The sequence below is a fragment of the Bidens hawaiensis genome, unplaced genomic scaffold, assembly GCF_021521415.1.
Source record: "Bidens hawaiensis isolate Kalapana, Puna unplaced genomic scaffold, B.hawaiensis_p1.1 tig00000636_1, whole genome shotgun sequence".
In the NCBI taxonomy this organism is placed as follows: Eukaryota; Viridiplantae; Streptophyta; class Magnoliopsida; order Asterales; family Asteraceae; genus Bidens; species Bidens hawaiensis.
The window spans coordinates 3,896,988-3,969,076 of record NW_027491038.1 but is presented as its reverse complement, the minus strand read 5'-3'; the positions used below and the strand labels follow the sequence as shown (position 1 = coordinate 3,969,076).

The window sequence follows — 72,089 nt, the reverse complement described above, 5'->3', positions numbered from 1 at the left end:
ACGAAAACGTGGTTCCCACTTTGCAAAATCACTGAATTTCATCAATCGTGAGCATTTTGAATGGGATCCAATTTTCGCATCGAGTTGTAACATTTGTTGCATAAGTACGTTCTGAGATGCCAATGCATAAAAACCAGCCATGGTAATTAAAAAGTTTAAATTTAACAAGAATCTAAACATGAGGGTTAAAAGTGAAACTTCGGTAACGAACTAGAAACAGAGAACTTAACGAACTGAGTGAAGTAAGGATAACAAATTGAGAATAGTAACTTAGCGAACCAAGTAGGCTTTGAATGACGAATCAGGAACAATATTCTAACGACCAGGGACGAATTAAGTGTAATAAATAGTTAACGAATCAACGATGAGTCACTAACTAATCACTAACGAATCAATATGACGAATCACTGATGAATCGATAACGAATCAATATAACGAATCAGTGACGAATTAAATATGAATAAGTAACGAATTACTGAACGAATCAATAAGCGAATTGATAACGAATCAGTGATAACAATGTAACGAATTAGTGAAAACGAATTAGCTACAGTAAGCACGAATCAACTACTGTAGATAACGAAGTGATTACAGTGAATAACGAACGAGTTTGTTATTCAGTTGTAACAAACTCTACACGTGGCATGAATCTGTTAAGGACTGATAGCGAATCAAGACACGTGGTTGACGAATTAACTATAACGAACCTTCAATCCTTCAAATCTTCAAACAAATTTCCAGAAATCTGGATATTTCCCAGATTCAAGATCAACCAAAACCCAAACTAAAACACGTAATACAATCTCAATACAACACCAAATTAGCCGAATATAAGCTCAAACTACTCGTAATCAACTCGCGAATCCAACCATACGTATCCTATAAACTCTAATCGATCACATAAACACTAATTACCACATAGCCATTCCCCTGTTCCGTACACTTACAGATCCAATCCAAAACCAATCCAATCAACCTCAATTCACAATCCAATTCACACACACTTTCCTCAAACCTTACCGAACACAATTCGAACCAAAATCAGTCCATAATTAACAGTATCAACTGTTAATTCAACCAAATTCAATGAAAATTTAATGAAACCGAAACGTAATCAAATAAACTTCAATTACAGATCCAATAATACTTCATTAAGAGCAATCTAACAACCTATTTCTCTGATACCACTTGTAACTACGTAATCATCGTACAGATCAAATCAATATAGATAATCGGATTATATCTGATACCTTCGGATCTAGTTTTTGATATGTTCTTAATTATATATATATGTGTGTGTGTGTGTGTGTGTGTGTGTGTGTAATAGTAATTTTAATAGGTATATTAGTAATACTTTAGCGAAGAATTGAGCGAGAGAGGATTTGGACAGAGTTTCACTATAATTATCTCAAAACTTAACTTATGAGGGCATAAGCAGCCCTTAAATAGACGATGGAGACCAATTCGTTACACATACCGTCACGAATTAGGTCCTAGTTCATTAACTTACAGATTAAATAAAGCAAGCATAATGAATAAGTGATTCGTTATACCCCCATTCGTCAACATTCCATGACGAATGGGAACATACATACCGAATTACAGTCCATTCGTTAAACATCCTTAACGAATGGACCTTACAAATAACGAATTGGCTAATTCGTTAAACATTCTTAACGAATTAGCCATTACATAATGAACTATTTTCCATAAATACCCTTAACATTATAATAATAATAAATTACATCCGATAAATTAAAAATACTCGAGACGACAAAACCGTGCCCTAACAGTTGTTTCACAATAGCATGAACTATTTGTTACACTTCTTGTGGCACAAACTCCCATTCACTAACCTTGTGTCACGGGTGTTCATGGTTCAGTTCGAAACCATTAAACCGTCCAAACCGGTCATCGATTTGGTTTCACGGTTGGTATTTTGTTTTAATTCTCTCCTGGTTGGTTTCAAAAATTTCAAACCGTATTGAACGGTTTGGTTTACGGTTTATACCAAAAACCAACTGTAAAAAACCGGACCGTATAATTTGATTATATATAATATTTTAAATAGTTTAAACGTTATATATACACACACATATTATTAGACATAACTAATTTAAAATTGAATGATCTTAAAATGAAATACTTTAATATCTTTCTGTAATTTTTTTTGTTAAATTAACACGAAAAATCAATTTTCAATCCTAGCACCCAAGTTTGTTTTTCTACAATATGGGGCAACATGCATATTGATTAATTTATGTATAACATTTTTGTCTTTTTAATAGCTTGTTTGGACAGCTTGTGTTTAACAACTTGTTAAGAACTCACTTAACGAGTACTTAATCAATCTTATCGTCAAGCTCGGTATTTGGGGGTTGATTTTAAGGATTCTTAATTTATCAACCAAGTCCTCACAAGAATGCTGATTTCTCGGCTTATCATCAATTTCGGGGTCTTGTTGTTTATTTTAAGGTTCGCTAAGGCTTTCAAAGACTAGAAATTTCTCGGCTTATCATCAAGCTTAGCACTTGAGGTATCTTTTAATAGTATTTTAATATTCCTCATCAAGTGATTGCAACACAACCATTAGTTATTAAAAACCGATCACATGTTTTACTATCATTATTAAACTTCAATTAAGATTCATTATAAACCAAGATGATACTATGAAAGTTTAGCAACTAATAGACTTGATAATTATCAAAGTAATGGATACAAACATGATCAAATTGAAGCAATCTAACCAATTTTGGATGACTAATCTTTGATGCTAATTACTTCTCCCAAAATCTTAATCTCTTTAATCTTCAAGGGAAGATGGATCGGATTAATTCCCTTATTAATGATGGTGAAATGAAGTGGTTGGAGAATATTGAATGCTTCTCCAAGGGTGTTCAAGTTCATTTATTGAAAAAGAAGAGCATTCAGTTTATAGGTTGTCCAGGTCCTCTAGGCACGTTCGTGTTGAGCAAGGCACAGCCGTGACACCATTTTTATCTTGTTGCATTAGTTGTCCATGTCATATCGTACAGCTCAAGGGTAACACGGTCGTGTTGAATTTCACAACAGTCCAAGCTTCTCATGTTTTGTCATTTTCTCTTGTATTGAAGGCATGGCCATGTTTTGGGAAGGCATGACCGTGTTTTGCTTCAAAACCTTTATTTTGTTTTTTCTTCTTGCTTTTAATAACATGGGGTGTGTCTTTGTTAACATGGTCATGTCTTGATTTATTGATTTTAGTCTTCACTTCGTATGCTCTATGCATGGTATGTCTTGATTCACCATGGGGTGTGTTGGGTCAGTTTTCACTGTTTATCTCCGTTTTTCTTCGTATTTCAGTTTTTTTATACCTTAGGACTATATTTACCTATAGATAGAAATTATAAACATTAGTGGTTATTTATTCTAATATAGTTACCGAAATTACGCTTATTTGGAGATATTTTAGTGCTGAAAAGATATATAAATTCTTATACATCGGCGCACTTTGCACTTCGGACACTCACATCGCCACAAACCGCTTGAAGGCCACCTTAGTATCTTTGCAGGTGTCTGTGACCTTTCAGGTTCCAACTAATAAGTTATATGAATTAAATCAGTATTCATGATCATTCAATTCATAGACTTCACTCGGTTTAATTGAGCATTACTTGTGAGAATCTTGCATCTTCACTATATATACAATCATCTTGTCATAGTGGAAACATATACTGAAAACCCATTCATGCAAGTAAACACACAACCAGAAGAGTTTCCAGGCTTTACGTTCCTATACGCTCTTGTTACAGGTACAGTTTGGGTGCTAGGCTATTCCTGACAGTACTTCCTGTTACGGTTGTTGTACCCTAGGAGACAGACGGTTTCACCTAGGTGGCCCGTAATCTGTTTTAAGGGACCTGTTACATAGAAATCCTCAACCACCCTAGTTTCGGTTTTGGTTCTGCTTAATTTATTTTCATTGTAATATTTTCATTCAGTATTGTAAATTTCTTTCTGGTTAGTATTGTTAAAGTGGTATTTAGGTTATGTTATTTCTTTCTATGTAATGTAAATCCGTATAATTCTTTTATCAAGTTTATTTTATTTACTTTTCTAAATGGTTGTCCTACAATTCTAACCCCTAAATTAGTAAATTATCTTATTTTGGTAATCCCATAATTTTAACCCCTAAATTAGTAAATTATCTTATTTTGGCAATCCAATTAACCTGTATTCAAACCACTATTTGACTCGAAAATTTACGTACTCGTGGTTCATGGCAAAATTTCTCCCAATCTATTTCCCAAAACCTCGGATAGTATCGAATACCATTTTTAGGCCTTTTCGATTTTCATAAATGGCTTCCAATTTCATCTTCGCTGCATGCATCGCTATCAAAAAAACAATTCAAGATATAATCGGTTTATAAATTATAGTGAATTAATTTTAATATTTTGTTTGAAGGTCATATACAATGATAGGGGGTGAGGATAGAGAGGTCCTTTCAGAGCTGAGGATAGCACAACTAATTTGCAGACAGTTGTCAGTTGCTAGTTATTACTCCCTCTGTTCTATTATAATCCCATTATAAGTGTCCAGGTTTGAAAAACACAAAGTTCAAGGTGAATTGAATGATTAAGGGTAAACTTGGAAATTGGCCCATTAATATTGTTTATTAATGTTAGTTGTGTGTGTTTAAGGGTAAACTTGGAAATTGGCCAATAGATTTTGAAAAGGGAAACTTGTAATGGGACAAATAAAAAAGAAAATGTGGACACTTATAATGGGACAGAGGAAGTATTATTCTTTGTTATATGGTGTAGCAATTGTGATATATGTGATTGCAATCATGGTTTTACTTGTATTTGGCATAAGTTAAGGACTTTAAAAACTTTGGACCGAAAAAATTCTATGGCGATAAGGGCGTCACTGCGACTGTGAGATGGCTATGTGTGTGTATCTATCTATAATATATGAGGAAGTATTATTCTTTGTTATATGGTGTAGCAATTGTGATATATGTGATTGCAATCATGGTTTTACTTGTATTTGGCATAAGTTAAGGACTTTAAAAACTTTGGACCGAAAGAATTCTATGGCGACAAGGGCGTCACTGCGACTGTGAGATGGCTATGTGTGTGTATCTATCTATAATATATATAAACAAAGACATAAAAATCCTACGTGTCGCGATGTGGTCGTTCCCCCTTTTTTTGGAGTCACTAGATTTGCTTGATTTTTAAATGGAGGCTTCTCATACATTTGACCCGAATTAATGGGTATGGGTCTTACCAAACCCAGATATTCCTTAAACGGGTAATAACATCTCATTAAATTAAAAATTATTCTCATCAATTTATTCATGTAAAAATCCTATAAAATTGATTATAATAAAAATTAATATCTTATTTATTTTAAAAAATATATATATATTATTTAAATTAAAAAACCAATTTGATAGTAAAAAAAATAAACGAGTCTTCATAAGTATATTATTAACTTTCATAAATATTATTTATAATTAAAAAACTAATTTTTTAGTAAAAAAATAAACGGGTCTTGGGTCTCATCAAAACCATATAGCTTTTAAAACGGGTTATAATATCTCATCTATTTATGAAACAATTTATTGTCAAACTATAAATATATTATTAACTTTTATACAATAAAAAAATATAAATTCAAAAAATAAATACCAAACCATTGTAATATATAAATCAGTTCCAGCTCGTTTACTTCGATTGCCTTTGTATGGATTACTAATTAGAATCCAAAGGAACATAGAAGATGTACACATGACTGCATGAGAATGGTGAGGTTATGTTGGCCCCGTCTCGATCGTTAGTTTTGTGATCTTGCAAACTCTTCTTGGACACCACTGTTAATCAACATACAAACTTACAAATCAAGTAGAATTGTAAGTATGAAGAACAGATGAATATGATTGACACAAAATTGATTATCTTGAATGATTATTGTGATTATAGACTCTTGCTTCAATCGACACTATTTAAACAGAACCAAAGGTCGCGATGGATGGATGATAACGGTTATGAATATATTCGTACTAATCGGTTATAGATAAATCGTTTAACAACCATCCCACTTTTCTTGGAAACCATCCATATCTCCACACATGTTATGTTTACTAGTTTGTTGGCTCAAGGCCCAAACAAACATGGCAATCTATCGGACTACTAAGCTGGACCAAATGGGCCAACATCCTTTGTTGGACATAATTTCAGACTTTTAGTCACAAGTTGGTGAACTTGAGAGACCAACATTGATAAGTATGTCATAGTTGGTTATGTTTCCTAATTACAATATATCCTAATTGTATTATAATTTTAACTAGTTTGAGGCCCGTGTATTACACGGGTAATTGTTGAAAATTTTTAAACTTTGACCATTAAATGAAATACAGTCAACAAATTGATCATATATTGTTAATACAATTAAAATCAAACTAAAACTAAAACTACAGAAATTACGTAAGTAAGATTGCACAAATATGCTACAAATAGGAAAAAATTTTCTTTTACACTACATTTGTTATTGTATTAGCAAGTATACATTGTTTATCAAAAAAACAAATTTGTTAGTTTATGTCTTCCTGTAACTCTTAATAAAGTAACATATAGACATGTTTATAACTCTTGATATAGCTATATATAGTTGTGCGTGTGACAAAAATGGTTCTCCAAGTACATACAAACTCTATATAAATGATAATATATATCCATGATACTAATAAAAGAAAAATTCATACAAATAAAATGTCATAGGTTTTAATCAATTAATATGATGTCATTTGAGAATATCTTCTCAGTTTATCCCAAAAAAACATGATTATCCCAAAAACCATATACCTAAACTTTGATGATATAATTATTCTTAGAATCTTTACAAATTTTTAATTGACTTTTTATTTTATAATTAAAAATTATATAATCAAGCAAAAATAAAAACCGAAAATTTAAATATAACAAAATGATTTGTTTATTTCATATGAATGTAATTGTCAGGAAAATGAAAAATACATAATAACCTTAAAACCATATTCAAATAATAGTGATTATTATGAGTTAAAAGAATATTAGAAGATTTGAAGTTGCATAAAATGAATGTAGTGATTCTTATTTATAATCTTTGAAAGTAGGGCTGTCACTGTTATGAAACCCAACCCAAGAAAACCCGTATCTGAACCCAAACTAACCTGACCCGAGAATCTCGAACCCAAGAAAGTACTAACCCGAACCGAAGTAATTCGGGTTGGTTCTTGGGTCCGAATTCTAGGTTTCGGGTCAACCCGAAAATTTTTAATTTTAAAATCATGTGTATTTTTAGGTATTAACGGTTAAGCCTTAGCCGCTGACGTTATCAGAATTTAGTCTAAGTCGATTGTTCTCATTCCACATATTATGAATCGAATGTTTATTATTTTGAATATAAACCATAATAAACACTTTAATTAACACTTTAAAATTCACTAATCGTCTCTTGTCAATCCATATGGAGAATACTTATTATATGTAGTAATGGATTTAGTTGGAATAAACTTATAGTTTTAATGTCATATAAAGAAATGGTTTAAAAGATAAGGACCATATATGAAAATTGATTTAAAAAAAGGTGAGGAGGGCTATGGTGTTGATAAGTGGCAAAATTGGTAGGATTTTATTAGAATAGATAGATTGGTAATGTATTGGCTATCAAGTTAGGTTAGTATATATAAACCGAATTATGGTTAGACATTAGAACACATGACATACCACTGAGTTAGGGTTTATCAAGATAAACAGGGCTTTTTGAGTTATATTTCCTCTATAATACATTGAGAGTGATTCAATATATATTTCATGTGTGTTTACGATTTGGTGAGTTATATCAATTCACTCTGAATTTGTATCAGAGAGGTTACACTCTTTGAGTTTATTGATCGAAGTTGTGATAGATAAGGAGGAGATCAAAGACTCAAAACATCGATCAAAGTCGTGATCGATAAGGAGGGTTCAATCAAGGTGTGATCAGACTTACAAACAAGTTCAAATGGGCTGTGATCGGCGATCGAGACAAGGGTCGACGATGGATTGAGATTTGGCGACCGCAAGACAACCGCATTGTTGTTGTTCCGCATGGTCGGCGGCTGGGTGAACAAGTAGGTTGCTTCAATCGACTATTTTTGTGAGGAGCAATTTCAGGTTGTACCTTGCGAGAGATTGGGATTGCAAGGGTAACGTTTCCGGTTTCATAACATGTGGTTTTGTTTAGTTTTGTGATTACGTACAAGGGGTCACAAAAGTCAAAGGTGTTGATTGGCATTCTATTGGCAAAAAGGAGTTCGTGAATTGCGATTAAATAAGGTGCTAGAATTCTTTCTTTTGTTCCATGTTTTGAGATTAATTAAATAAGGATCTTGAATCAGAATTCTTATTTTAATTGGTTGTCGTCATGTGTAGAAAATAAGTCAAAAAGATTTTTTTGTTTGCTTTTACTGCTTAATTCAAACTCAAGAAATCTGTATATTTTTGTTTGGGTTCTTAGAAAGTCCACGAAAATAAAGCGGGCTTTTTAACTAAGTTGGATAAGTGAGTTCAATTCAAAGTCGTTTTCTTATAAGTTGAATGAGTTATGTTCTGATCAAGGGTTTGATTTGTTGAATCGAACTAGTTGCTCAATAAGAGATGATCAAGGAAGACTGAAGTTCACTCAATTAGATAACAAGAATCACAACCAAAGGAGTGTGAATATGCGAGTTCATACGACCAAGAGAATTGTCAGGAACAGAGCCACAAAGGTAGTCGAGTTCGAGAGAGCTGAAAAGACAGAGAAGCTGAACACCAAGATGGTTGTGAAAGCTAAGATGGTCAGTATCGTAGGTCAAATCAGACAGGTCAAAGTAGACAAGTTTGGAGACCCATTAAGTGACTTTGGCACTGGAGGTTCCCCAAACGGGTACTGTAGGTGAATTCAATAATAAACACATGTTGGCATTCCAGCCTTCCTTCGCCTTTCATGGCCGCATATTTTTCTGGCTAAGAAAAAGGAAATCATTCTCCTATTCCTTGAATCCAATTTGCATTTCATCCAGGAAAAGCCATCTTTTTCAAGATCCGCCTGTTTTGAGTTTGAAATTAGGGGGTGATTGTTGGACGTAATTTCGGAATTCAAGTCACAAGTTGGTGAACTTGAGAAACCAGTATTGATAAGTAGTTCATAGTTTGTTATGTTTCCTAATTACCTTGTAATTATATAATTGGTAATTTCTTAGCTATCAAATTAACTTAGTGCATATAAACTGAGTTATGGTTAGACATTATAAAATACATCAAGTGATGGTTCATCAAGAGTCAAGAAGAGTCAAACCAAGTTAGGGTTTGAGAGATTGTAATAAGTTTTTTGAGTTATATTTTCTGATTAATATAAACGAGAGTTAATCATTTAATTCTTTTTTGTTTATCTATCAGGACTTTAACCCTTAACGGGACAAACCAAAAGCAATAAACAAATTGTTTAACGCAATGACTTGATAACAAGAAATAAACGAAATCATTAAAATAAACCACCAATAAAATTATTCAGGTAACATGTTAGTGGTCACAATTTTTATTATTTTTAGTGTGGTTTTTGTTTTATTTCTTGCTCACAACAAACACAGTAAATATCAGTTACAACCACATACATGAAACTACTAACTCAACTCGATAAGTAAACTCGGTTGGTTCATTTTTAGGGACTATCACAACCCGGCCTTGTTCCAAAATAAGGGTTGGGTGTCACATAGAGCCGGATTGGTTGTACATCACCCATGGTTCACGGGATATCTCTTCTACACACATAATTGAAATGGGCTTCACTCCAAGGTGGGTGGTGTTTCTCTTTGCATGTCCAAATCATTTTAATCTCTCGTTCAATAATCAGATAACAACTATCTGATGTTGAGTTGATAATAATAATAATAATAATAATAATAATAATAGTTTATGTATGTGTAAAAGACGATTTTGCATTTGGCCACTTTAGATTTTGACAGGAAAAACTAACAGGGATAGAGGATTAGACACAAAGTGAGGTTTTGCGGACGTTAGGGAGTCATGTTGATCATTTTCAAACCAAAGTTGCAATCTACATCCCTTCGTTCACTATAAGAATCGTTCACTATAAGAATGCAAAAGTACGTCACTTTTTCCTTTGAAACCAAGGCCTTTTTACAGAATAGGATGGGAGAGGGTTCATTCAACAAATTAATTATGCCGTCAATGTTTTTTCAACCAATTATATACCCAAGTATATCTATATATTAAAAATATCCACGTCATACAAGTATGGATATTAGGTGTTCTTGATTAATGGGATTAATTTAAAATCCACATCCAAACAAGTGTAGGAATTAGGTGTTTTTGGATGATCAAATCTTTTAATCACTTTATGCAATTTGGCTGTTTCTACATCTAAATGGATCTTAATATAGTAGATATGATTGTTTTTCTTTTTCTATATTTTGTCAATATTGGAATCCAAATGGATAAACAATAAATGGATTTTACAACTAGTGAGTATAGGTATGGTTGTTTCACCTATAAGTAAACTCAAATGGATAAACTAATTTTAATCATAGCATGTTAAAGGCATCTTACAAACATGGTCCCGTCTTAAATAAATATCTTTATTTCTGCTTTAGTCCGTTTAAAAAAAGAATATCCACTACTAAAACAATTATCATATTTGAAATTTTACACTTAGGTTGCTTTTGGTGTTCATAAATTGATAAAGACAAAGGAATGAATCATTTTAATTGAATAAAAAGAAAAAAATAATATTTTGTTGGTCAATGAAATGAAATAATCATTTTATCAAATTCTTTTATTCAACCCCATCCCCCCGCCCCTAAAAAAAAGAAAAAATAGATATATAAAACAAAACAAAAAAACCTTGCGCCCCTCATACAAAATAGGCACCAAAGGTCACATTGCCACCCCAATTGTTTTGTTAGAAGTGTGAGAATGCTTAGATATATAAAACATAAAAAAACCCTTGCGCCCCTCATACAAAAGGGGCACCAAAGGTCACGTTGCCACCCCAATTGTTTTGTTAGAAGTGTGATAATGCTTTAAAATAAAGTATACCACCTAAATAGGACACTATACCATGTAAATATGAAACTATGCGGTTATTAAAAAACTATTAATCTTGACCACTAGATACTAGATCCAAGGGCCTAGATATATTCTTATAATGAAATGAAATAATCATTTTATCAAATTCTTTTATTCAACCCCATCCCCCCCCCCCCCCCAAAAAAAAAAAAAAGAAAAAATAGATATATAAAACAAAAAAAAAAAACCTTGCGCCCCTCATACAAAATAGGCACCAAAGGTCACGTTGCCACCCCAATTGTTTTGTTAGAAGTGTGAGAATGCTTAGATATATAAAACATAAAAAAAACCCTTGCGCCCCTCATACAAAAGGGGCACCAAAGGTCACGTTGCCACCCCAATTGTTTTGTTAGAAGTGTAAGAATGCTTTAAAATAAAGTATACCACCTAAATAGGACACTATACCATGTAAATATGAAACTATGCGGTTATTAAAAAACTATTAATCTTAACCACTAGATACTAGATCCAATGGCCTAGATATATTCTTATGTTTCTCACAAAACTATTATTTTTTACGTTAACCTTAACATATATATATATATATATATGGGATGCTTCAAGAGAGAAATGAATATGGACCACTAGTTTTGTTTTAAGTTTTAAATGTTTAAAGCTAGATAAAGAAAGTATTAATCATTCTATTTCTTCAATTAATATAACTAATAAACCATAATACTTATCTACTTAATTAATATAACTAATTAATATATTACAATTGGAAAATATTAAGAACTCATTTATTTTTATATCTTATTTTTTGTGTCTTTAATTTTTATCCTACACAAATATAATTTATTCATGCATTAAAATTTCTTTCTATCCAAAACTAATTTCTTCCAACTCAATATATTAATATCCATCAACACATACTTACATTATAATAAATAATACCAAAAAACTATTTTACATGTGTTTGCATTAGATATCAACAAAAAACATACAACGTACACAAAAACGTATAATCTACATTTGTTCTAAGAATAAGACAACATATAACCTACACACGAAAAACATATAATCTACACACAAAATTCATCATCAATAAAATACACACGCACACGAAAACATATAACCTACACACGAAACACATATAGCCTACACACGAATATTTTATCTTACACAAATACAATTTATTCATACATTAATTTCATTTTATTCAAAACCAATTTCTTCAAACTCAACATATCAATATCTATCAACACGTAGTTACATTGTAATGAATAATACAAAAAACTATCTTACACATGTTTGCATTAAATGTCAATAAAAAGTATACAACCTACACAAAAACATATAACTTACACTTGTTCTAAGAATAAGAAAACATATAACCTACATACGAAAAACATATAACCTACGCATGTGTAGGATATGTGTATCTTTGTGTAGTTTATATAATTGTTGATGTCGAATTACATATGTAAGTTGTATGTTTTTCGTATGTTGTAGGTTTTTATTGCTCAAAAAAAAGTGTAGGTTATATAACTTCGTGTAGGTTGAATAAAATGAAGAATGTGTAAATAAAAAATAAAACTAAAGTATTGTTTTTATCTTTTTAATTATTATAGTTTAATTAGTTAGATATATTAATTAGAGATAGATATATAATGGTTATAATAGTTGTATTAATTGGAGAGAGAGAGAGAGTGTGTGTGTGTGTGTGTGTGTGTGTGCATTTATTGTTGCATTTACATCTTTTTTATTTATTTTTAAATATTTAAAATCTAAAATAAAACTAGTGGCTTATATTCATTTCTCGCACTAATATCATTTCTCTCTTGAAAACTTAAACCTGTATATATATATTGATACTAAATTGTTGTTATTTAGTTAAAAACATTTATAATCAGTTCCTAATCACCTAAGAAAGCTAGGGTAAGTAGGGTGTCGAACACAAGGAGTATGTGGTCAATGCAAATCATGTAAACAAGTTTCAATATTATGAAGTAATAAGTTTTAGTGCTGATCACACAAGCAAATAAGTTGGTTATAAAAATGATTAAGTAAATTAACGAATTCAAGAAATTAACAAAGAAGACTCATCCCCGGGGTTCAAGAATGTAATTAAACAGTTTCTCATGCAACCTAACAGATTAATTATCACAGACTGGCTAAAGACTTATTAACGAGTTAAACCTTAGGTGCCAACAATCGCTAACACACGACACTGGTAATCAAACGGTCCATGCTGGTGTGACTCAACTAAGGGCAATTGTGTGCTTCATTGTATTCAATCTAGTTAAACAACCCTATGAGCAATTACTATAGCAACCGACAAACTAATAGTTCTGATCAACGTAAACCTAAATCGATTGAATGCATAGCAATACTAAATATCAATACTCATAGATCAATCACAGACAATTACAAATAGTATCTTCTTGGTTACAATCAAAACTGAAATAAATACAAACTCTACATCCGGGAACGAATCGGAGAGATTAGCCGAGCCTCGACATCATAGAATCGTCAATAATGATGTTATGGAACATATAAAAGGTCTCGGTATGACCCGGGATGATGGGATCGCCTCTTTTGAGCTCTGGAAATCGCCTGCAAGTGGTTATGAGATAATAGGGTCGTCCATAATGAAACTGATATAAAACCCTAAAAATCCTGTCTGAGCTACCCATCGCAATACGCGATGGGGTCTTCACTAGTCCATCGCGTATCGCGTTTGACCATAAAGTCAACTTCATTAAACCACTCATCGCGATACGCGATGGGTCTTCAAGCTTGCCCATCGCGATACGCGATGGGTCTTGTCACCAGCTGAATTATTTAATTCTTCCTCGTATTACGTGTTGGACGTCCCGGGTCTTCATCCCGTGCCTCAACAGGTCCAAATTAGCTGCTTTAACGTCTATGACCTGAAATGCAACAGACACGTATGAAGTATCGAAGTTCCCATAATAAACAGTTAAAACTAATAAATAAATGAACTTAAATATATACCAATTAACCAACCATCACCCCGTAATACGAACAAAACCTTTAATATCCTACGTGTCGCGTTCAGGTCACTCCCCACCCCCTCTCAAGCCACCAGATTGCTTCATTTGTAAATAGAGTCTTTTTATGCGTTTGAACCGCTTTGACGGGTATGGGGATTCTAATGAAACCCGGATAGCCCACGGGTCATAACAACTCATCTTAACATTTCCCCTTTCCTCTGCCTGCGAGACCTTGCTTACACCCATCTTATCGCTGGTGTGGATTGAAACAGGGAGAAGACTGAGCGAAATTCATGGTGGATTGAAATTCTTTCTCTATCTTCGCAATTTCATAACCTTACCTTTCAATCAACGATTCCATGGTGCGATTTCATCGTTTCAGCAACACATTTATTGCGCACTTGCAGACGTCTTTTTCTTATTATGGTAATTTCAAATCAAATTCAGTAAGTAATTTTTATCATTGCCCCTAATCTATATGTATACCTAAAATTGATTGGGTTTTGTTCTATATTTAAGATCGGCCTTTGTTAACTATTAAAGATTCATAGTTCTTTATTAATTAGGTTTTTACGTTATTTTTTTAAGGTTTTATGATATTTCAAAAGATTTTCGTTAGTGTTCTGATTAAGGTTATTTTTCGTTATGCCTTTGTTAGTTATTGAAGATCATTTGAGGTTTATGATCCCGATAACAAAAACATGACTGGATAAGTTGCTGGAACTTTACACCATTATAAATCATGTACTTTTATTATTATTGTTATTATTATTATTATTATTATTATTGGAGTGGTTTGTTACAATGGAACTCTAATTGATCTAGAAGAAAGACATCGTTGCTATTCATCGATGTTAAAAGATCTAATTGCTACAAGTACTATGTTTTACAACTATTAATCTTTGTTTCTATAGGTTTGACCACAACCATATTCGTCTTGAGTTTATATTAGATGCTTTACTGATAAACTCTAAAATTGTGATCTACAAATTTACGTTTAATTTTAATCAGAGGCTTCAAGCTGAAGTGAATTAGGTTTTGTTTACTTTCAAAGTTAAAGTATCATATTATTGAATATGGTAGCTTTAATGTTTTGAGATAAACACCTCACTAGGGTATTCTGGTGGAGTTTGACTTTATTGATCAAACAATTATTTTTAAAATTTAATTTCATGCTGATTGGTTTTAATTTACTTAAGTAATTCAGTGGGTGATGTGGTCTAAGTTATATATATTTTTATATTAATATTTCTACACTTTTAAATACTTTTGAACCATGTTTTTAATTGAATATATTTCTATTTGGTTTATATTTGGATTTTAAAGGTTTCGAGAAACGAGTTAGAATAGAGTTTTTTTTTCTAAGCTTAAGACTAACGAATGAATTCATGGACATAAGTATATTTTATTAGTGTCATTTTCTTTCTTAAGCTAAATTTAATAATATAATTATTATTATCTTATTCTATTTAAAAACATGAAGCATTATCTGAATTTGATAATAATCATTTAGTTAGTTTGTCCTATGAATTACTATTAAGCTATTGACTCAAGTTATGTTTTACAAAAGAAATAAATATATGATGGGGCTCATCATATACGAGATATGAATAAGATAAGGAAAGAAAGAAGTTTCAAAATCTGTTGAATACATAAACTTTTCTTGAATGTATTTCAAGGTTATATTAATTATTTCTTTTGAATTTTAGGAGATGTCATAAAGTCAGGAGCATGGTCGGTTAACAAGAATATTTGGTGGAGTTTTTTTTGGGCTTTCACTAAACAAAAAAATTAATGGGTTAGACCATAAATAAAAAGAAGAAAACTTGACAAGCAAGTAGGTCACGAATTTAAGAATGTTGGGATATTAGTTTGGCAGATATAATTTTTTTTAGAAATCTCTTTGAAGGGGGCGGCCGCAAGTTATAGAAAATAATTAGTATTGTTCTTCTTTTTGGAGTTTTTCGTGAGATACAACAGTAGCAGCAAACAAGACATAAGAATATTATTTTGGCTATTGTTTGTTCAAGTAAGAGAAAGAGAGAAGGGAGCAATCAAGTGTTACTCATTCAAGCACGGTTCTTTTGGTTTGATTTATTATTTTTATTATGAACTTGGTCTTTAAATTTAGTTACTTTATCTTCTTGAACATGGTTATTGGCTAAAACATTTTTAGTTATCTAGGATTGTGATGATATTTTGTTGATTGCTTTGGACTTGTCCGTTTGCGGGTTTTGTTTATGGGATTTTGATTAATTAAAAGTCTTGAATATATTTATTGGATGTGTCTCATGCATATTTATTTTTAATTTGTGTCTAAATGAATGTTTCACATGTTACTTTATTGAATGTCTTTTGATTATAGGTTGCATGTTAGGGTTGTTTACTGTGTGTTAGCAACTTGTTTATGGTTTATTGAGCTCATTTACCATAGAAACTGATTTTAGGCATATTATTAGAAGTTTATATTCTTACTAGCTTAAATATCCGACGGGTGATAAGTTGTCGGGTTTGTCTGAGTTGTTAGGGTTTTAGGTTAAATTATCTGACAGGAGGTTTGCCTATTTTTGCCTTAATTTCACTGTTTACCCGTGTCCTTTAAACTGTTCATAAACCACCCCGTGTACTTGGGTGCATTGAGATAGTGAAACTGACAGGTTAGCTATTTTTTTAGGGTAATTAATCATAGTTGGTGAACTGACAGGTGAACTAATAAGCCGGTGTTTTTACATGATCTCTAAGATTTCTTTTTCGGTGACACCTTGAGAGTGATTAAGGATCCATTATGTTTCCTAGAGCTTCATACCTTTAGATTTCCGGTTTCCGTAGCCTTTACCTGTAACCGATAAAATCCCGGGTAGTCACAATTCGGATTCCTTGCCTAGGTAACTCTTTCTCATATTTGAATTTGCTAAAGTCTTATTCGGTAATTTAATTTTCTAGTTTACTTTAATTTAATTAAGTAATTAGTTTAATTAATTATTAGTTTTTTTAAAATAAAATAAATAAAAATCAAAAATATATCTTTTCTTAATTATTATTTTAAATTAGCTTTTAGAACTAGTCTTGTTTTTTTAAATAAATGTCTCTAGGGTTCGATATTCCCGGTCTTCCCATAGCTATTCTACACCCGATAGGTTCACTTGCCTGTTGCTAGTGGTTTGGTTTAGGGTATTCTAGGTTTTTATTACTCGTTGTGCTTGGTTATTATTTGCTAAATTTTTATATACCACTTTGCGCACATCAGTGGGGTATTCCAGTAAACTTTGGGTTTCATGGTCAAATAATTTCTTTTATGAAGATTGGATATAACTTATTTTAAGGATTTGTAAATTGTTTTATCTCCTAATTTATTTGCATATCAGAACTCACTTTAATTTAGATGCTTATTTAATTTGCAACGTTTTTGTTTTTTAATTACATATGTTTGTTTAACTTTTGGATTTATATGGTTTTGGTTAATAATATATTTTTTTAGATAACGATATTGTTGGTGTTTGAAACCTCACTTTCAACTCAATATTACAAGTATTACTTATTTGTAAGTTTAAGTATATAAATTGCACGAATATGTTATCTGCAGTTTTGCACATAAATAAAGAAATAATATAATTTCGCATATTACAAACGGAGAATTGTTCTTGCAACTTGAGTTGCGTGCTAGTTCTTTGAAGTAGCAATCTTATGAGAGTGTCTTAGTACTACACTTAAGGTCAGTTGTTTCTACTCTATATGTAATATGTTTTTATGATGTGCTCTTGGGTACGTGTGTGTCTTTGTATGTTGGTAATATGTAGTTTAAAACATTTTTTTACATTAATCTTTTAATAATTGTAGTGTCAACGTGTGTTTTATCTTCGGCGAAGTTCGTCAAAAATGAGCAAAAAATACAATTTTGTGAGACAATACATGTTATATGAGACGGGAATGAAGTCTCTATAATTAGGTAAAAAGAAAAGGTATGCAACTTTGTTTTACCTTTGAAAATTATTTTTGTTACAACAATAGTATGATCACTACCATAATCTTTTTATTAAAAACTAAAAAAAAGAATAATCACTTGTAGGTAATACCAACTTTCTGTTGCAGAATAATCCCAAATGTTGAAGCATTTAAAATGATTAAAAAATCTTATTTCAAGAACATTGCTAATATTGTTTTGGGTAGCGAGTAACAACTTACTGATATTTTATCATCAGATATCAAGCATGCTGAAAAAAATGTCAATTCTGGAATAAATATCTTTATGCATCAATACAACAAGTTCAGAAAGTTAAAGTTTAAGGTGTTGGTTTCTTTCTCAATTTGTGCGGGTCATAAATCATAAACGGTCCAGTGTCAAGAAGAAGCGTATTTGATTGACATTCGGTCATAATGGAGGTTACATATTTTGTCTACATTTAGACCAAAATATTTAGCTTCGTTTTTCAGAAAATGGGAAACACTAGGCTGTTGGCATAATGGAATCTTTGGTATTCCAAGGTACCTTATCATTACTTTGTTCATGTTCGTTCATAAAAAATAAGGGCATGCCCGTGTGCATTCATGTTCGTTCATTTAAAATCTAAATGAACAAGTCTAATACATCACAATTTATCTAGAAAACACATATAAATTAGTGGCTTAAATTTACCTCATTCATTTTAATGAGCCCTTTATATATATATATATATATATATATATATATATACACATACTTAGATGTTTATAAAACATAAACGAACAAAAATACATCAACGTAAATAAAGGAACATAAATGAACGAACATAACCGGATGCTCACGAACATTAATGAACAAACAAAATGCAAGTTCATGTTTGTTCGGTTTTTAAATAAATGAAGATGAACTTCCAGCCGAGCAGTTTGTTAATGTTCGGTTCTTTTATAGGCTTAAATTAGCATGTAAGCTGATTGGAAATACATCTAGAAGTTATAATAAATAGCGTATATTTTTAGAGTAGTAACTTCAGATATATTTATATAAACACTTTTAGAAAATTTTCTACAATTACAAGCTCTAATTAACACTACTAGAAGAAAGAATAAAACATAATCCTAAAAGGGTCATATGGGTCACACGGGTTAAAAGTTGTCTGAAATTTATTTCATTGTGTTTTTGTAATCATGCTAACGGGTTCGCGTAGTCTGACCTAACCTTGATAGAATTTTATGAATACCTTGACAAAGGATGAATGGTATTTTTAGCTCCATTGTATCATCAAAATATAATTCTTCTGATAAAGAAGATACAACATGTATACACAATTTCTTTTTGATCATGCTTTGTAATGGACTATTTATAAATGAGTCATAATGTCGACTTCATGTTTGGCAGGAGGAGCCATCAAGGTTAAAGTTTGTATTATCATTTGTTTCATTAAATTATTAGGTGAACTCTAGATATTAAGTGACAATATTCATATTAATAGTTTATCTTCTTTTTAAACTTGTTGGCTTGACTTCAAAATTCACCCAATAAAACGTATATAAAATATTGTAATATTTTTAGGAAACCGGTGGTGATGGCGGTCGTGGTGGTGGTGACGACCATGGTGGTGGCTGTGGTGGCAGTGCAATATGTCATAAGCATGCCACATATATGCCAAATAAGAATGTCATATCATGAAAACTATCGATGCTAGAATTTCGTTAGTCAGGGTTCATTGGTAGAAAAAAATGATAAAAAGGTGGGACTCTCATTAGTCATTTCGTTATTATGATCGACAGTGGTCAAAAGGTGATAGTTGAGATTATTTAAAACCAATATATTATTTTAAAAGTGGTTGTAAATTGTTATTGACACAATGTTTGAATAAATTAAGAATAAACACAAATCCCTTCAACAACCTACAAAACTTCTACTTAACAACAAAATTCGTCCTAATTGAGGGGAATATTAACTTAGGGTTTCTAATGGTTAGATGAAACGAAAGATTTGATAAAGAAGGCGAGAAAAGAGTTTCTCGAGACAGTTTATTATCATTATTGCGTCACTTCCAAATGACGGATTCGAATTATTACCTATTTTAAAATATAAAAAAGAAATAAATCTACACACCTTCATAATATAAAATTTTATGTATTAAATATTAAAACATATACATTATTAATAAAAAATAAATTTTTAAAAACTTAGTTTTTACATATCATTATAAAATTTTCGTTAATATAATTCATAAACTAATATAACTTCTATTATATTTGATAAGAATAAATACTAATTAACAAATTAATTGTTCTTTTAATACAAAACAATAATTAAACTACAAATCTATAAATACAACAAATACATATAAAATAATAAGAACATCGCAAACTAAACATTATACTAGGAAAAATATAACAAATTAATAATTCAACCAAAAATGAAATGATAACACATGGCGTACCCATTTCAGATAGACGTGGAACTAGAATTGGCGTATAGAAATTCAAATACATCAATTTATTAAAAGCTCAATTCACTTTCAAGCACAAAATACATATTTAAACAATAAAAAACAAAGTGTTGGGCTACATTAGTTGACAGATACATGAGAACCCAGTTTTTGTGATCCATTAAACAGCATATACGTTCTACATCACAAACGAACCGTAACAACTCAATACAAACGAAAATAACACAAACCATATAAATTCCTTTATGCATTCATGCATATTAAGATGAAAATTCGCATCTTAAATAACAAAATGTTGAGTCACGTTAACTACTAGACCAATAAGACCCATTTGAGATATAAACAAAAAACAAAACAAACTATACTTTAACTGCAGCTAATAAATATAACATATTTTATAAGTTCATGTAACATTTAAGTTATAAATAAACAACAATTATTAAAAAAAACTAAAAAGTAACCCGCATAACACGTGGGCTAAAAGCTAATATACAATATTTAAAAGGCGGGCTACTTAAACCACTATGAGTTGGTTAAATTGTGTGTTAGTTTAAACCACATTGTTTATATGGTAATGACGTGACGCTCTAACTTGCACTTTCTAATTAGCCCACACCACATCGTCTTTAACTTTATAAAAGTAAAAATTAATATATAGTTAACTAAAACTCGTAAACTCTATAATCTTATGACTATATTTTGTGTAGACAAAGATAACCTTTGCATTTCTCCTTTCACGTTTCGTCTAACAAATTGCTGATTTTAGAATTTTATTATATAAAAAAATATGAGTTTTAAATGTAAACATAAGATAAACTTGATATTCTTAAAATTGAGGCTAATAACATATGGCATGATTGATTACATACACACAAGATTAGTTGTACCAACATATGTCGAAAATGATAGTGTGACACCTAGATGACTTATAGAACAAAAATGTTTATGTGGGGATCGGATTTGGTATTTAATGTCGATGTAGAAACTATTTTTCCTTCTAATAATGTCAACATATAATCTTACGAATTAAAATTCTTAGTATTATTTATATTTTTTTTAAGATGAATTTTTTGTTCCCTTGAATTTCGATGATTCAAACAAGATGCTTTGAGTGTTTTAGAGAGGACGAGGCATCAATATGGGTAGGATGCATGGCTTCATTCCATGGAAAATGTTTGTGACATAAAATTGATTCATTTTTACATTTATTGTAATTTGAGAACTAAAAAATAAACAAAAAGTTCGAGGATACTTTCGAGTATGTGTTACCAGTGATTTTGTCTTTTATAATAAGAGAACACTATAAGATTATTGAGTTCCCTTTCCCCCTTAAAACAAGTTTATTTGTATACATAATAGTTACACTTTTCCCCTCCAAATTTACGCAAGTCATCAAAAGAATGACGTAAATGTTGTAAATGTTGTCAAAGATGCTTTAAGGTTTTGTTTATTTACAACTTCTCTTTTCTTTTGCAACTTTTAAAATGACTTTTGTAAAATTTTGGAGATTATCATTGTGACATACATAATTTTATCAATGTTTCAATATGATTCTTTTGATGGTTCTTATTTGTATCGAAGTGAATGATATTATATTATTTTGCGGCTTTACACGGGACAACGAGTTGCATACTTATTTTTATAATGTTTCTACGCCAATCTTTTTCATCATTTAACGCCAATGCAGCGAACATACGCGTCTTAGTGTATCAGTGCTCTTTGAAGGTTTATTATTCATCAATTGGGCCACTTATGTAATACCAATTACTAAGTGTATAATAGTTACATTTTGTCCTCAAGTTTAGCAATAGTTTCTCATTGCACATTCACAATTCTTGGGTATTCTTCTTTTTTTTTCTTGTAACTTCTAAAATTTGATATTTTATAAAACTTTGAGTCTAACATGACAAGCTTATTTTATCCGTATCGGTGTGAAATTCATTCAAAACATAGTTATGTGTCACATTATACAAGTCATCGAAGCACAAACACACAAGCCGTCAAAGTTGATTCATGGTTTCGATTTTATACAAGTCACAACTTTTAAAACATGATGTTTTATAAAATCCGAATTTCCGTTGCGCTTATTTTTATCAACGTCTAGACGTGAATTTTTTTACGGTGTCGTTTTGTTTGTCACTACGGCGTGCTTATTTATACCAAAGTGAATGACTTTTTAACTTGTTTGTTGGCTCAAGCCATAACATACGGTTATTTTGTGTGATAATATGTCTTATTATAGAGAAATTTCGTTAATAATTTATGTAGTGTAAATATTTTTTCCCCTTGATATTACAACATAACCCAAATGTTTCTTTTTATGTTATTCAATTCTCACATATATATTTATTTACACTAACATTATTTTCTTATCATTATAATATAGCCGATGATAACAAGGCATTCCTAAACATCTTAGTAAAATTATTTTTACAATAACCACTATATTGATATATAATTCCAATCTCATCTCAATATTATTTAATAAGAAGTTCATTTATAAACAAAAGACGAACAAAGAAAAACTAAATCATCTCATTCGTGTTGATTAGATTTGTTATATAGTTTAAAAAATATGAAGCAAATGTGATGTAACTTACATGGTTAAATTTTTTTTATACCCAATAGGTTATTAAAATAAAACAAAAACAATTCCAACACTCACTTTAAATATAAATAGATATTATTTATTATTTATTCTACAGGATGCAAATGAAACACCTTCATAAGTACAGGGGGGCTTACTGAAAATATTTCGTTTATAACTTTATATTGCCATGTGAACGCGGGAAAGTAACTGTACCTACAACTGACATAATTTGGCGGGAAAACTGGTCTTCAAAAAACATAGCTCTGATAACGAACACCAATCGGAAACTGAGAACGTCGGTAACTCAATTACTTTCACCGATCAATCGCTAGTCGGAATATTAACGACTAATTGATTATCTGCCGGAACACGTAGAATCATGGGTTCGGATAATTTTGAGATTTCGGAAGCGAGTTTTAGGGATTTTTTTAAATTAATGGAAGAATATGATGAGATAATTTGAGGTAATGAGGTTGAAATCGGAAATCGGGAGAAATAAGCTTCTGGAACAAGGTTGGTTAATTATCCGATCGAGAATGCACACAAGGTGTTTGTGAAAAATGTCTCCGAGAGGATAAGTGAATGATATGAAGTATGAACTTCAGAAGTCAAAACCATACATGTGCAGATTATGCTTTGAACATACCCTCTGTTACCGTTAATGGAAATAGCATCAAGTGGCTAGAATCAATCCAACTATTTCAGTCTTATTGGTCAATTTGACCATATTTTGAGGGTATAAAATATTTTTATTTAGTGGATTCTTTTTTAGGGTATCTAGGCCTTCAAAGTGGGTTGATAGGATTGAGCACAAAGTGTAAGGTCCGTAAAACCTGAAAGAATAAAAAATCAAACTTTCATATACAGTATGCAAAAGATAACAGTTAAATAATATATACCACTATGTAGTGACTTGACATCATGATGGTGAAACATTATTAAACCATGTCACTTTCATGAATGAACATAAGATATATTATATATAGGTGTGTACTATTTCATGTTTCTATAAAAGATATTTCTTAAATAAAGTAAGCCATTGATATGTTTGCATAGAATAGAAAATTGACATAATGCATGCTTTTGGGCTTTTCTACCCTTTTATCCCCTTGTATGGTTCTAGGTAAGGATCTAATCTTAATAATTCAAGAGAGCACTAGTTTTCAAACCTAATTCATATGCATCTCACATAGTCAAACATGGCATCTTTCAAACCTTACAAGATTATAGTGGTTAATTTGAATCATACTTCACTAGTTTTAAAGATAGCAATACAAAGTTTAAAACTTTCATCATCTTTAAAACAATAAAGATGTAAAAAAGTCCCATTATAATAAAGTTAGGTTTGGGAAAAGTAAGTTCAATGAAAGAACATACAAAAAGCACACTTCAAAAGAGACATTTACACCCTCTAAAAGCATCTTGCACATCTATTAAATAAAGCCTAAATACTAAACATGGGTAACTTATATACCAAGAAACTTGTTTTTTTTCCTTTTATTTGCTTTTGTAAATGGATAAGCTAGCTCCAAGTTGCATAAAAAACTCTATAGGTCACTAAGCTTTTTATAATACAATCTTTGGTCAGCATATACAAAAAGAACCCAAAAGGCAACCATCAAACCTTAGTATGCAAACTAAATGTTTGATTTGCAAAACACAATGAACCAACAAAGCAACGGTCGCAAGTTATTCGGTACGCAGAGGCTACAAAGTTTTCAACGGTTTGGCATAGGTTATCATAGTAAAACAGTCACCTACATAAACCCTAGAAACATAAAGTGACATTTCGACTAGTTTCTGTCACGGGCCCGCAAAATTTTGATATATTGAGCTACTACTAGTGCTCGAGTTTGGTAGCAACAGTTCTGCTTGAGGGAATGAAGTGTTTGATGGCACGTCCAGCAAGAGATCTTGATCACCAATTTCATCCACGTGTTTTAGTGAATCGAGCATTAGGAGGCTGTGATCAGGTGGTAAGGCGAACAGGCTTCTTGGGCTGAACCCCGGGCCATCATTGTCCAATTTATCTTTGTGTTCATAGCTACCCTTCATTGATGGTCTCTTTGGGCTCTTGATTGTAGTTTTTGGTCCTGAAATATTCATTTGATTCATAAAGTATTCATAATGCAGAACACAGAAACAATTAAAAAAATTGTATGAATGTGATTGTAAAATGTGTGAAATCAATAAATCAATTTACTTTATTTAATATATATTTGATGTAACATATTCGACATACGCTATGTACATGACATGAAAGACATCAATAATATCTGCATACACATAATGACAGTAAACAAATGAATTCAGCCAGCTCTCTGTATCTTTATTTCAAGATGCTATGCTAACCTGAATATGGATGAAATTGGGCATCGCGTGATCTCTTTACATTTACAGAATGTCCAGGTGTCATGATGTTACTCGCTCCACCAGCCACAGAATGTCCTCCTTTGGTATCATATTTACATGGTGTGCCCTAAACATAAAATTGGTAAAAGTAAGTTTATACAAAAGATTCCATTTTGACAACATAGGTATTTTCAATTTTTATTTAAAATTAAAACCTGTTACTGAGTATATTTCTCCACCCAATCAGATTTTGTAGCTTTACAAAGAACAAGCTTCGATAATGTTTTACAGCCTTCGTTATTCACCGTTGGTGAAGAGAGATCAAAGACCCCTTCAGATAGAAGCTTCTGGAAGGAAGATAGATTCTCGTGAAACTGAGGGCTGTTAAACATGTTTTTGAGGCTGCAAAGTTTGCAAAAAAATGCTTAATAAGACATATATGAATTATGAACTTAGAGAACTTGAAATTGCCCTTTTTTAATATTCATTCTAGTGATGTAAGATAAAGTATTATAACATGAGATGAAAACCTATCAGGAACATGAACAGTGTCAACATGAGTTAAATATTTGAGCAATTGTTGTTGTTCATCATTTGTCAGAGTTTTAAATTCTTCAAAGTTGATCACGTCCTGCAAAATATAAAGTTAAGTTGATACTCAGTTTTCAAGGATAAATCGGCTTTGATTATCTGATTATCAAATGGTCAAATACTCACTTTTGTAACAAACGAAGAAGCACATCCAAACACTAATTTTCAATTAAATTTATCTTAAATAGGATATGTAAAGATCAAAAGTAAATTTAATCGTACTTACTTTTAGATCTATGTGGCACAATGGAGAATTACGGTTCATAAGCATCTGTAACTTATCGTCATTATCCCTGTAACCAAACATGAAAAGTAAATATATCTCATTATCCACAAAATAGGCGCTAAAATTGTCCAAAAAAGCAAAAACAATTTCATACATATAATAATAATAATAATAATAATGAATAATAATAATAATAACTACCTGTTCATATGATCTTGATTCATGGGCTTTTTGGGCCGACTCGAGAAATTGCCACCTCTATTAGCATTATATACAGGAAGGGTAGTAAAACGCGAATAAGCCTCGTTTTTAGTATCAACAGAAAGAGAACTTGCTTCAGATTCCTCTTCACGAGTAGTTGAGTTTGGATGGCGAATAAGAACACTTCCGTGTCCTATTTCAACGGAAACCATCGGTGTATCACTTTCAAAAATCAAATCATCTTCTGATGAACCCGAAAAATAAGATTGTTGTTCATGTAAGATGGTGTGTAGATCTCTTGTAAGTTTCTCAACGGGTGATTGCTTTAGTCGGTTAGAACATGTTCTTTTTCTTGATGATACCATTGTATCCCACACGACGGATGATTGAGCTGGTCCTGAAAAGTCAAAGATGGAAATTTGTAAGTTCAAAAGTGATAAAGTTAATAACTTCCTGATTATTTAAGGCCGAATGATCGAATTAAGAATGCTTTTATTGTTTAAAGTTGTGACAAGCAACTTGAAAACACAATTAGGCTTGTAAAAAAACCAAACAAACACAAACGGAGCATGTTTGTGTCAGTTCGTGTAACTTTAACTGAGCAAACGATTGAACACAAACGGAGCAAGTAAACGAAAAGGTTTTCCTTGTTCGTATTCGTTAACAAAATGGGCATATTCGTGTTCGTTCGTTAACATAAACAGCATAAACGAACAGCTTATGAAAGATGAACAATCATAACTGAGCTAAAATAACAATGTGCTGAGTCTAAAAAGTTATTAAAATCAGACGAAGTTGTAATGCGTCAATAAATGTATATGAATGTATTAACGAACAAACGTAAACTAACAGACAGAAATGAATATAAACAAAATAATTTAAATGAACGAACGTTTGTTAAATAATCAGACATAAATAAACGAACGAGACATGTGTTCATGTCCAACTAAATGAACAAAACTTTTTGTTAATGTTTGTTCGTTTATTAAATAAACAAACATAATCGAACTTAATGTAAAATACCTGTCAAATCACTAGCATCCGCACTACCAAACTGCATATAACCATCAGAATTAGACATAGCAGAACCTGAGCTTGATCGGTTACTTGTATCTTCATCAAACCCTTTGCGAAAGCCCAGGTTTTGGTGGTCATAACCAAACCCACCACCATCGCCACCAAAACCTCCACCAACAACGCCACCAAAACCTCCACCACCACGGCCGCCTGCTGCATTGTCATAATTCTGCTTTCTTTTCAACAATTTCACCTCTTTGTTCTTAAGTGATATGGTTTTCACTCGATTAACCCGGTGATCCTCAAAATCATCTGGCTCGGCCCGAGCGTGAAGTGGGGTGTAGTTTAAAAGGGACCCTTTCGTTCTCCAACGCGACCCACACGCGTTGCACAACGGCTTATCGGGAGGCCCGTTTCACCATAAGGGTGTGCCTGTAAACAATCAATATTCATCATATATTTATTCATATTACACAATTAAATGCCTTTGAAGATAGACATGTATCATAAATGTTCCCATATAAGCATGACCTCACCAAAACACAAATTCAACAAACTCTTATTGCATATTAACAAAGGCATAAACAACATTATGCAAATTGATTAGACCAGAAGGCATTAAGAAAGAGTTTTTTTTTATGTTTGACCAAGTTTAAAAGTCAAACATCCAACTTTGAAGACATTAAAAGATAGATTACTCTGTATTTTATAAGTCAAACATTCAATTCTGGACAATCAAGCTCAAATTTCAACAATTTCTTGTATTCTACATTGAGAATTACAATAAGAGACTATCAAAGATTCCAAAAACAAGGTTTATTTCAAGAAATTAGATTTAAAAATCCCAGAAATAATAAAAAAAATCCCAGAAATAATAAAAAATCAGCATAACAATTATATAATTTCTTAGTAACTGTTTTCAATTGTTTCCAAATCAGTTTCTACAATTTTAGACCAAACCACGATATGGGTATTGTGAATCCTGATCTCAAAAACAAATCTGAACATATAAACACAAAAAAACTTAACAAAATAGCAAAAAGATCCCATTTTTATTTATAAATCAATATCCCCAAATTATGAACTCACTTGTAACACCACAGTGATAGCAAGGTCCTTACTTTCCCATCTCTGAACAAATTTTTATCTCTTAAAATTATAAATAAAAATTAAACTAAAAAGAAAAAGAACAACTATCTTTAAAGAAAATTCATTTTTTTCATAAAATTAAAACTCAGAATAGCTATTAACAAGAAGCAAGTGGGTATGTAAAGCTTTGCAAGAAAGATTTAAAAGATTTGCAGAAAACCCCAAAAAGACCAAAACTTTGAAGAACAAGGGTTGAATTTGGTTAACAGGCAGTTGAGCAAGATTAGATGAGTTTTTGGTGTTTGATAATAATAATAAGATAATAATCAAATGGAAGAAAAAAGAAAAAGACTTAAGAGAAGGAATCTAATAAATGGTTGGGAAAGGAAGGTGAAAATGGCGAGGGGAGAGAGAAAGAAAGAAAGAAAGAAAGAAAGAGAAGTTGTGTTTGTGTGTGTGTATACGAAGTAAATGTTTCAGCTTTCTTTTTCTTTTGCTTTAAATAAATTATTATATTAATTTGTTTTCTTTTGAAAATTTTATGTTATCGTTAATTATTAATGTGATTATTTATAGGGTAAATTAGGTGGATATTGTATATGGTATATTTCAATTTTCGTCTTTTAAGTATGAGAAGTTACGGCTATAGTCCATAGTTTTCATTTGTTTACAGTGGTCAGGTATTCTTTTAACAATAATATACCCATCGGAATAACTGAAATTGCTACTTTCAATGCAGTAGTGTCTACAACTCATCCCGACCACGGGGGAATAGCTACTATGGTACCAACGCAAGAAACTTTACTCATTGTCTATGCTGAAGAGTCATGAGAGATTGATGAAGACATGGAGGATAGCCTTGTACAGAAGATAAACATCAACTCAGCTTACCCTAAACAAACTATCAAAGTCAATAATAAGTTTCCCCTCAAACTATGAGTAAGATCATAACTTTATTACAAAAAAGTAAACATGTTTTTGTATGGTGTCCAAATGATAAGACAGGGGTTCCTAGAGAATATGATGAACATTCCCTTAACATCGCACACACACATAAACCGTTCGCTAAAAAAAAGAAGTTTTGAAGAAGGTAAATTATAGGGTTACATAATTGACAAAAAGGATAAAAGCTAACCCAAGTAAGGTACAAATTGTTCTTAATTTGCACTCTCCAAAGACAAAGAAGGAGGTCCAAAGCCCCTTAAACGATTTCTTTCGAAATCAGCAGATGAATCTTTACCCTTTTTCAAACTTTGAAGAATTGCAATGACAAGAAAGGCTTCCAATGGACTAGTGAGGTAGAAGCTACCTTCCTAGCTTTATAGAAGCATCTAGCCTCCTTGTCTGCTCTAGCAGCTCCTCAAGTGGGAGAAGCAATAACAGTTTATATATCTGCAGGAAGGGAAACTATTAGGTCAGTGCTTATTGTTGAACACGAAAAAGTCCAAGTTCTAGTGTACTTCATCAATAGGGCATTAAGAGAAGCTGAGCTCAATTACACGCCCATTGAGAAGCTAATCCTCATACATGTTCACACAACTAGAAGGCTAAGAAGGTACTTCCAAGCTCACCAAATAAAAGTGGTTACTGACAAACTGATAAGGTCCATTTTGGAAAGTTCGAAAATCACAGAAAGGCTAGCCAAATGGGCTATTGGCTTGGGTGAACACAACATATTGTATGAGTCTAGAAAGGCAATCAAGGGTCAGATCTTGGCCTACTTTCTAGTCTAAACACTAAAAGAACCTATTGAAGTGAATGAATTGGAAGAAGGTGAACCTGCTATCCCTTTGGGAAAGTGAACACTCTACACTGATGAAGCTTCAAGTATAGAAGGTTCCGGAGCCAGTATAATAATCACGGACCCCCAAGGACCTGAAAATACGTATGCACTTTATTAGAGTTTCCATGTACTAACAATGAGATTGAATGTGAGGCTTTGATTGTAGGGCTTCGCTTAGAAAAAAATATGAAGATCCCGGAACTAAGTGCCTTTGTTGTTCAAGATTGTTGGCCTATCAAGTAAACAACGAGTTTATAGCAAGGAAGCCTTCGATGTTGAAGTATAAGCCGAAGTTCAATGAGCTAATGAAGGAATTTAAAAGTTGCTCCTTAACTCAAGTTTCCAGGAACTCGAAACAAACAAGTTGATGCCCATAGTAAATTGGCTTCCCTGACCTTCGCTCATGTCACATCCCAACCTAAGGCGGAAATGTCGGGGCGCGAACGATTACTCACAGCTCACAAGGTACTATCATACAATTTAAATATGACAAAATCTAATTTATTTATTTGAATTCAATCAAGTACACATCGTCTCAATTTGTTACAAATAAATCCAGAAACAAATAAATCAAAGTAGTTGTCTTTTTATATATAACCTAAAGCCAATCTATGTGATCTTCAATCTTCACTTCAAACCAAAGAACAACCTTCAATATGTGTGTGTGTGTGTGTTTGTATTTATATATATTGTCAACACGAGGTTGGGTGAGAAAATCACCAATTTTCGACACTAAATATAATATAAGATAAAAACTGCAAAATCAATATCATGAGTAATTGGTGTTAGTTGAGCATGCCTCACGAACGACTATGGCTACTATGATGACATGCTAGAATCAAGACATGCTAGAATCAATGATGAACTTCTCCGAATGCTAGAATTAAACAGTTAAGCATGTTAGCAATTAGCAAATAAATATTTAATTGATCAACAACACAATAATCATGATCTTCTAGTATGGACAATATGTAGTATGAAAAATAAGAATAGATACGATAAAGTTGTAACAACGTGAAAATTTCGAGTTCAAAGTATCAACTTTCCAAAGTCTAGGGACTAAAATTGCCAAATTCTAAATTAAAAATTCTGATTTCCTGACCCATCGCGCTATGCGATGAGTCAGAGGAGAGGCCCATCGCGTATCGCGATGGGGTACCTGACACAACGTGACACGTGTGCCACGTGGCACACGGTGGCACTGGTTATCGCCACGTGTCACCACGTGGCAACACTGCTGCCACGTGTCAACACGTGACAGATCTACGCTGTGAGTCAGCAGACCTATATCGCGATACGCGATAGGTCTGCTGAGGAACCTATCGCGTATCGCGATAAGGACCAAAATTTCGTCTATAAATAGCAGCCAAAGGGCTGCTCATTTCCACATCCCATACTCAGCTCTCACTTCTCTCTAACATCTCACTACATCCCGACAATCGTATAAACGACCAACCTCGATAAGCGTGCCTCGAATCTTGTTTGTGTACCGACGTTTCCTTGAAGTTGTGCCACCCTCCACCCTCATTCAAGCAAAGGTGTTTGTTATAATGGCAATGAGTTGCGACGAGTGTTGAAGTTGGCGTTATCGTTTAACGACCAAAGTTGAATATAAACTAAAGGTTTATAATTTACTTTTAAACTAAAGGGTTTCAAGTAAATAAGAATTGAACCAAAGGTTCAATCGAGGATTGTGATATAAGACTAAAGGTCTTAAGCCGGATCGTGTATCCGACTAACAAATATTTATACTCGTACTATATGTGTGAGATAAAGAAAGGGAAAGACCCTTGGACAGTGAGTGAAGCTGATCCTAAAGAGACAAGGTGAATACGCCACCAAACTTTTACTTATTTAAAATGAGTCAAACTTGTTATTTGAAATTGTTTACAAGGAACTATGTGTTCCTAAAACCGTTATGAATAAGAGTATAAACCTAGCCCTCAGGCTGTGGTATAAGGATGTCTGGATCCTTACATAGGTGGTACTATGCGATGTATGGGCATGATCGCACCACCCTTGGTCGTAGGACGCTCTCCTGCAGGGAGTACGACCTTATGTGTATATTTACGGGTACTTAACTAAGTCGAACGCTGCGGTGTTTGCTGAGGTGACCTAGAGTAGAGGCTCATATTTATAATGTGTTATTTGACTTTGTTATTCCTAAGCCACGTTGGGCCGAGGCAGGCGTAGTCTCGAGGGGTAATAAAGTAAAAGAAATATTTTTGCGTCAGCGTGTTCACCAGCATTCGTTGCTGACGTATTTTATTACATTTTGCAGGTGAACAAAGCTAGAGCTTGGAAATGATGAAGTACTAATATCCAATGGCTCGGATTCTTTTTGTATAAGAGTAAAATGGCGGTTTGTATAACATAAACAAGTAATCTTTTGTACTTAAGTTTGGGAATCTTTTAAAATCCCAACTTTTGTTTAATGTAAATATTTACAAATTAAACCCACAAGTTTTATAAGACTTCTGCTAAATTAACGTAACTCTGATTTATTTACACTTGTGGTACCAACTATTGATCATACTCCTAGGCCTAAGATAGGGATGTGACAAAAGTCCCCAAAAGTATTTGAAAACACTAAAATAGTTGAGTGATTACTCACCTTGATGATTAAGAGAGTAAAGCGAGAGATAAAATAAATGAGCAAGGTTATAGCGACAAGTATTCTGATTCAAACAGACCTGAGACTTATACAAACTAAAAGTAGAGTAAAAACCGAGAACATAGCCGCTGGAATCAATCCCAACGGATGTATAGAACTCCGGTTATGATATTTTAAATAAGGCGAGCTGGTACTGACCTGAATCCGACAGCGAGTCGGAAGTTGGGTTTTGATCAGTACACATAAAATTTTATTTTGAACAAAAAAGTTTTCTGGACCGAAAGCTAGTTCCGACCAGAAGATAGAGATATTGACAAGTTAATTAAGCTTGACTAACACACCCTTAACGGGTCGGGATCAAATTGACCACCGAAACTACCTCAATCAGTGAAACTAACTTTTGTGTATTGAATGAAAATCAATAAAATTAAAGAATACAACTTACCCATACGAGAAGAGGAATTATGAGAAAATTGTGGTCAATGATTTCTTGAACTTCAAAGTAAACAAACCTTGAACAAGCTTGTTTAATGAATGAAGATTAGGATGGTTTAAGGAGAAATTTCATAGGAAAGATATTAATGACGGTTGAGACAGATGCTTTAGGGTTTATGGGAAGTATTATGATGAATAATACGGAGGTTAGAGGTTTTAGCTGATCATTTAATCGATTAAGGAAACCGGATTATGCATTAATGACCAAAATCGGGTCTTTTGATCAACATAACTCAAGTAATTATTGGGGAATGAATCTAGACATTATACTATACTTGATTTCATTTCTTGGGGCTCAAAATTCGTGATTTAGGCTTGATTAGGAATGATTTAGCACTTAAAACGATTTAAGGAACCAAAATAACAACCAAAACTGCACGAATACCTGACCGCGCTACGCGACCAGGTTGGGTCTTCCTCCCCGCGTGACGCGGCAGGGAGGTGGGGAGCTAGTTTCTATTTTTTCATATTCAGTCCCTAAAGTTCCAAAAATGCATTTTTAGCCATTTTAAGCAATTTTAAAGGTTTCTAAGCATTGTTTGACAAGTTTAAAAGTTATTAATATATAAAATTAGTTAAACCAAGTTAAATACTAATAAATACATTTTTTTATTAATAAGAAAGATCTGAAATGTTAAAGCTCACCTGACAAAGAAGATCCTGGTTGAAGTGTTGAAGAGCCCTTCGTTCGAGAAACTAGAAATGCAAAATACCATTGTTAATGGAAAAATCAATGAATGCTATCATACTTTGAGTAACAAACTTGTTTATTATCCTATCTAAGGGTGAGCCCCTCCAAACCAGGTTCCATGAGGTCCAACGAAGTTCCTACTCATGTACAGGGTTGAGCTCCTAGGCCATATCGCTCAACAGGTAACAAGACGGGTATATCTTCCTGGATAGAGGGTGAGTCCCTAAAACAATACGACTCTCATGGAACACATAGAAGTAATCTATCTCCATGTAATGAGATTGAGCATCTCTCACCAACTTGCTCCATAAGTACAAGAAGCTAGAAGCTTAAAATTGTGATATAGGCTTAAAAGGCTAAGGACTTATGTAACAATATACCACAAACAAGCTAATAAAATTTTGTTGACTGATAGAGGATGGGATATGATTTGCATCGGTTCTTAGTTACTAAGGTAAGGAAGGGTGTCTGCAGCATCAATCCTTAACAAAGTTTCAAATACATTGCAAAATAACAAACAAACATAAAAAAAACATGAACAAACAACTACGAAGTAGATTAAAACATAAAATCACCCTAAGGGGGTGCTACCATACATCACAAGCATAAAAATAAATAGTTTTGCCAACAAAGGCTTACAACACAATAAAAGAAGCTTCACGCAGGAAGCTTAAAAAAACACTAAAACTACTTGTCAACAACATTAGCACCTTCCTCCCCGGAAGCTCCAGCAACCCTGTCTTCAAGGTCCACATACAACATGTCAAAATCGGCATCATGATCTTCAAGGGAAGCTTCAGTAGTGGCAAGAGAATGAGTTTTCTCAACCTCTCTTGTAGGGGAAGGAGTGTGCTCGACATTAGTAGAAGGAGAATGAGTGACCTCAACGTCCCCATCTTCACCGTCAACAGGTTGATCAATTGGATCTTCAGTGGCAGGTGCTTCGGCATCGGTCTTTCCATCCTCAACTTCACCCTCTTGATCATTCTCAACAGGGTTATCTTCTCAGCAATCTTACTAGGCTTTGATCATTTGCTGAGCAATGTCCTTCATGAGACCTTCCGGCTCGATGTCTTAAAAAACCGAGAAGGTTAGATCATGGCATTGAGCAACGGCTTCAATAGGGGAAGGTCATCATTTCATTGCCCTCACAGTAGTAGCAAAGTCTTAAGCATCATGAGGTCGGTAGGCTGGAAGTGTCCAGCCTGACCTGCCTCAAACCCAATATACAAGCCATGATGACGACCATGTTCAATAGCCTTTGTGTAAGCTTCACTGAGAGCAAAATTGCACTCATCGCTATGAAGAAGTTAGGAAACGACATGAGGGAAACCTTGCTCAAACAACAAACGCTTCTCAGAAAGAATCCCATCAACCTGCAATTGGAGAGCAGTAATGGTAGAATTGGAAGCAAGCTTCTCATCAACAAGCTTCTACTTCTCACCTTCTAGCTTCTCACGATCTACAGATAGCTTCCTTCTCTCCTCAATAACATAATTCCTTTTTTTTTTGGCTTACCTTATGGAATTGTTCATAAAGGTCCTTAACATAGGCCTCCAACTTGTTCCGCTCATCTTCAGTGGAAGCCTTAGCAATAGCAAGCTCATGTATCAAAATTTGTTCATGAGCGTTCAAAGTTTAACATTCTCATCTGCCTCGGCTAGGGCACTCTCAAGCTTCACCTTCTCGTCTTCCAGCTTCTTGATATCCCTAGGATCATAGCTTCATCCTCTCAAGCCTTCGGAGACAAAAGAGGTGGAATGCAATGAAGGAGAAAATGGAATGCAATAACTGGATAATCTTCCTCATTATCTCATCATCATCTAATGACTCGACAATCTTCTTCTTAGCGGGAGGAATGCAATGAAGGATATGGTCCTAACAAACATGAACCTTCTTCGGGGTATCACAATTGCGAACCTTCCACGCTAGAACATAAATGGAAGTAGCCTCCTCGAAAATAGCACCTTCAACGTCATCACTCTGGGAAGCAATACTTTTCCCCTTACCAGTCCAAAACAATAGTTTCCTTAGCAGCAGATTCAACAACAACATGCCTCTTGACCTGCATAACCTTCTCCACCTTCTTGGAACTACTAACTAAAGGATCCGACATCTTGATTGTGGTTTTGACAGTCTTCCTAGAATCAACAACAGTTGCCTTCTTCTCAATACCTGGCGTCAATGGAACTTTCAATGGAGAAGGAGTAGAGCTTCTAGGAAGTTTCTCTCCAATAGAGGGGGAAAGCCAGTTGTAACACCCCGGCTTAAGAGAAAAACGCCTAGTGACGAACACATTGCTCAAAACACACGTGACACTATTACGTGACAATATTATCATTAATTAATTTAAACGTCAAGTACATAGGTTTGTAACAAGAAATACAAGGAAATTATAAGAACAATTAAACAGCTTGCCCATTTTTTAATATAACCTAAGTTCTAGTGTCTTCTCCTAGTCTCATCCTCTAATGATTGTACTTGTAGCATATACATAAACTAAAGGTTAACTAAACAAATAGTTGGTGAGTTCACTCAGGTTTTGATATATATAATAAAAGAACCATACAATTCCATGAGACATGTGCAATAATCGAGCAAGTAAGGTCCTTTCTAGTTGGTAACAACCAACGTACTTGGATAATCAAGCAAGTAAGGTCCTTGGTCCTTTCCAATTGGTAACAACCAACGTACTTGGATCGGGGTCCCTTTCCACTCATAACAAAATGGTCCTAAGTACAAGGGGGCGTATGATCATACTTATTGAGGATACCACGTGCAAGTAAGTTTTGAGCAAATAATCAAGTAAACACACACGTCTATGATATGAATTGTAGTTTTGTAAATGAATAAGTAAACAATTGATTTGATAGGATATATATGCTACCCCCAAAATGTGTAAAAAGCGTTAAAAAAGGGGGGTGTGAGAAACTTACATTGATTGGTGAGTAAAAGGATTAGATGTTGGTGTGACTTGATCAATCCTTACCATACCCTAAACCAAAGTTTAGAAATGCGTTTTAGGCTAAGGGTGAAGAATACTAAATCTAATGAAACGATAAGATAAAAACATGGAAAATATAAAAAAGGAAGATGAAATACAAAAATCAGTTTTTTAACATGAAACTGTTCTGTTTTGTTTAAGGTATTTTAAATATCAAACAATTTTATTAGAAATCAAGACTTTTCTCTAGTAAACTAGAATGTTTTTAACAGATTTCATTTAGAAAAGTTTTACAAATTCGTACCCTAAATAGGCCAAAACAGCCATCTAAATTAGAGGGTACGAATCTGCGCACTGTTTATATAATATTGATTGCGAATTCATACGAATTAATTAAAATGCGTAAAAATAGTTTTTGAGCTGTATTTCAATGAAGTTTATCATATAGTCCGGTATTGCACTTTTTCAGTTTGTTATGAACAAGATATGCTTCTTTCTTTAACGGTTTGCTGAGTGGAAGTTCAAGTTCGAAAAGTACGTGAAGATGGAGGATGCAAATATTTGGAAAAGCATTGTCAGGGGTCCCCAACCTAGCACTTATGACAAAGAAAATGCTGAAGTAGCTGTAAAGCCCGTCTCAATGTTTAGCGACGAGGATTTTGAAAAGATTGAGGAGGATGAGAAGGCTCTTGCCACTCTAAGAATGACACTTTCACATGAAATCGCTCAAGGATTCAGAGAGCTACTATCTGCAAAAGGGTTGTGGGAAGTCCTTATTGAGGTGTGTGAGGGAAATGAGGATATGAGAAGGAGTCGAAAGGATCTGTTGCGACAAAATTTTAACATGTTCAATCATGTTTTGGGGGAATCATTGGAGACACAGCTTCCAAGATTTTTTAATTTGGTCACGGAGATGAAAACTGACTCTTATTGAAGACAAATAACAAGCTAGTCAACTCTCTGCCTCAAAGCTGGGACATGAATGTTACAGTGATCAAAAGGACAAAGAACCTAGCCAAATTAACTTTGTCAGAGGTGATGGTAATCATTAAGTCATGTGACATGGATGACAAGCAACGTGCCATTAATCATGCTTACTCCTACAATGTGGTTGCCTACAGCACTGCTTCTAATAATGCCCTGGTATCACAAGACAATTTTTCAAAGTCATCTCAAGGTCAGTATGCTCAGCCACCTCAAGCTCATAACAACTTCTCAACGTTTAGATCTTCTCAAGGTCAATTTGCTCAGCCACCACCACAGCCTACTCCTGTGTTCTTTCAACAACCTGCTCCACCAACTAAGCCTCAATCGACTGTTGGGTCTTCTAATCAATCTCCCACTCAAGTTCGTGCTATTCCAAAAGAGACTTAAGAAAACATTACCTTAATGGCAGGTTTCATGAACTGCTACAATACTTTTCTTGCTGGAGATTTGGTTCATCCAGCCGTAGTTGCTAAATTGGATCAAATCCATCCTGATGATGTAGAGGAAATGGATATTTCTTGGCAAATAGCCATAGTTGTGTTTAGAGCAAAGAAGTTTACCAAGAGAACATGCAGAAACAACTGGAACTTGCCGGCTGACAAGAAGGTGGGATTCAATAAAGACACTCTGAGGTGTTATAACTGTCACGAGCCGAGTCACTTCGCTCGTGAATGCACGAATCCAGCCAAGGAGGGAGACAGGGAAAGGGCACTAGTTCCAGTGGATGGTGCTAGAGGAGAAAATGCAGCTGGTGCTAGAGAGAATAAGCGGGGATTGGTGGATCAGCAGTTTTATTGAACTAACCATATGGAAGCACTCAACATAAATAATCAGACTGCGAACCTTGCTTAGATTGATGTCGTTGAAGACGAGAACGATGTAAAGGAGCTTGTAAAGGATCTTCAGTTTGCAATCATGGCATCCACTTCTCCCAGCTCATCTGATGTAAGTTCTAAATTATGTTCTCAATCCCGCATTTAAGAGGTATAATTATATAGAATACATAATAGCAACCTAATTAGGGAAATGGAAGGCATAACATGAAAACCTCACCCCTAAGAAACTTGAAATATCTTTAAAAGAAAAACTATAAGCACAACAAAAGGATTTCTCTAAACTTCAAAAAGACTTTAGCGTAAAGTGTTGTCACAACTTAGATGCAAAACAACAAATTGCCGAACTAACTTCCAAATTAGACGCCTCTAAGTTGGAGATTGCAAAATTAGCTAATAAATTTGGAAATGCTGAATTTAACTTTAAGAAATTCGATGTCTTTAGTGCTGTTGAATCTATGATTGAAAAACAGTTAAAATGGAAAGAGAAAAGGGTGAGGGTATTGGGTACAATGAGGTTCCTCCTCCGTATAATGATAATTACATTATGCTTCCTCTTACCAAAGAAGAGGAAGCAAAGGAACCGTTCATGCAGTACGAAAAGCCGACTACAAATGAAACATTTGGTCATGGTTCAGTCAAACATATTGAACCAACCTTGAAAGTGAACGATACTAATGTGTTTACTTCATGTGCAGATGAAGTAGCTATAGAGGATTGGACTGATGAGGAGGAAGATCCATTTGTTTTAACTAATAAAGACTTTAATTCTAATGTTTCTATAAATTTGCATGCTTTTGATTTTGTTGCTACTGATGTTTGTGTGGGCTTTGTTTTTAAGAGCAACGACAATTGCGTGGTTGATCTTTCTAAGACATTTACAACTTGTGGTGTGGTTCAAATAAAATTGATAAAAATAAGATTTTGGATAAATATTTGTAAAAGAAGGGAGTTCAAGTGTGCATGATTGTAATAGATCAAATGTCAGGATAACGCGGAGCAAACTGGCTCACACAAAAGGTCAAAACCAGGGGTTGGCCAATATGAATTTTTCTATTAAATGACAAACGTGTGTAAGTGTGGCACTCCTGGTCACATTGCTAGAAATTGTTCACAATGTCCTTATGTCCCATACTACGGACATAAAAAAAGAATATCCATCAAATACCTTTAATAAATTAAATTATACTAAATCAAGGTACTACAAGACAAATCCCTCATATGGTGATTGGAAACAAGACAAGGCTGACAAGTTGAAATCCCATCAAACTAAGCCTGTCGTGTTTCGAAAGCGTGATGGAAAATCGATTTCGATCCCGAGACCAAAGCCGACCTCTAGATCAAAATCGATCTGGAAACCAAAATCCAAAGTGACTTCCGTCCGCAAACCAAAGACAAAGACAACCGTTTGCAGACAAAAATTTTTATAACCCGACTACAAATTGTTGCCTAAATCTACGGTGTCCAAATCACTAAAAGCTTCCTGTTCAATTCTAGATAACCATGAATACATGTCATGACAACCTGTATCTTGCATAAATGAATCAAGAGTACCCAACATTACTATGGAATGGGTATCAAATACTAATTAATCTCGCATATCATGCAGGAACAGCTATGGAGGAATATCATCAGACATTGGTATGTTGGTAGTGGCTGTTCCAGGCACAAGAAAGGAGACATCTCTCAACTGCATAACATTCAACAAATTAATGGAGGGCATGTTTCCTTTGCGGGAGGAGAAAAAGGGAATATCGCACATAATGGTAATCCATATGTAACACAATTTACTTTATGAACTATATGTCTTTATTTATATGACGTTTTTGTGTAGTATAAAGGGTTTATCAATAAGAAGATCAATATTTACTTTTCAATATTTTCTTCCATAACTAAAACAAAAATGCTTCAAAAACATATATTTTATTACTTGAATTATACTTTAATACATTTAAATATATATAATTTGATATGGCTTATAAGACAAATTATCTAATTAAAAGCATTCAAAATTTTAAACCAAAAAGAAAAAATTACAAATTTTGTCCTTTTGAATATACAAAATTATGGATTGGGTCCTTTTCTAAAATTAGTTTCACTCCTTATCCTTTATTTGCATGTTTCGCTCTAAACTAACGGCCATCCAATAATCCAGTTAAGTCTTGGCATGTGACAATCATTTTGAGGGAAAAAAAGGTAATTTCCAACCTTTATTATTATTATTACTACAAAAATTTCAATTTTCAGAAGTTGTTGCCCCCCCCCCCCCCCTCATTTTCTTCTTTAACAATTCATCATCAAACTATCTACAGCCCTAACCCACCACCTCCACCACTTAGATAACCATTGCCACCATCTTTAACCGCCGCTTACGACAACAGCACCACCACTTTAAACAAGAACTTAATCAAAACCCCTTTCTTCTTCTTCCACCGTTCAACCCTAACCCTCACAATTTTAAAACCCTAGACCTAGGTCAAATCCAAAATCAGGTGATTTTCCAGCACAATCTCATTCCAAGGAAACCAATTTCAAACCCCTCTTATATTAGCTAATGGAAATTGAACCATCAGAAGCATTGGTTTATGAAACTTCAAAGTTTAATTGTTGGTTACCTGTTTGTTTAATTTCTAAACACCATCGTTGACCATCTAAAAACCCCTAATTATGAGAAATTCATCTTCATATTGTTAATCATAGATATGGACATCTTTGCAAACTCAAATCCTTACGAATCACCGGAATCATATCCTCAATCGAGCTTTTAGAAGCTACCAGCGTCCACCTCCACGATTCCGGTAATCAAATCGACGTTATATATGGAGAAACCATCATCATCCACTAGCTCCGCGATTACCTGTATGACACCATAAGAGACTTCGGCACCTTACCGTTATTAAACCTATCTTATTAACAACCGTTAAATACAGCTAGTCGTGTGGTGGTCGGTTAGGGTTTAATGATGAAGGAATGGGGTTCAATGAATATGAAGATGTGGGGTAACCGACAGCTGTAGATGGTGGCAGGATTTGTGGTGGTGGTGGTGGTGGGTTAGGGTTAGGTTGAAGTTGAAGATGGTTTGATGAAGATGATTTTCATTTAAAGAAACTATAAATGAAAATGGAAATGATGGGGGGCCACAATCTCTAAAATATAGTATTAAATTATATATAATAATAGTAGTAGTAGTGGTAGTAGTAGTAATAATAATAATAATAATAATAATAATAATAATAAGGGTTGGAAGTTACCTTTTTGCCCTCACATGATTGTCACATGCCAAGACTTAACTGGATTATTGGATGGTCGTTAGTATAACAGACAAAAATCGAGAGAAACATGCAAATAAAGGATAAAAAGTGAAACATATTTTAGAAAATGACCAAATCCATAATTTTGTATATTCAAAAGGACAAAATTTGTAATTTTTTCAACCAAAAAATCTATTTCAATCTCATTTTACTATTTTCGTTTTTCAATAATCATTTAGGATACTAAATCCTAGAACATCGTTTTCATCAGTTATTTACATAATTTTAATATTATATTCACTTAATAATTTTATTTTTAAACTAATACAACGAATTGTGGTCATCTTAGTGTTACCTGTTGGTCAAAACATAGTTAAAGTGTTTATTATGGTTTATATTCAAAACAATAAAGCTACACACAAATAGTTTAAAAAAATACAGTTATAACATTTATTATTAAAATATTTTATAAAATTTTATTAAAATTCACACCTTAATTATAATATAACTTAATTGAAACATTTGTTATTTTTATGTTATTATTTTTAACTTAATCATGCTCCCTATTACATTTCAAGGATATTCTATTTTCACATTAATTACGAAAAAATAGTTAATCCGGTTAAAAGTCATTTACCATGCTTCCATAAAATCCGAGATCTTTGCTTATTTTTCCCCTATAAGTTGTTAAAATATATATATTAATTACTTAAATAACCCAACAACTCCCCCATAATATTAAATAATAACACGGGATTAATATTCAAAATTTAAACATTCCTTACCCAATAATTTCAACTATTATAAATAAGAATCATTGTCTTCACTTTATGTAACTTTAAATCTTCTAATATGCTGCTAACTCAGAATAATCATTGTTATTTAAACATGACTTTATTTTGAGATTAGTATGCCTTTATCATTACCCGTTCATAAGAAATGAAATAAACCATTTGGTTATATTTTAATTTTCGGTAATATATATTTCTTGATTATGCAATTGTTAGTTGTAAAATATGAAATCAATTAAAAAATTGTCATGCACAGAATATTAATGACCATAAATTTATAATGATCAATAAATTTTAAATTCTAAAGAGTATAAGGATGATTATATCATTTAATTTCAGGTAACCTGATTTTTGGGATAATTATGGTTTTCTTATAAACATGAGCAGATGATCTCAAAATGACATCATATTAACTGATTAAAAGAAATGAAATTTTATGTGTATGAATATTTTTTTTTTGTTTCTTGGATATATTATCAGTTTTCTATGGTTGGTATGTACTTGAATGTAAGGCCCCGTTACCGGTGCCCTACATTGGACGTTGGTTTTACTCATAATCACAGTTCTAATTATCATAGTTAAATAAAATTTTCGCGAAAAATTAAAAACTTCAATAAATCATTACAAAACTTGTCTCAAATAACATATCTTGTCTTTCAAACATAAACATCATGTTAAATAAAAACGTCACAGGTCTTCAGATGTCAGCTTCTTATTCTTCCACCATGTGTCCTTCTCAAGCCAACTGCCTCATCCTACTCACCTGCGTACATACTAAAAGTCAGCTAAATAAAAACGTATCTTGTCTTTCTAACATAACTTGTCTTTCAAACATAAACATCATGTTAAATAAAAACGTCACAGGTCTTCAGATGTCAGCTTCTTATTCTTCCACCATGTGTCCTTCTCAAGCCAACTGCCTCATCCTACTCACCTGCGTACATACAAAAAAGTCAGCTACGCTGAGTGAGTTTTAGTTAATCAAGTAACATACAATACTTTCACATACTTATACATACGCATCCGTAGATACCTAGTATATACTTAACTTGTTTAATTTTCTTTCGTACATACGTGAGTATATACCTTCTTTCTTTATTTCATTCTTTCTTTTATTATTTCTTTACATTCTTTACATCTATTCATACTTTACATTCTCATACGTTTTAAAGAGTATTACGCCCTACTACCTCGAGTATTATTAAGGCTCGGTCACTTTTTTGCCTCGGATATTATTAGGGTCCGGTCCCTTTCTACCTCGAGTATTATTAGGGCTCGGTCTTTTTATGCCTCGAGTATTATTAGGGCCCGTTCCCTCTCTTCTGTACCTTGCCATCCCTTTATATTCATTCATAATATACATATATCATCCATACATTATATATAACATTCATATCTTTAGTTATAACTTAATTGTACATGCAATATTCGAAGATTGTTCACGTACCGACAAGCAATCATTCACATCTTTCACATAAATCATATATGGCATACACTTACCACTTAAGGTAAGTGTATTAACTAATCACATTGAGTATGCACACAGCCCCGAAAACATAACAAGGAATGGGGCTAGAAACTCTCCTGAACTAGGTTATGTTCACCGTTTACGGTTATTCCTTTCTTTAGCTGTGCACGACTAACTGTATAACAATTACACGTATCAATTTACTATCACTACCCATAGCACGTTTCTAGTTTAAATATAACTCTTAACAGATGGGGGTCCGGGGGCAGCGCCCCTGGCAGCGGGGTTCTAGGGGCGGCAGACCCTAGCAGGGTCTAAGGGGCAGAGCCCCTGGCTGGGGTCGAGCTGTAGTAACACATTTTTCATTATAAATTCTAATTTATTATTTTATTTGCTAACTCAAAATTTCAAGGGCTTCTTTGTAATTAATCCATTTTATTATAAGTTCAGGGACCTTTCTGACATTCTTTCAAACTCTAATTCGTTATCCTATTTCTTAGCGAATTGGGGTTCATTCGTTACTTCTGTCTTTCATAACGAATTGACTAATTCGTTACCTCATAACGAATTGACCTTCATAGCGAATTGGCCTTCATAACGAATTGGCCTTTAAGACGAACTGACCCTTATAATGAATTGGTCCTTATAGCGAACGACCCTTTTATAACGAATGGAACTTCTAACGAATGAGGGTTCATCTGTCATTCCCCCATAGCGAACTGCCTAACGAATTGCTTAACGAATTAAGCTAATTCGTTATTCTTTCTTAACGAATTACTTGCTAGTTCGTCATTTCCCACTAACGAATTAGGGTTAGGTCAGAATGTTAGAATATTCTCTGACATCCTCGTACACACCTTTCCAGCGCTGTCAACGCCGGAAAAGCGAGATCTCAGTTATTTTCCATCGTTTTCACCGTTTTTCGTCCCTTTCGATCCATATCTGAGCTAGGATGACCCCTAAGCTCATCTTTTGTTCGATTTATACATGATTCTACCCTGATCTCGTGACTTTAACGGTTAAAGGGTGTCGGCTCATTGTTTCGCGACTAAATCTAGCGGGTTTGGGTCCATACAATATCATACTATCATTACCTCGGGTCGGGATCGATTCTTCTTCTTGGTTTCGGCTAAGGGAAAGAGAGAACCTAGAGAGAGAGCTTAAGTGTGTGTTTGGGTGGTGTATGGAATATGTGAAATGAATGGATTATGGAGTAATTATTGTTTATATATGATGGGTCATGGGCTTAAGCCCATGGTCTTTATTTCTTTCCTTTTTAATCTAAGTCCATAACTCATATCTATTTAACCCAACACAGGCTCAACTCATAGTTACTCATATTTTATTTATTGACCCAAGCGAGAAAACGGGATGTTACATTAAAGAACCTTATTTGTCACACAGACAACTAAACGTGATTATATCAAGATTTATAGCAGACCTATATGTTACCTTACCAAGACTTACAAGAAGACATAGACTAAAGATTTTGATTTTTGATAAACAATGTATAACGACCACCAATACAATCACAAATGTAATGTACAAGGAATGTTTTATATCTTTGTGTAATATTAGTTATGTAACATCTGTAATATTAATGTAAATTGTAATTGTATTAACAATATATGATCATTTTGTTAACTGTTTTTCACTTAACGATTAAAGTTTGAAATTTCATCAACTACCCGTGTAATACACGAGACTTAAACTAGTATATTCATAAACAACATAATAACATGAAATCCAAAGCTTATTGATAACTGAAAATCCAAATTACATTGAAATGTAAAATGGGTTGGGTTTTCGGGTTTGGAAAATGACGAATGTCACACCAGTGATCGAGGAAATAAGAGCAGCAGCATCATCAAGTCCGATTAGATCTGTGGCGGAAGAGCTTTGGGTAGAAGCTACCTTCAACTTCTTATTGCTTCAGGAAGAAGCAGGAACAAACTTCCTCACAACACCTTTGGTTAGAGGAACAGTAGGGGTCATAGTAGCAACATAACCATAAGAATGAAGAAAATCCTTGGTACGCTCAACAACGTTGGGATGACTAGGAGAAAGTTCGGTAGAGAAAAAGGTTTTGAACGATAAGTCTTCAAGATCAAGAAAGCCCAAAGCACTCATTTCTACAAAAACAAAGGAAGCTCAAGGTCAAAAACAGATAAAATAAAAAGCTTAAATAAAATATATAACATACCCTCTCCATCACTGAAAATATTGGGCTCGGTATGAGGACTAGGCCATTTGACGCTAAGACCCAAATAAACAAGACACTCTTTTGGAATAGTCCAAATCTTAAAGGACATAGATTGAAGGTTCTTGAGTAAATTAGCATCAAGCTCCTCAACCTTAAGCTCATAAGGGTTCAAGGCAAGCTCATGATTCCGCCACATAGAAGAAAAAGGTAAGATGGAGTATGAAACGAAGAAAAACTTATCTTTCCAAGAAGATGTAAGTCCAATCGTGCTCGAGATCAACCTAGATTCAAAATGAGTTTTCTCAATAGTGAACCAATTCCCGTTCTTGGCAAGTTGAAAGAACCTTCGATACATTGGTAAGGTAGGCTCATAACTAAGAGAACGAAAAACAATCTCAAATTGTAGTATCCTAGCAACACCAACCGGAGCCAAATGGCTAAGATAAAAACCATGATAGTGAAAAACATTTAAGAAAAACCTGGAAAAGGGGTATCGTAGGTTGGATTGATCGAAGTATCAGGTATAAAGGGCAATCTTGCCTTGAGGACAGTTGGAGACATGGGTTGAAGGTTTGGGTAATTCTAGCTTAAGATCAACCCCTATCGCATATTCCAAACAAAATCAATCGGATTCCGCTTGAGTTAGTTTGGAAAACTGGGTAGCCATGTCTGCTTTGGAACCCATGATAGAAAGAAGAATAGAAGGAAGAAGGATTGTATCTTCCTTGAAAAAAATATGATAGAAGAAACTGCTGGAAAAAGAAGTTATAGACGAGAGGTTAAAGGCGAGAAAGGTGGAGAGTTTTTTCAAATGATGGTCTTGGGAGAAGTTATAAAGAAGACTTTAATTTCCAATCCCCAAAGTATAGGGACACGTGGAAGGCTGGGATCAAATTAGGGCCAGCTGTTACATTAGGTAACATATTGAACTCCTGCCATAAGTGTTAAATTAGTCAGGCGTAACAGGAGGCTGCCGTCAAACTTAAAATAGCAACAATGATCGAAGGTCACTAGGAGAAGCTTCTAGCTTCCAGACCACACAACAAGGAAACATTTTCCCGCTCTTTGGCTTTAATAAACAAGCCCAAAACAGCAATATGGGTATGAATTAGTCTATGAAGAGGCATGCCGCTGAGTCCAAAATCATTAAACACCAAGTGGGAACATCAAGAAGAAACGAGTTAAGTCACAAGCATCCATCATTGCAATCCGAATATATCTGACTAGGGGCTGATGACGTGGGTACCCTTACCCACTCATAAGCTAGGGAAGTTGATGACATGGGTACCCTTACTCACTCATAAGTCAAGGAAGCTTAGGATTAAAGAAGCAGCAAGCACAATTTGCTAGACCAGGAAGCTCGAAGCTTCCCCAACAAGATTTCTAAGTTGACCAGGGAAGCTCCTCGCTACTAGAAACCTTAGAAGTCACCTCTGATGTGACATAAAGCTGAAACCTGCAATAAAGAAACTATGCAAACATGGTAGACAAAAGTAGGACACAAGTTACACGCAAATGGTATTGCTTTTCTGCATTAGCTGAAGGAGGAGTTGACACTTACCCCTTAAGAAGCTTAAGCTTCCACAGGAGAAGCTTCTGACTGTCTATAGAAGGGACACTTCAGCCAAATGTATATTCTTTTTTATTCACCCTAATTCTTTCTTCTCTCTCTCTCTCTCTTCATACTTACTCCTACAATCTAATTATCGTATCATATCAATGATTCTCACATCGGAGGTTGATTGTAGGAGACCCCATCCTACGGTGAGATTAACCGGTCGTGTTTTCTTTGATCTCAGCATGCTAGAAAGCTCTGTTAATGACATAATCTTGTACCACCATACCTTTATTGTTAGCTATACTTGTTGTAGCAACACCCCCAAAACAAACACACACACACACACACACACAATCTTGTTGTGTTTATATTAAGTACGAAATAAGAACATTTTTTCATGCATTGTCTTTCATTCTTGTTTAATGTTGCTTCTTGAGTTCTTGAACATAAACAAACCATGGTCTTGAGGATTATACACCCCATATACCTTTATATATGAAAGTGGTAGTCCATGAACAAGACTTTGGGTATGTTTTGTTGAACGTAATGGAATGAGGAATGTAATAAGAAGGAATGGAATGGGAAAGGGAATAAAATGACTCATTATCGTTCCTTTGTCATGTTTGGTTAACTTATAGGAATGGAATGAGTTATTGTTTATGTTGTTTGATAGGAAAAAAAATAATAATAAAATCGTATTAACGAAATAAAAATGATAAAGATACTTATATCTCAAAATTATAAAATACAAAAAAAATATATAAAAATTGCAATCCCGATGGTGGCACCGGTGACGGTGGTGGTGGCGGCGATGGTGGTAGTCAGGTGGCGGCAGCGATGGTGGTGTGTGGTAACGGTGGGGACGGAGGAGGTGGTAGTCAGGCGAGGCGGCGACAGCGGCAAGGGTGGTCAGGTGGTGTGGTCAGGCAGCGACAGTGATGGTGGCGGTATGGTTGTTATAGTGGTGGCGGTGGCGCGGTAGTGGTGATATGGAGGTGACGGTGGTGGTGGCAGAGACGATGGTGGTCAGGTGGTGGCAGCGTCGGTAGTGGTGGTTGGCAGGTGGTGTTATCTAGAGAGTAAGGTAAAAGAGGAATGGAATGAAAAAAAATACAGGGAAGTGGGAAGGAATGAATTACATGGAATGAGATTCCTTGTGTAATCGTTGATTTCATTTCATTAACCAACCAAACACCTTTTTTTTTTCATTCTCTCACAATGACTCATTCCATTCTCACTCTAATTTTTGCCTACCAAACACTACTTATTATTGGATTTTAATAATCTAATCTATATGTTATTTGCCAGTAATTATCCCAACTGAGTTTATCGTCACCAGTGGTCCCAAATTTAAAAAACTTTTGCCCTCAATGGTCCTCGGTTAAAAAAATCCTAACGATGTAAGTTTTTTCTGAATTTCAAACTGATTTTTGGGCTTCTTGATTGGAAGAAGTATATGGGTCGATTGACCTAAGACTTAACTCAAAATGGTGTTCCAAACAACTTGAATTTTGTATTTTAGAAGTTCAGATACCCGAAATGAAACACTAAGCAAGCCCGTTAGAGCATCGTTTGGTTCTAAGTTTTACATCGCTCGACTGCTATCATTCTTTCGATCAAAAGCCCTAAAAATTTAGTTTGATCAGTTGGAAATTAGGACAAGGTTTTACGCCGTTAAGTTTTTTTAATAAGGGAAAACCGAGGGCAAAATTTCTTCAATTTAAGACCACCGGTGGCAATAAACTCAGTTGAGATTATTATCGACCAATAACATTTAGTTGAGATTATTGAAATCCAATAAACCATGTTTAAAAACTTTATAACACAAACTAAAATAACTTGTTGGCACATTGTTGTTATTTTATAATTCTTCATCTTAACACATTAAGGACCATGGACTTTCAAGTGTTTTACGAAAGTCTCATGAACTTGTTTCTAAGAACCGTCAAACATTGAACTACTATGTATTACATGTCAAGAGCATTGAGTATGAAAACAATTTATAAAAAATGACAAAACTATCCATTCTTCAATTTAATTTTGTTTTATCAATTTTCACAATATTATCCAATTAATATATATACTAAATTAAACATGTTTTGTAATTTCTATAAACAAATATTAGTATATCGAAATATAGAATGATATAAACAAATCACAGTGGAACTAAAGGAAAATTTAATTAAACATGTTTTCTAATGCTACGTTTTGTTATAAGAATTATAAAATTAATCAAAGGCAAAAATAAATAATTAACATGAAAAATAAGGAACAAAAAAAACATGGTGGAAAAGAGGAATGAAAATAGCTATTTTGAAGAAAAGTTATTTCTTAGGTAATGGCCTATTCCTTTCCAATTTTCAACCAAACACAGATATTTCAATTTTCATTGCGTTTAAATGAGTCAGTACATTCCGTCCTTCGTTACTCCATATCAAACGCTATCTAAGAAGACATCGGGTGACTATTTGACAAAAACAATATTTGGTATGAGGAAGTCAAATGAATATAGTCATAGCTAGGTTTATTGTACTTTGTTTTTTAGGACATAAGACTTCCCTGTAATTGACAATAAATGTTGTGTTTTTGTGTAAATCTAGCTTTGTTCATGTCTCGATTTTTGGGGTGTAGCATAACCCCATACATACCCTCAAACATTTTTAAGCAAAATCTTGACTTCTTTAACATTCGACCACCAATTTAAGTTATTTGACTTTAATATACTTCCCAACACAATACGAAATAATCAAGCGTATAATTTAGGGTGGTTTCTTCCACAACGTTTGTAATAAACCTAAAACGAAATTGAAAAAAGAAATTGGAGTGTTATAACCCACCTTCAAACTAGTTTAGAAGTTTATCTTGGAATCACATTATAAAAATGACTTAGGATAGTTCTACTTCATCTCTTCCACTTTACACTTTCGTGAAACAAATTTAATTGTTGTATAACTACTTTAGTTGACTTTAAAAGATAAACTTAAAAAAAATAAAGAAATAAAGTTTAAGGAATGAGTGACGGCCCGTGTCTTACAAGGTACATCTTTAGTTCAATTTTCATTTATAACTTCAAACAAACTTATGAAATTACTGATAGATTATTTTAAAAGATATACATCTTTTAAAAATGAATCTATGCATTTATACATAAGTTAATCGTGTAATCGTAATCGTTAGTGTTGAAGAAAGGCAATTCAAGTATGGGTCCACATACTACGTGGTATGCATTACCATTGGCTAGTTTCTAGATTCAACCAATACAATGCAAGTATGTAGCGCGCAAACAAGTATATGAATCTCTACATTTAATGTACATGAATGTACATGGTGAATCGCGAAATTGTAGTCGTTAGTGTTTACGAAAGGCAATTCAAGTATGGGTCCACATGTTGCATGGTATGTATAACCGTTGGCTAGTTTTAGATTCAACCAATACGATGCAAGTATGTGTCCACAACACATATATCTTTTGTAAAAGGCCCCACACATATGGTTATGTGTACAAATCTTCCCAACAAACTTTCAACATCGACATTTGGAAACATGGTTTCAAACATCCTTTCCGTATAGTCAATCTATAGTTCTTCAAAAGATACATTGTGATTTAGTCAAAAGATTCATAGCAAAACATGGTAAGATATGTACCAACCCTTGAAATACAAACAATCAATGATTTGGTCTAAAGGTTAACACACTTCTATTTTATGTTTTCTTTCCACCCAATAATGGTCGAACACCCCTTGTAATTTGGGTAACTACTAGGTTTTATGATAGTTGTTTAAAGGCTTACTATTTTAAAAAGAACAAGGGACAGCTTGCAAACTACAAGGAGCTCAAAACGTATTAGGAAAAAAAAAACAAAAACCAATTAAATTAAATTAAATAGGAAAATTTATGAAGCTAAACATCCACTGTTTTTCTCACTCTAAGCCTGCCTATGGCTGAACAAAAAAACGAAGTTGTCTTTATCTCATACACCAAATTGCCTTAAAAAGAACTAGGGACATCTTACAAATTACAAGAAGCACAAAACATACAAAAAAAAACAATTAAATTAAATAGGAAAATTAATGAAGCTAAACATGCACTATTTCTCTCACTCTAAAACCATTCGTAGTGCCCCTCCGTTGCGGTGTTTTGGGTTGGTGTTTTGAATGGAGCGTTTTCTACAAAACGCTTAATATGGCACACACTTTCAAACACTTGGCTGTTTTAACGGTCATATTACCGCTTTTAAAAAAACAACAAAAAACAATTTTTTTAAATAATCATCTTCATCCACAATCAAAACTCACCAAATTTATAAACTTTCTTTCTTAAACTCTATATTTCCTCACACCAAATTCCCTATAAAACTTAATCTATGGATTCTCACCCTTCTATATATAACCAATTTGTCGGGCCCGACCAGCAAGCCGAAGATGACGCAGAGGAAGAGGCGGTTACGAGTGCGATTGTGCTCGCGACAATTTATATGAATTCTATTAGCTCTCCCCCACCCACGGTTTCAATAAGAACATATGTAACATCCCGTTTTCTCGTTTCAGTTAATAAAATAATAATGTTAAGTAGTATGAGTTGGGCTTGTGTTGGGTTAAATAGATATGAGTTATGGACTTGGGTTAAAAAAGGAAAGGATAAAGACCATGGCTTAAGCCCATAACCCATCATATATAAACAATAATTACCCATTAATCCATTCATTTCCACTAACTCCATACACCATCAAAAACACACACTTAGCTCTCTTTCATCCTACTTTCTTTCTCTAGCCGAAATCACCAAGAAACCCGGCATCAACCCGAGGTAATGATAGTATGATATTGTATAGATCCAAACCCGCTAGATATAGTCGTGAAACGACAATCCGACACCTTTAAACCGTTAAAGTCACGGGATCCGGGTGGAATTGGGTATAACCGATCAAAGGATGAGCTTAGGGGTCATCCTAGCTCAGACCTGGATCGAACGGGACGAAAAACGGTAGAAAACAAGCGAGATCTCGCTTTTCCGGGTAGATACCGGTTTTTCGGCGATGACGGCGCCGGAAAGGCGGCACCGGAAAAACGCGTACGAGGATGTCAGAGAATGTTCTGACATTCTGACCTAACCCTAGTTCGTTAGCGGGGAAAGGACGAACTAGCAAGTAATTCGTTAAGGAAAGATAACGAATTAGCTCCATTCGTTAAGGTCCAATTCGTTATGATAACCGGTTCGTTATAAGGTCTAATTCGTTATGAGGACCGGTTCGTTAAAAGGGTTCAATTCGCTAAGAAGTTCAATTCGTTAACCAGACCAAACGAATAAGGTCCAGTTTGTTATAAGTCCAATTCGTTATAAGGACCAATTCGCTATAAAGGCCAATTCGTTATGAAGTAACGAATTAGCCAATTCGTTATGGAAGACAAAAGTAACGAATGAACCCCAATTCGTTAAAGAGCAGAATAACGAAGTAGACTTTGAAATAATTTCAGAATGGTCATTGGACTTAGAAAAGAATGAGTTAATTACAAAGAAGCTCTCGAACTTTTTAGTTAGCAAATAAAATAATAAATTAGAATTCTAATGAAAAATGTGTTAAGACAGTTAATGGACCCCAGCCAGGGGCTCTGCCCCTTGGACCTTGCTAGGGGTTGCCGGCCCTAGATCCCGCTGCCAAGGGCGCTGCCCCCAGAGCCCCGTTCGTTGAGGGTTATATTTAAACTAGAAATACGATATGGGTAGCGATAGATAATTTATACGTGTAATTGTTATACAGTTAGTCGCGCACAGCTAAAGAAGGGAATAACCATTAACGGTGAACGTAACCGCATTCAGGTGAGTTTCTAGCCCTATTCCTTGTTATGTTTTCGGGGCTGTGTGCATACTCGATGTGATTAGTTAATACACTTACCATAAGTGGTAAGTGTATGCCTTAGTTGATTATGTATAAATGGATGCTTGTCGGTAGTGAACGATCTTCGGATATTGCATGTACCATTGGGTGATAGTTTGAAGATGTGAATGATATGTATATAAAGTATGAATGATTACTTGTTGGTACGTAAACGATCTTCGGATATTGCACGTACTGTCAAGTTATAATGTTATGTATAATGTACGAATAATATGTACGTATGTTATGATTAAATGTAAAAGATAATCAGGTACAGAAGAAAGGGACTGAGCCCTAATAATACTCAAGGTAGACATGGAACGGACCCTAATAATATCCGAGACAGAAAAGCGACCGATCCCTTTATAAATCTCGAGGCCGAAAGGGACTGAGTCCTAATAGTACTGAAGGCAGAAAAAGGGACCGGGCCCTAATAATATCTGAGGCAGAATAAAATAATGTAAGGTAGAGTTTAAAGTAAAGTATGAAGGCAAGTATGTTTATTATGAACGAATTATGAAAGTATGAAGTACGTAGTTATGAATGTTTTGTATGTTGTATGACTAACTAGAACTCACTCAGCGTAGCTGACTTTCAGTATGCACGCAGGTTAATCGACAGAGACAGCTGGTTTGAGGAAGACACATGGCAGGATCCGAAGAGGCTGGCATCTGGAGATTTGTCATGATGTTTGAAATACTATGTTTTATGTTATGTTTTTAAAAGACAAGTTATGGATGCTTGTAATGAATGGTTGACTTTTATATTATTCCGCGAAAGTTTTAAGTACTCTGATATTTAGAACTGTGTTGAGTAAATCCAACGTCCAATGTAGGGCACCGGTAACGGGGCCTTACAACATATATCGAACGAGACCGTATTTGTGCCAACGATCGGTTGATGACGGATTACTTCAACGAATCGTCGAGATACAAGGACCCGAAGACTTTTAAGCGTCGCTTTCGGATGTCTAAAAATTTATTTATGCGCATCACCAAAGATTTGGAGTGTGAGCTTGATTACTTTAAGCATAAACCGGACGGTCGAGGGACGCTATGATTCACAGCTATTCAGAAGGTTATGCCAGCCATACGCGTGCTCGCCTACGGAAACACGTCTGACATCAATGGCGAGTATTTAAAGATTGCCGGTAAAACAACTCAGGACACCTTGGACTATTTTGTGAATGTACATTTCGTTTTTTTTAAATAATTATAAAGATTAATTATTTAAATTAATTATTTTATAAATTGTATAAAGTATAGGAATATTAAAACTATATGGACTACATTATTTAAGAGAGCCCAACTGGAAGCCTGGAACGATCTACAACGTCTTTACGAGGCATATGCAAGTGTGCATGGTTTACCCGGCATGATAGGGAGTGTAGCTTGTATGCATTGGGAATGGGCTAATTGTCTAACTACATGGCGAGGTCAATACACACGAGGTGACCAAAAGGGACCAACGGTCAGCTTTCAAGTGATTGCTTCATACGACCTTTGGATTTGGTCGCCATTCTTTGGTGTTCTCGGTTAGTCGCCTGTGGTAGAGATTACATCTCTGAACCCCCGTCGCTTCGTTTTGGGCTAATAATAACTTCTATGGTTATGGGTACTATCTGGGCGATGGAATATATCCAGAGTATGTGATTATCGTGAATACATTTAGAGACCCGTTAGATGAAAAAAGACAGTATTTTAAGAAAGTACAAGAGTCTGCGAAAAAGGATATCGAGAGGTGTTTTATGGTTCTTCAACAACGCTGGCATTTTGTTAAAAATCCTTGTCGTCTATGGTCATTAGAACGAATGAAAAGGGCTATGTATGCGTGTATCATAATGCATAACATGATCATCGAAGATGAGGGAAGAGCAATATGTCCAACTTTCATATCGGACTCGGATCCACCACAAACTCCAGCAAGTATGGAGCACATAGTTGAAAACGTGTATTTCGTGCGGTCAAGATAAATACATAACGCACTTAAGGGGGATTTGGTCTAACATCTTTGGATGATACGACGTTTTCCAGGTGAAAATGAAAACCAAAACGAGGGCAACGATGAATACGAAGACGAGATCGATGATGAAGATGACGACGACGAGGGTGACGATGGAGACGAGTATTTTTTTAATATAATATTTGTTTGATAAAATATTATTATTATTTGTTTACTTTTAATAAAAAAATTAAAAAAAATATATATATAAAAGTGACTGGGCGCCACATGACGCAAAATGCCCAATGGTGGAGAATTATGACTACACCCTCTTTTTGCAAAATTTGGAAAAGTTGACTGGGCGTCACATGGCGCAAAATAGCCACATGTGGGGCATATTAACTACACATGGTCTAAGCCCGTCTATGGTTCAACCAAAGAAACGAAGTTGTCTTGATGTCATACATCATATTGCCCACCAAGAACTTTAAGTTCTAAAGTAGGGTTAAGTGACTATTTTAAGAAATTATAAATTGGTTTTTATAATATTTACGTAGTTGTTTTATATTATTCGTTTCAAATATTTATATATTTTTTTGAATAATAATTTTATTTATTGTAAGAAAGTTAATTTGATGATTAAAGGGTTCACAAATAAATGAGATGTTATAACCTGGTTTAAAACTATCAGGGTTTGGTGAGACTCATCGTCCGCTTATTTTTATTTAATATAAAATTGTTTTTTAATTATATATAATATATTTTTTTAAATCGGATATTAATTTTTTAGTATATCTCTATTTTATAGGATTTTCATATCAAATATTTGGCGAGACTAATCTTTAATTTAATAAGATCTTATAACCCGTTTAAGTCTATCTAGGTTTGGTGAGACCCATACCCGTGAATTCGGGTCAAATGCATGCGAAATCTCCATTTACAGATAAAACAATCAAGTAGCTTGAGAAAATAGGGAGGTTTCGTTTATGTATATTTAAGATTAAGTAAAATTCAATCTTATAGTAACCAAGTTTTTCAGATATCAGAATAAAACCACTAAACTTTTATTAAATATATTTAATTTTTTATATATAATAAAAATTAAAATAATGCATCAAACTGAATATATAGAATTTTGGTTAAATAATTATTTTTGTAAAATAAACCTTCACCTTCCTTAGTTTTGAATTAGGGTTGTTCACGAGCCGAGCTGAACCGAACACAAGCTTGCTCATACTTGGTTTGGTTTGAAAACGAGCTGAACCGAGCTGAATGAATTTAACGAAACGAGCGATATTTTTATGCATGAACTTGGTTTGGTTGAAACCGAGCGGTTTGGTTTTGCTTGGTTTCGTACAAATCTTTTAATTTTAAGTTTTGTAAAAGTAAAAAAATATCAGTATTCCAAGAATTTCTACTCTAAAATATTTAGACTTTCGACCCTCAAAATGTCTAAACTCAAAGGTGACAAGAAAACATATATAAAATGAGCAGCTAAAGTTTATTTTTGAAATTTAAAATCAACATAAAATAGGGAAATTTTTTCAAAAACTTTAAAGAAAACTTTATTTTAATATGTATACCTATATATATATATAATAAATAATTCAAGCAAAAACAAACTGAACCGAACTGAGCGAGGCTTTGCTTGGTTTATTTTCGGATCGGATCGAGCCGAACGGCTCACTTCCAAACTTCGCCGAAATCAAATGAGCAATTTTCGAGTGAGAGGTGAATGAGTGGGAGCAGTTTGGACATCCCTAGTTTTGATTTCTTCCATCCTTTTTTATGTCAAACTAGCCATGACAAAGGTCTAAATTACCCTTGAGTTAAAAAGGCTATTGGCCGCCTAATTTGTAATCATTAAAGAACGATGACACATAAAGAAAATAAAAAAAGAGCCAGAGAAAGGAAATTTATTTCACACAGAATGAAAAGTTACAATACAAGAAACAAGAAACCTATATATATATATATGTATATATACAAGACATATACGACGCAAATGTTATACGACATATAACATATGCGTCACATATGTTATACGCTCACATCCCCCCTCAAGTTGGAGGTTGAGTGATGACCGTCGTTTGAGTCATGCAAAAAACTAATTAACCTAAGTAGCTAGGATAAGTAAGGTATCGTATCCACCAATAGTATGTGGTCAATGCAAATCGTGTAAACAGTTTTCAGTATTATGAAGTAGCAAGTTTTAGTGCTGATCACACAAGCAAATAGTTTTAGTTTAACAGTAAGCAAACGAACAAGCAAACAATTTTCAATCAAATAATAAAGCAAATCGCACCCGGGACTTCAAGTAAGTAACTTACAGTAATCTCATGCAACCTAACAAATTAATCATTAATGGTTATCTACAGACTGATCAACTAGACAAAACCTTAGGCATCAATAATCACTTTACACACGGCACTGGTTATCAAACAATCCCTACCTGTGTGACTCTGTTAAGGGAAATTATATGCTTTATCGTATTCAACCTAATCAAACAACCCTATGGTCAATTATTATAGCAACTGGTAACTAAATTTTCAGATCAACGTAAACCTAAACCGATTGAACACACAAAAATACTAAACATCATTAATCATAGATTAACCACAAACAATTATACATAAACCATCTAAGTCACATGAGAAAGCTGAAATCGTTACAAACTTTACATTCCCGGGTGAGATTCTATGTGTTTAGTCGTGTCTCGGATTCGTAGGATCTTCATTAATGATGAAACAGAGCATGTAGGTGGTCTCGGTATGATCCGATATGGTGGAATCGGCCTCCTTGAGCTCTGGAAATCGCCTGGTTCGAAGTATGATGAGATGGGTTTCTCAAAGATGAAAATGATATAAAGCCCTAAGTTTCCCGTCTGAGCCACCCATCGCGATACGCGATGGGTTCTTCACTGGTCCATCGCGTATCACGATGGACCAAAAAGTTAACTCAGTTAACTACCCATCGCGATACGCGATGAGTCTTGTCACCAGCAGAAATCTTTTGTCTTCTCGTTTCGCGTGCTGGACGTCCCGAGTCTTCATCTCGTGCCTCAACAGGTCCAAATTAACTGCTTTAACACCTGTGACCTAAAATGCAATAGACACGTATGAAGTATCAAAGTTCCTACAATAAACGATTAAAACTAATAAATAAACGAACTTAAATGAATACAAATTAACCAACCATCATTGATAAAACCTCAACTTGCACAATAGTGAGTGAAAATGAGATCCTGGTAAGCTCTTAGTAAAAATGTCAGCAAGCTGATCCTTCGTGTTGGTATGCACCAAAGTCACTAGTCCTTGTATCTTCTTGCGAACAAAATGACAATATATTTCAATGTGTATAGTTCGCTCATGAAAAACATGATTTTTGGCAATATAGATTTCTGCCTGACTATCACATTTAATCATGACAGGAGTGATGTTAGGAACATTGAACTAGAAGAGAAGTCTTGTCAGCCAAGCAAGTTCAGTAGTCACCGATCATAAAGATCAGTACTCAGCTTCAACCGAACTTAAAACAATTGGTTTCTTTTTAGACTTCTAAGAAATAGGAGAGCCCCTAAGAGAAACATAAAAACCACTGACAGATCTACGAGTATTAGGATAAGCCGCCCAGTCTGAATCACATAATGCTTGCAGATTAAAAGAAGAAGTATTATTGAAGAATAATCCCTGAGATAAATTTCCTTTGACATATGAGAGTGTATAAAATGTTGCATTCCAATTAGAAATCCTCGGATCTTGAATATATTGACTTGGAAACTGGACAACAAAAGCAAGATCAAGCCGAGTATGAGTAAGTAATTGAGTTTACCAACAACCTTCCTATATTGTAAAGGGTCATCAATAACAAGTCCCTCATGAGCTTTAAGTTGTAAATGATGAGGCAATGGTGAGTTTGTGACAGGAAGTTTAGAAGTATCAAATTCATAAAGCATGTCCATAACAAAATTTCGTTGGCACATTATAACACCTTTGGTAGTGTAAAGAACCTCCGTATCCAAAAATATAATTGAGACTTCCCAGATCTTTGATTTTGAAAGATGAGTCCAGGAAAGTCTTGAGATTATTGATCTCTTCCAAATTGTTCCCTGTTACTAATATGTCTTCGACATATACAGCAACAGATACCATTGAGGATCCCACATACATTGAAAACAAAGAATGATCATTATGAGAACTCACCTACTCTCTTGACTTTAATGCGTAAGACAATTTTTCCGTACCATTGTCTAGAAGCCTGTTTTAAACCATATAAAGATTTCTGAAGTTTAAGCACTTGATTATCAGGAAGCTACATACCAGGTGGTGGCAACATATAGATATCTTCATCTAAATCCCCATGAAGAAAAACATCATTAACATCTAGCTGAAATAGAGGCCAATTCTTTTTTTTGCAACGACAGCTACAAGGCTTCTGATAGTGGTCATCTTGATAATATGATAAAAAGTTTCATTGTAATCAATCCCCTCTTTTTGAGTATCTCCTCTCACCACCAATATTGCTTTAAAACGTTCAACTGTCCCATCTGCTTTGTGTTTCACTTTTAACACACATTTGCATTTAATTGCTTTCTTTCCACGAGGAGATCAATAACAACCAAGCATATTATTGTTTTCAAGAGCTTGAAATTTCACTTTCACGGCATCTTTCCATTTAGGAATGCCGACAGTTTCCTTATATGATGTATGCTCATGTAAATCAGAGATTGCTTGGGTGAGAGATGACATGAAGGAAGAATATGAGAATAAGAGCAATAGATAGGAGAGGAAGTCGAATTAGTGAGAAGATTCATAGTTGTTATAAATATAGTCATTTAAGTATGAGGACGGAACAGAAGTTCTCGAAGATCGTCGAACAGGATCAGGAATAGGAATAGAAGATAAAGGATCAGGAACATGATTAAGAGTAGGAGCAGTAGGAGAAGGTGAAGGATTAGGAGCAAGAACAATAGGAGGAGTAGACAAGAGAACGTAAAACAAAACGATTGATAAGATCAACAAATGGAAAAATGAAGCCGTCTTTGGATTTAATTATAAAGGGAGATAAAGCTTCAAAGAAAACAACATCTCGAGATATGACAACTTTGTTTATATCAAGGTCATACAATTTGTATGCCATTTTACCAAGAGGATAATCCAGAAAAACACAAGGCACAACCCTTGGTTTGAATTTATTTCTTTCATGAGATAAAGTGGAAGCATAAGCAAGACAGGTAAAAGACTTCATATGTGCATATGAAGGAGCCTTTCATGTTAAAACCCCATAAGGGGTTTTATTGTTAAAAATTTCGGTAGGAAACCGATTGATTATATGTGTTGCAATTAACACACAATCACCCCAAAACTGAACCGGGAGCTTAGATTACAACATAAGAGCTCTTGAGGTTTCAAGCAATGTTTATGCTTTCTTTCAACAATGTTGTTTTGTTGAGGGGCAGCAACACAAGTGGTCTGATGAACAATGTGTTTACTCAAAACATATGCACTTTGAACGGACCGAGACCCCAGCTCAAAAACATTATCGGATCTGATGCATTTCACAGTGGTGCTAAACTAATTGCTAACCATTTCAATAAAGGACTGAAGTATGGGAAAAGCATAGCTTTTAGTTGAAAGAAAATTTGTCCATGTGGTTCTACTGTGATCATCCACTACGGTTAAAAAATATCTAAAGCCGTTATTTGTTGTTGTGTGATACGACACCCAAAGATCAATGTGGATTAGCGAAAAAATTTTATTAGTTGATGTGATTCTAGTAGGAAATGGCAATCTATACTGTCGTGCCTTAGGACAAATATCACAATGCTCAATAGATTTCAAAGAAGCATTAGAAATAAAGGTAATTGTTTCGGTCTGTTGCTTGGTAAATGACCACAAATTTGTTGTGCCAAGTTTCACAACTTACAATAGAATTACACACATTATTGGAAACTGGAAAATGTTTAGTGGCCTCGAGAAGATAAAGACCATTAAGCATATAACCAAGAACTTGTGTCCTCTTCAGAGAAGGGGTCTGCAAAACAAAGGTAGGTTTAGAGAAAAGCACAATACCATCAGTATCAATGCATAATCTTGAGACAGAGAGAAAATTCCATTTAAAATGTGGCACAAAAAGAACATTCGACAAAGAAATGTCATCAGTCAAAGTAACAGCTCCACATTAATGAACTGTGATAGATGTCCCATTAGGAAGAGTGATAGGAATAGGATTTCTAAGAAAAGAAATGCTTGAAAACAGATTTTGATCATGGCACATATGATCATTTGCACCAATATAAATGACCCATTTAGAACAATGTTTTGAAGAATCGATGGACGTATTCGGAATAACAGAACTGTTTGAGTCTGTCATTGAACGCAAAAGAACGAAATAAACGCACGAGAAGAAGAACAAGTTTATACGGAGAAACAACTTATGCATCGTATACCTTTATGCGGCGTATAAGTCTAAAAGACTTACATGGAGAAACAAAGAAACTTATACGGACAATCTTGTACGTCGTATAATGTCGCACCCCGACTAGGTAATTGCGAAAGCGCAATACGGGAATGTAATAGACACCTTAGGTATCAACCACATTGTTATAAAGAAAAATTACAAGCTAATTTACATCATATTACATTGGTGAGCACTAAGTTTGCAAACTAGGCGAAACACATTACCAATTCTCGTGGTTGTTTATTCTTTATTAAGATACTTGTATCTATCTACAGTGGTTCAGTTTCACTCTTAGCACCAAGCACATAAGCAAATTATTCAACTTCGGCTTACCTGAAAAGCATGTTAAAACGGGTCAACTACACAGAGTTGATGAGTTTCATAAGTTTGTACGAGATCAGTATATGTAATCATAGTACTCGGTATGTATGTATGTAAGCATGTATATGATGTAATTATACTAAGCCACAAGTGAGTCCTTGACACCTTATACCATGTGGCCTCCACTGCCCACACGTTTCCCCGTGACCTCAACTGCCACATGCCCCAAAGGTACTATGTCTGAAACCACATAGCACGATACAAAAGGTTCGTGTGGTCATGTGCAATTGTAAAACATGTTTCGGAATACCCCACCTTCCCTGTCAATTGGGTTTGTCAAACCAATAGTGCTATTCACATGTCATGGGCTCGAAGTTAATCACTTGTGCGAGGGGACTTTCAAGTGTTAGCACTTAGATAATTCACATCATGCAACGTTTCCAAGGAAATAAGTATACATAAACATGCTTTCCACTCCAAAAGTTCATAAACTAGTTTAAAAGTGGGGTCATGAAACTCACCCTATTGTAGTATCGATCAGTTACACGTGTAGTATGTATAATGCATCGATTATAGCCTGAATCCTATTATAGATATGGTACCGTTAACACTAGTACAGTCATTAAACTAAATTAGGCTATATATCTAGTCTGGGTATGGCTGTTAAGCCCAAAACATGTCAGTAGTCTTATATTGTGACGTTGTACGTTATGAAATGTTCAAAACCAGTTTTAGCTCAGTTTCACCGTTTTCTATGTCTGGCCAAGTTGGTCGTTTACATGATTCAGAAATAGTTAAGATCACACAAACTTAATTAAACATACTGCTTGATAAAATGATTTGATTTATAAAAGAAATTTAAGGTTTCGGTATCTGTATTGGTCACAGGGTTCGTTTCCGTTTTTATACGGGTTTGATTATACAAAACGCGTACAATCCACCCGAATTGTCTAGAAATCGCGTAAAAAGTTTGTTTTTATCAAATTCATTCAAAACTATGTTATTTGACCACGTTTGACGTTTTGACATACCAGTCAGTTCGTTAAATATAATGCTATCAGTTTTGTCAAAACATATATAATTTAAATCTTTAAATTATCATAACTATTATCATACTTATATATAAATTATAAGAATTTTTTACAAATAAATTAAATATTTAGAACTTTATAAAAATATTTTCAAAATTTTACACTTAGCTATTTATTTATAAAAACTCATTTTATGTGTTATAATTAACCGACAAATAACCCATTTATACCAAAAAATTTCTGAAAAATCCGATAGTTTTTCTAAGAAATCAAAATACCATAAAATAACCACTTTAAAAATTCGAGAACCTATTTCTTTGGCCAAAATGCCTTTTGTGCATTTTTCGGCTGTTAAAACCCGATTAAACGCAAATGCACAAACTATATTTAGACATCTCCAAATGATATAAAACTTTACATGTGATCTTACCATAATAGTTCTGAGTACTAAGCCAATTTTCATAATTTTCCAAGAAGTTTAACTCGTTTTCATAATAAAACGTCAATAAATGGTAATAAATTTGTCAAATATTTTTCGTTTATCAAAAAATTACCAAATTTGAACAGGCATTCACTTATATGATCCCTAATGTTCCTAAAAAGTTTCACAAGCTATAAAAAAGAACGTCACAACCTAATACTAAACAACCCCTAAACGAGTAAACCGATAATACCTTGTCAGTTTTTCGATCGGTTAAGCTTTCGGTTCAAGTTTTCGGGTCCTTGGTTAGCTACTAAAAGTATCTACATATCCAATAAAACAAAATCAAGCATAAATAATCCTTCATCAAGCCTTATTACTTAGGGTTTCGTTTAGGTTTTCAAACCGAACTTTTAAACCGTAAAAACGTTATATCAACGTTCTAATATGTTTTTTTTGGGTCAAAAATCCATATGTTTATGGGTTTTATTCATGTGTTAGATCAAAATATTATTTAGTTGATTTTTAAAGGTTTTAGATGGTTAAACCTGATTATCAATAATCAGGACATGTTTATATGATTATAACTTGATTAAAACAAGGTTAAAACTTGCAAAAATTATTATCTTGGTTTTTTTGCTGGGAAAGATGAAGAACAATCTGGCCAGAAACTTTTGTGATATTTTGGTGTGAAAGTGATTCAAGAATGATCAAGAAACAAAAGATATACTAGGGGGTAGGAACCCCATAGTTTGCGGCCGCCACATGGGAGAGGGCCCATTGGGCCTCTCTTTTGGCCCACTTTCCTCATTTTGTGTGCCCAAAGTTCGTTCTCGGTTCCAAGTTTAGTTCGGGTTTGGTTTTTCATGAGAATAATAATTCAAGTTTGATAAGTAGCGCGAAAACGAGTGTTTTCGGTCAATTTTTGTAGAATTAGAAAAACATATTGAATCGTTGTAAAAATCCAAAATATTTTCAGTGATTGCTTATAACATCTTATATAAGTGTTTTATAAGTCTTTTTAGGCATGATTGATCATGCAATGCTTGTTTTGGTATTAACGACTGCGTTTAATTTTACAGCATGTTGCTAAACGAAACCTTTTTCGTTTAAATGGTTTTCTACGTACTGGGGTCTTAATATCGATATGTTAGTCTCTATAATGTATATATCACTTATATATGACCCCCCCCCAATATGTATACGGGTCATAATCAGTATCGGTCGGTCACTCGTTTAATCGTTACGAATTAACCGATTCATCGTTTACTCGCTACGTAGTGAATAAGGTGTACCTCGTTTTGTCACGAATGTCACATATAAGCTGAGCAAGGATAATTTGATAAGATTTTGAGTGAGAACGAATGTGAAATGATCTGAAACTTTGAGAAAATGTTCAAAAACAAGAATATGACATGTGAATTTTTTATGAAAGTTTGAACGATTAAAAATTCTTGAATGATGGGAAATAGGTAGAAAAGAGATGAAAAATGAATGAAGCAAACGAATTTTATCAAGGAACTATCAATTCCGAACAAATACAAGAATGATCAAAGAAACAATGATCAAAAGATCCTATATGAAAAAGAGAAGACCGGTGAAATGAGAGAAACCGGTTGAAACGAAGAGCATGATAAATAATATTGCTCTAATACCATGTAATTATTTAAGAACGATGACACAGAAAGTAAAAAAGAAAAGAGGCAAAAAAGAAAGAAATTTTATTTTAAACAGTATGAAGAGTTACAATACAAAAAACAGGAAACATATATATATATATACACACACACACACACATAAAGACATATATGGCGCATATGTTATACGCTCACATATTATCCCTTCATCAAACATACATTTGTTATCGTTATTGTTATTTTCAGTTTTATTTTAATAAGAATTCGGAACCAATACAGCTACCAATATAAGCGGCATTTCGCGATACTGTATTTTCATATTATTTATTCTGAATCCGATACATGAATTCAAGTCTTAGATTTTAGGATTGAGACGTATTGAACTCACAATTTGTTAAATAACTTGTGTTGCAATAATTTGTAAAAGAAAAATGTTAACATTAAACATAGTTTAGTCTATGTACGTGCAGTAAGGCAACAGTTTTTTCCCGTTATTTGGAGTGGAAATGAGTTGATTGAGTAAACGGATTACATAAAGAATAATAATAAAAAAAATCCTATGTCAGTGTTAATCACTATTGTCAAAATTTTGTTTCATTTAAGATTAGGTCTCTCTACCGTAATAAATATTTCCGGCGGAGTAATGATTTGGTTCGTCCAACAGAGAACAAGAAGAATTGAGAAAACTGAAACTCAATGTAAAAGAAAGGGAATAGAATATTAAATATAGCCTTCTTAATACTTATGTTAATGGTTTATATTTCTACCAAATTAAAATCTTTTCTATTTATAATTATATAAACGTAAATTACATTAATGGTATCGATATTAAGTTAAAAATTTACTCATTGTGCTCAATTGTTATTTACCATTATACTAGCTTTTGAACCCGTATATTATACAAGATTTGTCAAATATTAAAAGGGGAAAGTGAATAAGTTGTTGTTAATCGTCTAACCTTAGATGCAAAACCCATCAAAAATGATGTGGTTTTGATTAAAAACAGTATAAAATATAATTTTATTAAAGTTTTATTAATGTTATTTTGTAAAACAACTGAAAAAGAAAAAAACCTTAAAAGTTGATGAAAAAAATCATGTTCGTTCGTCCCTTGCAAATACACCCAGTCTTATTGTTCCTCCTCTTGATAAGAATTGAACATATTCATTATGGGCCAAAAAAAAAAAACTTTAATTGAAAAACCTATTCCATTTACGAAGCCAACGTGTTCTTATGTATATTCAATTTAGCAATTTCAAAAGTAATATTTAATTGATTAAATCATTCTTTATTAAAGATTTAGAGGCTGTAGTGGATGAAAAACCAACAAGCAAGAATGCGGTCCTATTTCTTTTCTAGTGTTTAGGGTAATTTTTCTTTTCGGTTGCTTTAGAGATTATCTGAACAAGAACAAAATCAAAATTAATTTTATTTAATCAAACCTACGTCATTTTGATTGGGTTTGCGTCTAAGGTTAGACAGCTAACAACAGAGCTATTATTTGGAGTTTTAGAGAGCTATTATTCGAGTTTCGTGGAGGTTTGGAAGGCACGAGAACAACTGGTGAAGAGTTAGACATTCGCGATTGAAGATTACGGCTTTTATCATCTCTGATTTCCCGTTCTTTATATTTTCACCATGTTTTCGGTTTTATTTGTTTTGATTGATTTAGATTATACGAGGCTAGACTAAACTTCATAAACTACATAGTTCGTGATGAACCTTTATTCGGTTTGATTTAAATTGGGATTTGTTTCGTTATGGATTTTATGTTTTAAGTAAAGTGTTGAGTTTGAATTAATTGATGCGTATAATTGCTTGGTTTTATTTACTTGGATTTATTGTTTCACATTGCCCTTGGTGATTGTTTCATAGGATAGGGTTTTGTTAGGTCATTTACTCTGTGTTCTTGACTAGTTTATGATTGATATGCATTAAGATCATAGAAACAATAAAACTAATTAAATAGATAAAAGTGAGCTGCTAGCCTAGAAAGTTGTAAGGTGATAGGTTATTGATAGATCTTTGTTGGTTAGGATTGCTAGATTTAGTTCTTCATAAGATGTCCGTCTAGGTTTGATTGTCAGCTTAGTTTATTAAGTCAACTAAGTCTACTTAGCTATCTTTGATTTCCGCGTTGTAAGGTAGGATTTCGTCATGAAGATACTTAGACATAAATTATTAAATAACCGTAAGGAAGTTTAATTCATAAAACTGGTGTGTCTTAAAACTTGTTAGAAATCCATAAGTGTCTTCTTGAAGGTCAATAGTCCTGTTCGGGTTTTCTGTCGAGGGTTTATTTTACGATCCCAGTTCCATAACTTAAGTTTCCCATTTAATTGATTACCGTAACTTAGGGGATTCTAGCCTAGGTAGTTATCTTTATCATCTGAATTAATCTAAGTGTTTTTAATAGTTTTTAATATTTTTGTAACACCCCAACCCGGATAGGCTGACGTGTCACAATGTACGGAGGTATACAGAGACAAAAAGACATAATTCCATTACTTCATTAGAAGGTACATACTACTAATAGTTCAAATACTAAGTCCAAAATACATATTATTCAGATAACATAAGCTTAGCATACATCTTCCAATTATTCCTAAGTTTTAGGCTTCTCTCTTGATCCCGCCCAAGGTATCCTGTGAACCTGAGGTGTAAAAAGATTTACGGAATGAGCCGAATGCCCAGTACGGAATATTAAGGCTCAAAAGCAAGTAATAATCATGAATCACAAGATATGGTAACATATAACTGATTTAAAATTATATAACTGAATAACTGAACTGAAATATATATAATACGGATGTACCCATAAGCATAACTGAGTCTGATAATATGTGACGACATACAGGGGGGCCACTCCTATATGTCGATCACCCGAAATGGCGTAAGTTGGCATACCCACAACCATAGTCACATGGATCGCGGTACGGTCTGGTACGCGGTACAGAAACTGGTACGCGTTTCGTGCATATCAAAATTTCGATACGAGGGGGGGTAGGTTCATTCGGAACGCCAATTCGGTATGCCAGTACGGTGTACCTTATAGTCAGGTACATCGTATCATATACAAAACACTTTTAAGTAGATTTTTATAATAGTTTTTATAAGTTTTTAACTTCAGTTAACTAAAATTAACTTTAAATAAGCTTTATTTATTTTTTAACATATTAATAACATATATGTAGAAAATGAGGGGTAAACTTTAATAAAAATTCAAACTTTAAGGGTAAAAAGTGAAAATTTTAAATACAAAGTAACTTCAAGTTCAGTAGCCATAACCCTAACCGCCGTTCTTGTTCTCAAATCTCCCCTCCGCCAGACTCTGATCTCCCCTTCGACAGCAGCCTCAATCCATAAAAAATATGGTAGATCTCGTCGGATCTTCATCACCGATAACATGGTAAATGGGTTCGCGATTTAGGGTTACCGGGTTCGCGATCCAAAACACAACAGGCACCGTTCAGACGTAGCTCTGGAACGCCAGTTTTAAAGCCGGAATCGCGATCCAAGGCGTTCCGGGACCGTGTTCGTACCGTGTTTCGGAACGCACGATCCGGAACGGAAATCGTGGCAAGTTCCACGATCCTTGTGACTATGCCCACAACCATTTCCTGAAACTGAAACTGAAAACTGAACTAAGATATATCCATACGCCTCCTAATAGCTATGTACCACACCTGTACTTAAGAGACGCCGTGAACTAATCTCTCCGTCACGGAAGGAGCACATAACATCGATGCCACAATGTTATGCCCGTGGGACACTCCACGGGAAGCGAGTGCTTAGGGTAACAGAGTACAAATAAATCTGATTTATATAATAACAATTCATATCTTAACGAATCACGGAACATGCGATAACGAGTACAATTTAATAATAAATATATCGCATGCTAACAAGTCAAATCATAATCTGAACATGAATTAAACGGACGGCCAAATGAATCGAGGTGTCAAAGACGTTAGGAGTTCCAATGCTATATAATATCAACGGGGTTTATAACAATCGAATATGATAACAATAGGAAGGGGGTTAGGATCCGTACCTTGATTGCTGATTAGTTATCTTACAGAGATATGAAATATGAGTGACGCTCTTTTAATCAACCTACATCGTATGCATGTAGTTCATAAGGTCGTGTGCGGTTTATAACAAGTTAAAATCGAATTTTATCTTATGTATATATAAAAAAACATAGAGTCGTTTGATTAAGAAAAATAAGTATTATTAATGAGGTCGATATCTCTTATTTATATCTTTTAACGAATATTATTTAGATGTTTAAACAAAAAAAATGATTATGAATGAATACTATTTAAACAAGGCTTAAAAATAGTTTGTCATGGGTGGGGTTTGAACTTGTGACCAGTAGTTTAATTTTGGACAGGCAACATAACCAGTTGGACCAATTCAATATTTGTTAATGTTTACAGAAACAGTTAAACAAATTAGTTAAAGGAGCTGTCAAGTTATTTACAAAAAAAAAAATAACTGTTGTCCATGGGGTTTGAACCTGTATCTGTTCTGTTTCAATCCAAGGACTTAACCAACAGACCAACAACCAGTTTATGAATATAGCTTTATAAACAGTTAACTAATCAGTTAAAGTAAGCTGATAATATAAAAATAACAAAACAGATGTTGTAGGGGGATTTCGAACCCTAGACCTGTTGTTTGAAGATGAGGGGTCTTAACCAATTGAGCTTAACAATTTATTTTAGATAAGCAGATTGTTAAATATATTATTCTATAATTCACTGGTTCATCTTCTCCATAGTAACTCATCATAGTATAAGCTTTATAAACTCATGTTGAAAACTGAATAAATGTGTTAAAATTCACGTTCAAGATCTTAGATAGATGACTAATAGGACTTAGGTTCGGGTTACCTTAGTTGGATTTCGCGATACGGTGGCAATGACACTTCCCGGAAAGACGCGAACGACGGAGGCGGTGATGTTTTTCACTCGTCTGAGGGTCGTTTTTAGGGGTGTTAGAAGACGGAGGAGATGGATGGTGGTGGCGATGTGCGGCGGCAGTTGGCTTTGGTCGTCAGAATCGTCGAAGTGGTGGGGGATTTGGGTTTAGAGTATTAGAGTATATGGAAACTGGTTGATTAGAGATGGCTAAAGGATTGTTTGAAGTGATTCTTTAAGTTAATTCAGTTTATATAGTAGTTGAGAGGGGTCTTCAAAATATCTTTAACAGTGCTACAGTGGACAGAAATGATTCATAAGGTTGCTTATATGATTTCTGGAAGAGATTGTGAGAATATATGATTTGCTACGTATGTTGGTGAAAAAGACAAAAAGTAGGTTTTCAAATGGTCGTATATAGTTGTTATTGTTATTCATTTATTCAATTATTTAACGGTTATTTCAATTTTATTCAATTAGGGTTTTAAGTTTATTATTAGAATATTTATTAGCTTTAAATAATAAGATGTTTTATTATTATTTAATTAAAGTAGGGTTTAGTTTATAGTTTATTAGTATTTAGTTTAAAACTCTCATCAAACATTATTATTAATAGTCGTATCTTTAGTCGAGTCTAATTAGCTAGTTTAGTAATTTACTTGAGTCTCGTGGGTTCGATATTCGGACTTACTTAGCTGTACTAGAGTCAACCGATACACTTGTAGGTTAGTAGTTTAAGTTAAGTTTAAGAGTCTAGAGTATTACTTACTGTCTAGTTTAGCGTAATTTTAGTTAATAAATTATTTGACTACTTTTAGCACATCAATCATAGTATCAATTAACTACTTCTAGTTATACCATACTTCTAAGTTATTGTAACCCCTAGCAGCAGGTATCTAGGGGCGGCAGCCCCTAGCGGGGTCCAAGGGGCAGAGCCTCTGGCTGGGTTTGAGCTGTCAGGTCAGCTTGAAAAATTTTATTTCCATTAATAAGTCTTTACTAAAAAAACCTCATCAGAAAACTGAAGTGCAATTATTTAATCAATTTAAATCTTCATTTTAAACGTTACCTTTCATTATTAATTATTTACTTATCTTTAGCTCATATGTCGTATAAGTCCATGTAACATCCTACTTTCAATGATACTAATAAAAGAAATTTCGTTTATTCAGTAGCATGTCGTGTATCGGTATAAATAATAAACTATAAGAGAGTGGGCTTGGACTTTAGAAGATGAAATAAGAGATGGAATGGGCCTTAGGTCCATGGGCTTTAGGGAGTATAAATACCCCTTAAACCCTA

The 72,089-nt window shown here is 33.9% G+C and overlaps 1 pseudogene across 1 annotated transcript; it reads right to left on the bottom strand.

The window, feature by feature from the left end:
* Nucleotides 1-24,579: 24,579 nt before the first annotated feature.
* On the bottom strand, nt 24,580-28,599 carry LOC143530114 (GATA transcription factor 27-like; annotated as a pseudogene). The gene is made up of 8 exons (XR_013134792.1): nt 28,560-28,599; nt 27,477-27,902; nt 26,454-26,850; nt 26,253-26,319; nt 25,966-26,066; nt 25,651-25,837; nt 25,436-25,562; nt 24,580-25,176 (listed from the first exon to the last, which is right to left on the bottom strand). The product of XR_013134792.1 is annotated as a GATA transcription factor 27-like (transcript).
* Between the last annotated feature and the right edge of the window lie 43,490 nt (nt 28,600-72,089).